General features: G+C 40.5%; 2 protein-coding genes across 2 annotated transcripts in view; one reads left to right on the top strand and one right to left on the bottom strand.

The window, feature by feature from the left end:
- Nucleotides 1–7,529: 7,529 nt before the first annotated feature.
- SLC35B4 (solute carrier family 35 member B4) lies at nt 7,530–42,756 on the top strand. Its single transcript, XM_036761443.1, has 10 exons — nt 7,530–7,840; nt 19,989–20,102; nt 23,386–23,488; nt 25,745–25,794; nt 27,867–27,948; nt 28,453–28,513; nt 31,720–31,829; nt 33,342–33,417; nt 38,296–38,371; nt 39,179–42,756. Exons 1-10 carry the CDS (start codon nt 7,764–7,766, stop codon nt 39,423–39,425), a joined length of 996 nt encoding a protein of 331 aa, XP_036617338.1. The 5' UTR covers nt 7,530–7,763; the 3' UTR covers nt 39,426–42,756.
- Nucleotides 42,757–64,300: 21,544 nt separating this feature from the next.
- Nucleotides 64,301–72,089, bottom strand: part of LRGUK (leucine rich repeats and guanylate kinase domain containing) — a 116,537-nt gene continuing 108,748 nt past the window's right edge. The window contains exon 20 of the mRNA XM_036761412.1: nt 64,301–64,434. Coding sequence (XP_036617307.1) covers nt 64,301–64,434 — 134 coding nt within the window. The remainder of the gene's footprint in view (nt 64,435–72,089) is intronic.

Genomic DNA, 72,089 nt, shown 5'->3' on the forward strand with positions numbered 1-72,089 from the left:
TCAAAAATGGCTAACTTGCCCTTCTCTGGGATTTAAGAAATAGAATGTTAGTTGGTTTGTGAAACCCGGCTGCCTCTAGCAATCTTTGGTTAGAAAAACACAAGCCATCTCAGCCAGCCTTTTACTGTCTTGGTCTCCCTTTTCTAGGCCAGGTCACCTCGAATCTTGATGAGGGGAGTAGTGAAGGCAAATGGACACGTCCCAGAAAAAAAAAGACCTACCTGAGGCTGGCTTTTGTTTATAGAGCAAGCAAAAGTAAGAGTCCCTACCCTTAATTTGGTATCTAAGATAAACAAAAGTAAGGATCCCTGCCCAGGTAGAGGTCTTGGGCTCTGGGGAGTAGATTACATTCCTCAGTTAGAAGTGCGAGGATGGGTTTCTCTGTAGGGTAACAAAAGAAATGGCCATTTGAACAGAGAAGGGAATATTACAAATTAATATTAACAATCAAATGATTCAGCATTAAAATTAATTTTCTTCACTAAGATAGAGAAGAGGATGGTTTGCATTGGTAGAGGGAATTTCTTTACCCAGAAATTCCCTACAGCAATGAAATCACAAATCTGTAAGAGGCATATCGATCTATAGAGAGATATAGACATATGCACACACATATACGTTATATGTAATCTTCACATGTTATGGAGACACAATAATTAAAGCGACCTTATCCCTGGTTTCTTTTTCATAAACCAATCTATGGGCAGAGGAAGAAGGTGTGGGAAAAGCATACTGCTCTAGTATGGTTCTGACAGTTAGTTAAAACTCAGAACTAAGCACACCAAGGTCTGGGTTCTATAGGCCAATTAGCTTAATTCCATCTTATGATTATAGACTATATTGCAATTGGTCAGCTGTCTCACAAATACATGTCACTGGTCACAAGTGGAAACCTGGTGAAGGTATGGTTGAATCCGTGTACACCAATTACCAAAAGGAAAGACAGTCAAAAAACATGCATTGAGGGATCCATGGGTCAGTAGTATCTTTGTATATACTCACTTAATGTCCTAGTTGGGAGAAAAAATGGTGAGCATAGAAAGGGAACTGAACCTTCAAAGAATCAATCTTTTTTACTTTAAGTATTATATTACATAAGGGAATCAAGAACACAGTGAAAGAGCTATAGATACATGCCCCGTTTTCAGAAGAGAAACAAGCTGACACCATTTTTTAAATTAAAAAATGTAATAGGAGTGTCTTTATTTAGTATTTGGAGTCACCCCCTCAAGAGAGGGTTTATCTATAAAACCAACCTCCAAATGGTTAAGCACACTTAGAATGTTCAAAATTAAGTGTTTAATTCCCCCACACCCTCTGGTTTTCACTTCAATATTTAAAAAAAAATAATTAATGCATTATGAACTTTAAATAATAAAAAAGCTCAATTTAACTTATGCTTATAACTAGACATTAAAAAAAACCCTTCAACATTCAACTATCATAAAGGAGCCATAATAAAAGCATATAGGCTGAAGAATAGTAATGCTAGGGAAAAAAAAGTATTTCCCAGTCAACACTCCAGGGTAAAATTGAGTAGTAGAGAAGAAATTTGTCTTTTAATAATATCCTCGAAGAAATTACATTTAAAAATTTTCTAGGATGTTATTTGTATCTTACTATGAAATAAGCAACACTTTTTTTTTGCTTTATAATAATGCCTAGATTTTATTTATATATTTCCTTTCTTGTTCACAGTTCAAAGTCTTTGTAACTCAACATCTGTGTAATAGAATTAGAAGAAGAAAATCATTCACATTTTATAGCTATGGAAAAGCAGTTAAAACAAATTAGGTAACTAATCTTTAGAGCTGTCAAGTGTAAGGGACATATAGTGCTATCCCATAGGGCTTATTATTCCTTAATATCTTAATCAATATCTTGGACAATGGATTTGAGAGAAGGCATGGTAGTTTTGGGGGTGATAACCCCTAAAGGCTAGGTAGCAAGAAACTATATGCAAAAATAACATACTAAAAGAATGTTCATTCAAACCAACTTGGACAAATTAAAGAAATGATTCATTGAAAAGAGAATTCATTTCAACTGGGACAAGTATAGCATTAATGCCTTCTCCCCAATCATCTTCTTAGTGTTGCCTTGCATCCTTTCGGAGACTATGCCTTGGAGGTTTTAACTCTTTCATCTCTGGAACAGCTGCCAGAAGACCCCCCTGTCTTCATTGGTAACTGCCCCAACCTGGCCCACCATTTCAGGCAAGTCCCAGCTATGCTTCATTTCACTCCCTACTCTTCCACCATTTTCTCATAACATGCCTTGCTGCTGAGCACAAACTCTGGCACCAACGACACCACTGCTTCAGCTAAAGAACCATGATCAAATTAATTTTGTCATTGCTGCTGAAATAAATGTGTTAAACAAACCCTCTAAGGCCTCATGTATCACTCCAGTAAATTTCTGGACCAAGGTTCTCTTCCCTGGTAACTATCCCCTTACATGGGCTTTCTCCTCCTATTAGAATGTAAGCTCCTTAAACATGAGAACTATTGTTTATTTGTGTGTTTGTATCCCTAGCACTTAGCACAGTGCTTGGAGCTGGGCAGTAAATGCTTTCTCAATCTTTAGCGGCCCCAAATGCAATCTTCGTATGCAGTATCAAAAATTATGCAGTATCAAAAAATTGGAATCAGAATCTAAGAAGTAGAAGAAACCAAGGTCATTTTGTCTAACCCATGAGTGACCAAGAATCCTTTTTACACCGTCCCCAGAAGTGGTCACCCCAGCTGTTCTTCAAGATTTCTACTGAGGGCGAACCTACCACCTCTCAAAACACTCCATTCCACTTGTGGACAGTTGAAATGGTTAGGAAATTTCCCCTTGTGAAGCTGCTAGAGGGAGTAGTGGATAGAGCATTATACTTGGAGTCCAGAAGACCTGAGTTCAAATGTGACCTCAGACATTGTGTGACCCTGGGCAAGTCCTTCAACTTCTGTCTGCCTCAGTTTCCTCATCTGTAAAATGGAATGAAGACTAGCACCTACCTCCCAGAGTTTTGTGAAGATCGAATGAGATAATTTTCATGTAGCACTTTGCAAACTTGAAAGTTTGGGGGTGATGAATGTATGAATACTAGCTATCATCATAATTCTGTCATTGTCATTATGATTGTTATTCCTAAATCTGCCTTTCTGCTTATCCCTGCTCATTGCTATCAGTCCTGCCCTTTAGGGACAAGAAGAACAAGTTGAATCACCATCCTATATGGCAGCCCTCTCAGTATTTGAAGATAGCCATCATGTATTCATTCCCCTGTCTTTTCTCCTCCAGGCTGAATATCCTTGGTCCTTTAAACCAATCACTCATACGGTTTTTCTTCCAGTCCGTCCTCCCACCATTTTGGTTACTCTTATCTGCACACATTCCATCTTCTCTTGTCCTTTCGAGAATGTGATTCCCTGAACTGAACACAGTTCTCCAGATTGTGTTCTGACCATACAGGGCATGGTAGAATTTCTACCTTTTTCCCTCTAGACATTATTTTTCTCAGTGTAGCAAAAGACAGCACTAACTTTCTTGCTTGACATATTAATTACACTGTTGGCTTATAATGAGCTTCCAGTCCACTAACACCCTCACATCCTTCTCAAACTAATTGTCATCTAGCCATGAATCCCTCATCTTGTAATGGTAAAGTTCTATGCTTGGGTTAAAAAATATTACCTTCATATTTATTCCTATTAAATTTCATTCTATTAAACTCAGCCCATCATTTTATCTTTTAATTTAAACTTTATTTTTTAATTAGCAAGCATTTTAAAAATTAATCTGTTGGATGGCTGAATTGCTAGAGCCATCTGATTTATGGCAGGTCAAACTGGTCACTCAGGATTCTGCTCTTCACCATGTGACTATCGACCAATAGAAGCATAGACTCATGATGCCTCACTCTCCCGATCTTTAGAAGCTAACAAAAACATAGGCATCTTCAACACTTTCACCTAAAAGTGGAAAAGAAAGAAACCACTGGGATAGAAGCAATAGGAGGGCCATAAGCTCTCAGTTTCATGACAGCTCTGGGTGGCTCAGAAGCAACTGAAGCAGCTAGGCCCTTTGGCTTGGACTCAGAAAGACCTAAATTCAAGTCCAGCCTCAGACACTTACTGTGTGATCCTAGGCAAGTCACTTAAACTCTGTCTACCTCAGTTTACTCAACTGTAACATGGGGATAATAATACAACCTACCTCACAGGTTGTTTTGAGGATCAAATAAGATCTTTGTAAAGTTCTGGCACAGAGTAGGCACTTAATAAATGCTTATTTCCTTCCTTCCTTCCTTTCTTCCTCCCTTCCTCTGGGTAAGAGAGGGCACAAGACCCTCTTCCCACTCAGTGGCAACACTGAAGTCCCTGCCTTCTTACTCAGACATGCCAGTCAAGAAAGAGGACTTTTTGAGTCTTTTTAGTGCCTTTTTAAATGTACACTTAGTCCCAGCTCAAAAACCAATCAACACTCCTTCTGTTTACCATCCATTAGCTGACTGGAATCAGTTACATGCTCCAAAGAAGAGAGCGGGGCCCTTCCTTCATGCATCATCATGCATGTTCTGGAGCTACTGTGTAGGTTCACCAGCTCCATTACACTCTCCTCCTTGTTTAAAAATATTTCTAACCTCAGCAAATTGGACACAGTACATTTTGAACATTACCCAGGTCCTCAATAAAAAATAATTCTCTGGGGTTCCTGGCAGGCATAATTATTGCCTTTTTACTTGCTTCCCCGGTACCATAGAGAAAAGTCTCTGAACCTAAAGCGGCACAAATCTCTGTACGGTTCCTACATGGATAGGCCAAATTCACAATTTCTTCCAAATACCAGTCATGCAGATTCAATTAAAAAGGAACACTTTACAAAGTTTATTTAAATTTACTGTTGGTTTAGTATTCAACAAGTGCCTCTCTTGGTATTCTTTTTTTCTGGGGGGGGGGGAGGATTGTAAATAGTATTTTATTTTTTCCAATTACATGTAAAGATAGTTTTCAACTTTTATTTTTTATAAGATTTTGAGTTCCAATTTTTTTCTCCCCTCCGCCCCCTCTAAGATGGCAAGCAATCTAAGTTATACATATGCAATCATGTTAAAGATATTTCCACATTAGTCATGTTGTGGAAGAAGAAACCTCACAAAAGTGGAAAGACCATGAAAAAATAAAAATGAAAAAAGTGAAAATAGTATGCTTCAATTTGCATTGAGACTTTATAGTTCTTTCTCTGGATGTAGATAGCACTTTCCATCATGAGTCTTTTGGAATTGTCTTAGATCATTGCATTGCTCAGAAGTCTCTTGGTATTCTTGAAATAGCCTTTCCCAACACAAAGGCAATAAAGAAACAAACAAAAAACACAGGGACAATCAGCTTCCTATCTCAGAAGAAAATCTGGCCACTACAGATCTTTCTCTGACAACATCAAGCTCTCCCAGAAGGGATTTAAAATCTGAAGTCACCTGGAAATTACCCATTGCATCTCAGGTGAGCAACCAAACTGGTTGAGAATCGTAGTAACTTAAAAGAAACATGACATGTCCAAATTTAGAGCCATCTCCACTACAAATGTCCAAGCTGGTATTGGTCTGATCAGCCACAATGGGACACATTGTACCTTGACTTCAACATCATGATGTCATTTTGGTCCTCTTCAAGGATTTTAAATGTCAAATAGAAGATTTTGTATTTGATTCTGGAGATGATAGTAGCCTTTGGAATTTCGGGGATGGGTGAGAATATGAACATGGTAAGACCTGCACTTTAGGGTCTCTTTGATAGCTGAGTGGAGGATGACTGGAGTGGACAGAGAGTTGAGGCAGAGAGCCCAAACACTGAAATAGTCCAGAAGAACCATCCTAAAATGAATTCAGTTAGCCATCTTTAATGCATATCAGACTATGAGAGGATTGATAAATGAGTTGCTGGTGAGATAAAGGTATCCACTAATATCTCATCAGGAAGCTACCAGTTCCAAACTAATACAAATCAAATGTAATCTATTTGATCCGCTAAGGCAATATGATGACAGAAGGTTTTAATGAATGATGAGGGAAATGAGGGAAAAAAGATTGAGCAAGAATTAATTATTGCATCTTCAGCATTGTGCAGGAGCGAGAAGTGCCCCGACTGACTCAAGTATTAAGGTCCATTTGGCTGGAAGTTTACCTGCCTCACAGAAATTCCTCCCCGTCATTTGTCACTGCCCAATTCTAGGTCGTTCACCGGGCTACGAGATCCTGGAAGATCACGTTACTGCCACAGCGGTCACACCCTTAGCCTGCCTACCGAGTAGGCTACGTGCGTGCTGGCTCTGGACTCCCAGGTGAGTGGGGTTGAATTGGGGCTGGCCCCGGCAGGATGCCTAAACCTCTGAATCCAATTATATTGACAGTATACACAATGAATAGGGATGCCTAAACTTCTGAATCCAATTATACAATGTACACAATGAATATCAGAGAAGATTTTTTATTTTCTCATCTTAAAACACTTAACATAGTAACAGCAAGTATGTACATAGGGCCTTAAGTTTTAGAAGCTGAACTCATTTGATCCTCAAAAAAAAACCAAAACCCACATGAATTAGGTCATTCCCATTACACAGAGCCAGTAGAGGCATTTAGCACACAGGGCTTCTGACTGCAGCACTTTTCCCCACTACTCCAAAGGGCTTTACCGAATAAAGAGGAAAAGATCATAGATTTAGAACTGGAAGGGACCTTAAACGATATCTTATCCAACCTTCTCATTTTACAGTTGAGGATAATAGATGTCTCAAAGCATTTAGCACACAATTCAGCTAAATTTTTCTATAGAAATTACTAAAACCACGCAGCAAATATTGTTTCATCTCACCGCTAAATTTTCATTTGCAGTATAGACTTAAAAGTTGTCCTGTCTGTTCTCAAAAACTTATATAGGTTTCTACATGGCTTGAAGGAAACATAACATACAATTCTTCTCTAATAAGATCCATAACAGCAACCCTCTCTTCATTGTGTATTGGAAAGTGAGCCCCATTTGGAGTCGTAAAAACTGAGTTTTAATCCTAGCCTTGACACTTATTAGTTGTGTGATCTTTGGAGAGAAACATTCTTTTCCAAATTTTAGTTTGCTTAAGTAAGATGAGGAATGGTATTTTCATTTACCCATCACCTCACAGGACTGTTTTTAAGCAAGAATGAATGGGAACTATTATTAAATTCCTGGGAAAAAACCTGCTAGTTTGACTCTAAGCTTAGAGCAGGGTTGTAGGGACACAAGCACACAGTAGGCGCTTAATAAATAGTTGTGGGGATGAGCTTCTCGGTTTCAAAATAGCTCCTTTAAGTGCACAGGGTATAGCGGGTGACTTCTCTTGGCAATCAACAGAGAGTCCAATCAGGGAGCCCTGGGCAGTCTTCCGCCTGCAAAGCCCCAGGAGTGACAGCAATGGGACTTCAAATCCCAGCAAGCGCAGCTCTCGCAGAGGATCACGGGCCCAGGCAGCCTCTCCAGGGCTAGTTCCACGTGAGGGCGCTCGGCATTCTGGGAGCTGTAGTTCCACCCCTACCGGCGAGCTCCCTCTTCTGAATGGGCACGGGGTAGCCGGGAAACTACAGCTGCTCGGGAGGAGTGGGAAGCCGGCGCTGCCTCGGGAGCCCCCGGAGCTCCTCGGAGGCGATGTTCTTGGCTGAAGTGGACAGAGCAGCCCGGCGCCCAGGGACAGCGGCTTAGGCAACCCGCTCCGGCCACCCCCAGTTCCACCCCGGAGCCACCATGCACCAGGCCTGCGCTGTTGGCCTGGTGTTCGCCGGCTGTTGCAGTAACGTGATCTTCCTGGAGCTCCTGGCCAGGTAAGCAACCTCCCCCGAGGCTGATAGGCGCGGCCCGGGCACCCCAAGGAGGAGGAGGAGGCGGAGGCGCGTGCCCCACGCTGGCCGTTAGTCTGGGTTGGCGCCGGGCTCGTAGGGGGCGGAGGACGGGGAGAGGGGGAGGAGGGGGAGGAGGGGGCCCCGGGAGGAAGGCGGGGGAGAGGGGAGGCGGGGAGTGGGGAAGAGAGGGAGGAAGGAGGAAGGAAAGAAGGAGGAGGGGGGAAAGCCAGGGAGGGAGAGGGACTATTGGTTTTAGCCTCTGAGAGTAAGGAGGCAGATGGTGTAGGAGGCTTTCCACTGTGTCCTGTTCTTTAGCCTCCCGCACAGCATCCCCTGGAGCCTATCGTCACCATCACCACCACCCCCCTAAGCATTTCTCCAGGGCTCTAAGGTTCGCAAAGCCTTTTAGCATTGGTTGGGTCTCACTATTCCTTGGTGAGGTAGGTCTTGTTATAATTACACAAATGAGGAAACAGGCTGAGAGAAATTAAGTGACCTGCCCAGGGCCGCTGAAGCCAAAGGTCGCTTTGAACCCAGCTTTTCCTCACTCCAAGAGCAGCACATTATGCATTACACTGCCTAGCTTGACTAAGTTCATTTCACAGATGAGGAGAAACCCTCAAGACTATAGACTCATCTTTTTAGAGCTGGAAGGGACCTCAGAGGTCATCTAGGCTTCATTTTACCCGATGTGAAAACTGAGACTTTAAGTAGGTGGTAGATAATGAGTCAAGTCAATAAGCATTTATTAAGAACTTTCTATGTCCCAGTATCTGGCATTGTGCTAATCACTTGGTATTCAAAGAAAGGCAAAACAGGAATCATACCTGAAAGAGTGTATGTTTTAATGGAAGGGGCAGTATGCAAGTAACTATGTCTATACACTATACACAGAGTAAATAAAAAGTAATCTCATACCTATAGAAGGTAGAATTTGAGGTGAATCTTAAAGGAAGCCAGAAGGTGGAGGTTAGGGAGAATATTCCAGTTATGAGGGACAGCTGATGCAAAGACATGGAGGTGGGAGATTGGAATGCTCTGTTGGAGGAATAGCAACCAGGCCAGTGTAGTTGGGTCATATAGTGTGTGGAGGTCAGTCACTATAAGAATGGAAATATGGGAAGGTGGGGGTGTTGGACCAGAGATCTGAATAGTTTGTTTGATAGGGAGAGGAAAATATGAGGGAGTGGCTAAGAGTCTGCTTGGTAACCAGAAAGATCTGGGTTCAAGTCCTACTTTGACTCTGGGACACTGGGCAAATCGCTTGACTTCAGTGCTCCCTAGGCAACTCTCTAATTTAGAGGGAATTTCCTTACCCAGGAAGCTTCGATGTCAAAGAAGTCACAGGTCTAATTCTTTATCTTTGATTCCAATTCCAGTCTTTGGTCTCTTGTGTTTGGACTTTAAGGATGATCTAGTCCAGGAATATTTAGGCTTTGTGTGTATGGTAGACCCTTTTGGCAGTGAAGCCTGTGGACAGATTTTCAGAATGATGGTCAGCTTGTTTCCCAGTAGTCCATGGCCCTGGGCAGCCACCTCTTGAGCATAAATTGTTCAAAGATTTTAGTGCCTTTCCTGGTTCATCCTAGAAATTCCTTTGACTGTCTTACTGCTTTAATAGGGTCATACTGAAATAAGTAGTCTACCCCAAGTAGAATCAGTGGAGTTTTTGCTTTGTTCTGATGCCCTACAAGCTAGTTATGAGCAAAGTGTTGGGAGTATATTATTAGTTATTCATAATCCAAGGACGGGGGAAAAGGGCCTTGGAAAGAAAAATATTGGGCTCCTTAATCTCTGTATGCCTGAAAGGGAGATCAAAATATAAATTAGCAAAAAGGCGAGTATAGTCTCATCAGCCATGGGAGGGACAATATGTAGGTGTGTGGAGAATCAATCCTGAGTATGCTATTAGTTAGGATTAAATCCTAGCAAGGACTGTGTAATGTTAGACTATATGATCAGCTCTAGAATCTTAAGAGCATATTATGGGTGCATTTGATAGGTTCTTGAAAGGTTGTATATGAATTTAATTTTATAAATCAAGTGAATTTATGTGTACTAAGGCGGCTCCTTTTTATTTTTGTCCAGATCTCCAGTTTCATTGGATGTAGGACAGAGGTGTCAAACTCAAATAGAAAGGAGGTCACTGGATGTTACATTAGGATTGTGGCAGGCAGAATATTGACTTAGAAAACCGAAGATTGACATTATCTGTGTTTTATTTTATTCCTGTTTTTTTTTTTTGGCAATGGATGCCTAGCATGGCAAGCCTGCTTTAAAGAAGGTGCTGTTCTCTGTGAGCAAAGCAGAATTGTAACGTCTCTAAATTTGCCCAGGTTCTTTCGAGCTATCTCCACTCCAAATGCTTTATGTGGTCAGTTCCTGACTTTTGATAGAGCCTTTCTGAGCTCGTATTTATTGATCAGGTCAGCTACAAACACACTGTATCTTGACTCCAACATAGTGATGTCATTTTGATCCTCTTTGAGAATGAAGGACAAAACCAGTCAACTATATATTTTATTAAATATTTACATTTTAATCTGGTTCTGGCTGTGTTTTAGGCTGTTTGTTGAACACTTAGTGTCCATACCCATTGCATCTGAGCTGCAATTTAAGGTTCTGGAAAGTTTCCTCATTGCTCTGAGAGATTGATTTGCCCAGAGAGGCTTTCTATCCACTACACTGTGTTTTCTCTTATGTTGGTATCTTTTATAAAGTAAATTAGCATACTCAAAATTTTATCTCTTTGTAATTCTGGATTTTTTTAAAAATAATATTGAGTTTCTATAAGTGGGAACCATTTGTTGTGGTAAGAGTCTTAGACTGGATGCCAGGAAACTTAGGATCTCATTCTAGCTAGGATAGGTATTTGACCTCTTTGGGACTTTTCTCATTTGTGAAATAAGGATATTAATCTCTCAAGTCCCTTGAAACTCCAGTGCTGTTGAAGAACATCTAAAGGCTTACACTTCTATGGCTTCTCTCTATTCTTGAGAAAAACTGAAATAGCAGAGATTTGCTTAGAGCTATAAAATCTTGGAGAAAATGATTGCCTGTCCTTTAATACTCTACAATTTAATTGATGCTTTTCATGAGTTACAGAAGCTTAAAAAATTTGTCACCTGCTAACTTGTTAATAGGCCTCCCTAGACTTAGCTGGGCTAATCCTCACAATAAGTATGCAATTATAAGGTCTCTACATGAAGAATTTCTAGCTTGTCGAGATATGCCAGAGCTTTCATGTATAACCCAGGATCTTCTCCATGCTCCAACAGGAGTGACACATTAGAGTATGGCTCTAATTCAATATAACTAGCAATAAATAGAGTGTATGTGATACATTTCAGTATCTCATCCAACCTAGCAGAGTGACATCATCTTCTATCCTGCCAGGACTCTTAAGAAGAACGGGAGCTCCAGTCAGTTGGTACTTGCCTTGACTAGCAAACTCCCACCACCTCTGTTTGATTAAGAGCTGTAGTCTATGCAAGCCAAACTCCTACTTCCACATTACTCCATGCCTGTATCCCCATCCATCTCAGTACACTTCTCCTCCTGAATCCTCATATAGCTGTGTTTTTCTTTCATTGGTCCCTTCTCACACTCTTTCCATCTTCTCAAACTTACAGATACCTGCCTTCCCACAGAAGACTCAGCATCTATGATCACCTTCTTCAGTACTATCCACACCTTATCTCATGTCCCCCAGCATGAGGGTTGTCATGCTCTTCACCTCAATGGGTTGTTTAGTTTATTCTTTCATTATTTTGGTCATTTTTTAAAATAAGAGACTTTTTTTTTCCTTTTAAAGGCTTTTTTTAGAGGCTTTTCTTTTTTCTGTTGTTATCCCTCTAAGGTTTGAGAGGCAGCATGATGTGGTGGGTAGAGCCTGCTTCAGAGTCCCCAAAACCTGTGTGCTTCTGACCCAATGTGAGTCACAGAAGGGGAGAGGGCATTAAGACTCTTTAAATAGTAAAGCAAAAACAACTTGCATTCTTAGAAGGAGTTTCCTCACTAATAGTACTGTATACCATGAAATCACAAGTTGGGTCCAAATCCCTTCAGGTCCCTAAAAAAACAACAACAAAAAACTAATACATACAGGCTTTGACAAACTTAGTTCTGGTATCTTCAGAACAAACTGGTGGTGGATAGACCATTCTGAGCATTTGTAAACATTTATTCTTCCCAACCAGATTATAAGCTCTTCAAGGTTAGGCACTTAGCCACGTACTCTTTTTGTACCCCATGATGTCTAGCACGGTGTTGTATGTAGAGTAGGTGCTCAGTTTAGTTGTGTTGATACCAGCCTCAAATTACTATATCTTTGTCCAAGAACCAGATTCTCACTATTGTATAGTAAACATAAAGGATTCCTATGAACATTTAAAAAAGAAATGTTCATAGAATCATTGACAGTGACTAAAATTCTTCATCCTCAATTTTTCCTCTTTTTTTTCTTTATTTGTTTCTTTGGTTTATTTCCCTTATATAAAACATGAGTAAAACCTTTCACTTTATATTAAAGAGACACCTTTGGGTCATATAACTCGCCACTTGTTGGAATACCCACCATGTGCCTAAGCACTTGATACGCTAATGTTGGGAGACTAGGGGCAAGCAATAAAAGAAGTTATAAACATGTATCTTGCATGTAGGAGGTATAAAACATAACTCCTACAAGGTGCTCACAATCTAATTAGGAGACAAGTCAATCAGAAAACAAGACTTCATTGATTATATGATAGTCGCACAGTGCAGATAAGTGCAGAAGGCCCTGTAGGAGAGAGGTGTGTGGATCACAGAGGAGGTGACATTTGAAGCTGGGCTTTGAAGAACATGTTGGGTATAGATAGCCAGAGAGTTGCCATTCTACTGGTGAAGGCTTGACAGCTGTTGTAGGAAGTGATGATAGAAAAGTAATTAGACTTGGACTAGATCAGAGGTTTTTGACCTTGGTTCCATGGGCCTCTAAAGAGGCAATAGATAGATTTCAGGTATTCTGTGAATTTGGACAGGAAGAAAAATCACATCTTTATATCAGTATGATTGGTTTCCTTGGTAATCCCATGTATTTTATGCATTTAAAAACATTATTCTAAAAAAAGATCCATAGCCTTCATCAGATTGTTATAGGAATCTGACACACACAAAAATGGTTAAGAACCCTGGGTAAAGGGTTTTCTACAGTTGCCTCTAGCCCTAAAATTTTTGATACCTCTGAGCAGCAACTAGATTATGTTTCTGTTTCACTGCTAACCAGGAATTGGAAATGGTGGTACTTAGGGATTTAAATTCACCCTCCTGGGTAGCTTTGAACCAAAGACATTGAAGGTGAATCAGATAAGGATTTTTTCTCAATCTTCATCTTTCTGAATCTTTCTGAAATCTTCATCTCAGAACTACTCTATTATAACAATTTGAGTTCTAACCAAATCCTCATTTTCTCAAGTATTTGAGCTTCCAGTTTTTCCTTTCTGGCAAAATTAATCAACGTAGATTTGTTTGGGAATTTTTAAAATGAATTTTAAAAATTAATATTTTTGTCAGTACTTACGGAGGTACAAAATCTAGAAAAATATTGGAATGTAAGGGAAAGGGAGTGGGGATGCCACTCAGAAGGCTTAAATATCAGTAAATCACCTTATGCCCTTTGGAATTCAAAGTTCTTATGCAAAGAAAGTGACTAAAATGTCTCTCCCCTTTTACTCAGAGATTCTATTATTGACATATACCCCAAGGAGGTCAGTGACACAAAGAAAGGGCCCATATTCACCAGAGTATTTATAGCAGCCCTTTTTTGTTAGTACAAAAAAGTAAAAACTGAAAACAAAATAGATGCCTGTTGATTGGGGAATGGTTAAATACATTGTGGCACATGAATGTAATGGAATATTACTGTGCTGTAACACATAATGACTACAGAAAAGTACCGAAAGACTTATGTGAACTGATGAAAAATGAAGTAAATAGAACCAGGAAAACAATATATACGGTGACTACAACAATGACAAAAGAAGCAATGCCGTGAAATTTTAATGTCCAAATTTGGCCCCAAAGAAGAGATGTGAGAAGATACTTCAGCACCTTTTTTGCAGAGGTGGGGGACCATTGGTATAGAATGCTACATAATATCAGACTTTTTTGATACATTCTTTTGTGTAACTTTTTTCTCTTTTTATTATAAAGGATTGCTCTCTGGGAGAGGATCATAGTGAGATGTAGGTTATATAAAAGCAAAAGATCTAAAAATTATTTTTAAAAAATATTTTAAAAGAAATTAACAATGCCAAGTACAAGTATGTCTTATTTTTAGGATAAAGTGTGTTAGGATTGTGGTATCTTTAAGTTAAAAGGGACCTCAGAAGTCATCTAGTTCAACCCCCAACTGGAACTGCAATGCTTTCTATGTAAACCCCATAAAGAGAATTTTTGTAAGCAGAATCATGTATTAAATGTACTCAGGAAACTTTATATAAAATAATCTTAGGGAAATTATTTTATAAAATAAAATATTCATTTATCAAGCCAAGAATCATCCTTAATTTATCTTTTGCATAAACATTATTTTTCAATCCTGGTCTTCATTTATAATATTTGCTTAAAGCAAAGTATATCTCTTTCCAAGCTGCAAGCATCCTAACTCATCTTTCAGATTCTTGAATGATTGTGGTAATAATTTGGCTAGCAGCTGTTGTGGGGTGTAAGACCCAACAAGACCAGCAACAAAAACTGCCAGCACAGGTTCTTTGATCTGCTTTTCTAAGGAAAGCAACTTTAAGGGGTTAGCTATCTCACTTTAATCCAACATACAAATATCATTCACTTAGTTCAGGGGGAAAAGCCAGCACCCTGAACTTCAGAGCAAATACAAACAAATTACAGAGACAATATAAACAGACCCAATCACAATTCAGTTACCAGAGAAGAACCAATGGGTCTGGATTAGCAAAGCCGGGGGCAGTAACAACGGCTTGCCCAGAGTCTCAACACTCCTTCCATGAGTGAGCCCCAGAAGTCAAATGCCAACCTTGGATCTTACATACTTGTCTCAGGGCCCTGGGGCACTTGATTACCTCAGTGCTGAGAACCACTCAAAGAACAGTGAAAAATCCCATTTTGCTGGCCATTGCATTTGAAAGGCAAGACTCAGCAAAGGTACTTAACTACCTCAGCATTCCAAAGGAGAAGACCACCAAAAGTCCTGCCTTTACTTTGTCTTAGTCTGGAGAAACACTCCAAGACAAAAAGATCCCATTTTACCTGCCCCATTCAAACAAAGGCCTGAATCATTAAATCATTAAAGAGAAGAACAGCAAAAAGTCCCACCTTCATTACTGATACAATGATCACCACATTTCTTTTTTGAAATGTTCATATTGACTGACTAAAATTCTTCATTAGTTTTTTCCACCTTTCATTGGTTGTGTGTGTTTTGTATTCCCCTTAATAAAATAACATAATTAAAATCTTTTGAAAAGTCTCTTCCCCTTCATGGCCCAGCCATCTTTTAACTTGAGCATATGAATTATACAAATCTCACATTTTCATTACATTTTACAATATATAATTTTACTTATAAAACTGCCATTTCCTCTCACTGCATATATTATATCCTAGTGCACCTGTAGAATCATGTCTAGGTTAGATAGCAAAATCTGAGCAATGATTGAGTGGTTTCCGGGGTGACGAGGCTCTTCAGTGCGCCTTTCAGAATGGCGGCAGCGGGCTGCTTGCTGGGGGCAGTGGTCTGTTTTTCCATTCTTTTGGGGAGATGATGATAGAACAGGCTCTTCCTGTTCATTGCTTGAGCTTCTTATCACGATTGCTGCACCCACCAGTTGCCTGCTTTTATGGCTGTGTTCTTTTCATGAGTTGATAACCTATATGAGATCTGTCTCACTCTGCTTTCGTCATTTATATAATGATACAGAGGGTTGGGCAAGATGATATTAAAAAAATACTATGTTGATGGATATAATAAAAAACAGTGAATGTGAGACAGAGCAATGTAAAAGGTGTGATCAGGCCAACCTGACAAAGTTAAAGGATAAGGCCTTTATTCTGATTTTGAAGATGTCTCACTTTGGAAGATTTGGATATCTCCGTGGATACCAACTTTGGGATTTTCATTATACTTTTTTGATGAGTGTGACATCAACAAGGGATGTATTCGTGTACAGGGAGCACCACTAAGAATGATTGAATCATGTTATTTGGGAATAAGTAAGTATTGTCCATTGTAGATTTGAGCCAAATCCTTAGGATAGCCTAAAAAAAAATAGAAAACAGTTACACAAATCAGAATGGAACATAGAGAAAGACCAGAACTGAGAATTCTACAGAAGGAGTGAATTTGATTCACTTGGGTTTGATTATCCATGCAGTGCTCCACAAGGAGCCTCTTAGCCTTAGAGGGGAAAGCTATGGATATAGGCAGTAGTGGGGTGGGAATGAAATTTGTGGAGAGGAGTGAAATGTACCACCTAAGAGATGGCAGCAGCTAGGGGCAGTGGTAGCACGGCCAAAATTCATGGACCCAACCTTCTTGAGAGAGGAGAGTTCTAGAGAATCCTCAAGTTCCAAGGTCAAATTTAGGAGTTCTGGGACCAAGTAGGTGTACTTAGGGAAAATCTACTATGTGGAAGAACAATCTGGACCTTCCCCTCCACTACTATTATGAGTTACTTGGATTGTGCTGGTCTTATATAAAGGAGTTGACTCCTTAGCTACCCCAAGACTTCCGCAGGAGCCTAAGTGTGGAGTACTGTAAGTACGAAGTATAGGCCAATGGGGGGAGGTGGGGCCAGCTAGAGGATGAAGGATTGCCACACAGGTAACCCCAAGTACATTTCCCTTTTAGGGAACCCTCAACCACAGGGTAATGCTAAGATTGCAAGAAGGTAGGATTCTCTGGAAGAAAGGATAGTTGTCTTGAATATTTGTGGGATAGAGTGCAGGGCCTTTGTGTTGTATGTTCTGTGAGGTCAAACAAAAACTAACCCATATACACACACACAGAGTTATTCCGAGTGCTTGCACAGAATGTTTTGCCTTTTATGTAGAAACCAAGGCACAAGCTGTAGTCCAGTGTTCCTGGGAGTAAAATGAGCAAAGTCTGAGGCTCTCCAGGGAATCCTGGGTGGGAGCATAAAAAAGAGTGCTTTGTAAGAATCCCCATGTTTCACCTTGTTCCACGTAACCCAGAGCTGGGGTTCTGGGCCATGGGGATTGAAAAGGAAAAAGAAGCTAATCCTCAGTTAAACACCTTTACGCAAACTGTGTTTTTACAGTAATTCTAACACAGTTCTTATGTAGAAGAACTTGAAGTGGATTGCTACCTGATAAATAGCATCCTGATAACTGCAGCAGTAATTGAAGCTTCTTTAGAATCACATCTCAGCTTGTCCAGTTCTCTAATGGATATGTCCATGAAGAGATTTATCATAGAAAAGTAGATGTGCCAGTATAGGAAACTACAAAATTCTGATTCATAGGCTATTCATTTAGGTTAAATTAATAGTTTGCTCTCCATTCTGATCAATTACTAAACATTAAGTGTCTACTACAAAAAGCGGCATAAGACAGCCCCTGCCCTCAAGGAGACTACAGTCTAATGGAGAGACATGCAAACAGATATGTGTGTGTGTGTGTATGAAGTAAGCTAATATGTAGGATAAATAGGAAATAATTAACAGAGGGAAGGTACTAGGATTAAGAGGGGTTGGGGAAAGCTTCTAGTAGAAGATAGGATTTTGGGGGGAGGAGGGACTTAAAGGAAGCCAGGGAGGTCAGTAGTCAGAGCAGAGGAGGGAAAGCATTATAGGTATGGGGAACCGCCAGAGAAAATGCCCAGAACTGTCTTGTTGGCGTAACAGCCAGGAGGCCAGTGTCACTGAATCAAAGAGTATGTGTTGGGCAGTAAGGTGTAAGAAGACTGGAAAAGTAGGCAGGGACTAGGTTATGAAGGGCATTGAATGTCAAACAGAGCATTTTGTATTTGATCCTGGATACAATAGGAAGCCAGTGGAGATTGCTGAGTAGGGTGGGGTGATATGGTTGGACCTGAACTTTAGGAAAATCACTTCAGTGACTGGATTGGAGTGAGGAAAAACTTGAGGCAGCAGCCGCACCAGCAGGCTATTGTAGTAATTAAGGTGTGAGGTGATGAGGGCCTGTACTAGAGTGGTGGCAGTCAGAGGAAAAAGGAAGATATTTGAGAGATGTTACAAAAGTGAAATAGACCTTGACAACAGCTTGGATATTGGGGGGTGTGGAGGTGTAGTGGTGCGTGAGAGACAGAAATCCGTAATCCAGTATAGCTCTTAGGTTGTGAGCCTGAGGAACTCAGAGGATAGTGTTGCCCTCTATAGCAATAGGGAAGGTAGGGAGGGCAGGCTTTTGGGAAAAGATAATGAGTTCTGTTTTGGACATACTGAGTTTAAGATATCTACTGGACATCCGTTTCATATGTCTGAAAGGCATTTGGTGATGTGAGCTCAGCACAGAGATTGGGACAAGAAAGGTAGATTTGAGAACCATCAGCATAGAGATGGTAATTAAATCCATGGAAGCTGATGAGGTTACCAAGTGAAGTAATATAGAGAACCCCAAGGTAAACTGGGGTTAGAGGGTGTGATCTGGAGGAGGATTCAGCAAAGGAATGGTCAGATAGGTAGGAGGAAAACTAGGAGAGAGTGGTGTCCCAAAAAAAAAGAGAGTATTGAGGAGAGAGGGATCAGCAGTGTCAGGAGCTGCGGAAAGATCACGGGAATGATGATTGAGAAAAGAATTTGGCAACTAAGAGATCACTGGTGTAACATTGGAGAGAGCAGTTTCAGTGGAATGATAAGGTTAGAAGCCAGATTGTAAATGGCTGAGAAGAGTGAGAACAGAGAAAGTAGAGATACCTAATGTAGATGGCATTTTTTAGTTTAGCTACAAGAGGCAGAAGAGAAGTAGGACAACAGCAGGAATGGAAGAGGGATCAAGGAGGATTTTTTCAGAATGGAGAGACATGGACTTGTTTGTAGGCAGCAGGGGAGGAGCCAATAGAGAGGGAAAGAGTGGGGATGACAGAGGGGTCTATCTGATGAAGGAGATGGCAGGGAATAGGATGACTTGGAGTAGAGGGGTTAGCCTTAGTATGGAGTAAGTCCACCTCATCATGTGAGACAGGGGTGAAGGAACAAAGAGTGGAAGAAGGCATATGAGTGAGATAGGAGAGGAGGGAGTTAAGGGTGAATGGCTTTTTTTTTCCTGTAAAATATAAGATAAGATTCGCAACTAAAAGAACGAGGGTAGAAGGAGCCATGGGAGATTTGAGTTGGGATGTTCATCATGGATATATAGAATGTTGAAGGGGTGAGGAAGAACAGAAATGTTTAAAATACCTTGCAGCTAAGTTTAAAATGAATAAAACAATTTTAAAGAATAAAACAAAATACCTTGTAGCCTGAAGAAGTCACAGACACTGCTCCCTTGTCATCTTTGTAAACTCCTGGTGGCCAACCAAACTTTAGTGGAGTAAAGGGTATCTGGGGCCTAAGCAACATAGGCAATAGGAATTCTTGAGGCCCCCCTTTAAGGAATAGTGTAGGGGATTTTTCAATGTGGGGAATCCTTCCTAGCACTTCCTGTAGAAGATCACCCACTTTGCCCCTGTATCTCTGGGAAAATTTCTATTTTCTATAATAATCTCAGAAATTCTGGGTTAGGCTAGGCATAAAAAGAGTGTAGAGATCTCATCAGATTTTATTCCTTATCTTTTGTCTTCCCATTTAAGTGGGGGTACTGAATGAAAACCACCTGGTTATGTGACGATCCCAGTGCCTACATGTAGCTAGTTTTATTAGGCTGAACTTATATTATCAATTCAAGGAATATATTGCACCAGATTGATGCCCAACTCACCAATTGGATGGATTTTGTTAGGAAAGAGTCTGTATAGAGGCACTTTTCTCTGAGTTATGGATGACTGTCATGTGAAAACACAGATAAAGGAGATGGTACATTATAGAAATTTATTCTCTGTATTCTGGAGTCGTCAAGCTATCATGTGTCATGTAAATGACCTTGTTCTCATTTCACTTATTTTTCCCCCCTCTCACTCCTACCCACTGTTCAGGAGGCATCCAGGATGTGGGAACATCGTGACATTTGCACAGTTTTTATTTATAGCTGTGGAAGGCTTTATCTTTGAAGCTAACTTGGGAAGGAAGAGGCCTGCTATTCCAATAAGGTATGGAAGTTAAAATTTCCTTACTTAGCTTTTATAAATCATGTGAGGGTATCTCTGGTACCTAAATGTAGAAAAGTCTGAGACCTCCTTAAGATCTGTGGCAAAGACATCTGTGAAATTATCCATTTTCTGAGTTTTGAAACTATACAAAATACTTAATAATGTCTAATGTTTTCACAGCACTTTAAGGTTTGAAAAACCGTCAGATACATTATGTTGTTTGAGCATCACAGCAACCTTGTAGGTAGTACAAATATTATTATCTGTATTTTGTATATGAAGAAACTGAAACTAGGAGGAAACAAATGTATTTCCCCTAGTAAGTGTCCAAAGAGGCTTTGAACCTGTTCTGTTCAAGTCTCTCTTCAGGACCAGCCCTCTTCCTGCTGTACCAATCAGCCATTCATTCAGCTGGCATTTCTCCAATACCTGCCAGCATTTAGCAATGCCTGGCCCTGAGCTAAGCACAGTGACTACATTACTGTCCCTCCAAGAAACTTACATTCTAATGGGGGAGAAAACATGTTAAATAGATACATACAAGATAACACAGAGATGGAAAATGACCTTAGTGGGGAAGACTCGGGAAGTTGGGGAGGAGGGGAGACAGTAGAGCCTTTCTGCATCAGGTGTCATTTTATCTATCTTAATGGAAAGCCAGACTTCCGAGGGCCTTAAGTGAGGAGGCACAGTTTTTTAGACATGAAGGATTTAGCCAATGCAAAGTTACTGATGTGTTCAAAGAACAGGAAGTAGACCATTATAACCAGGTCATAGAGGAGAATAATTTATAAGAAGATCAGAAAGGGTCCAGGTTGTAAAGAGCAATTAAATGCTAAACCAAGGACTTTATATTTTATCCTAGACGTTACAGAGAGTACCTAGTATTTGATTAGTGACATAGTCCTACCTACACTGTGGGAAAATCACTTTGGGATTACAGTGGCAGGAAAGTTGGGGCACAGGGGCCAATTAGAAGGCTGCTGCAGTCGTCCATGTGAAATGTAATGAGTCCTGAATGAGGGCAGTGGTTGTGTGAGTGGATAGCAGGTGACACAGGTGAGAACTGTTGGGGAAGTAAAAACTACAAGATTTGGCAATTGATGGGATATGAGGTTGTAAGAGGAAGGAGGTGAGAATAACACCAAGATTTTGAACCTGGGTGACTAGAAGGGTGGTGATATCCTCAGCAATAATAAGCAAATTAAAAAGAGAGGAAGGTTTGGAGGGAAAGATAGTTCACTTTTAGACATGTTGAGTTTGATATTTCTTTGGGTCATTTAGCTCAAAATGTCTAGTAGGGAGTTGGTAATATCAGACTGGAGCTCAGAAGAGAGTCTAGTAATTGAATCCATGGAGACTAAGGAGATCACCAAGTGAGACAGTATATAGATTAAAGAGAAGAGGACCTAGAACAGTATCTTGGGATATACTGTTAATTAGTGGGCTTTCTGCCCCACCACCCCCAACATATAGCACCAACTTAAAGAAGTTGTGATGAAGATAGCAAGAGATGTATGTACATATAAAGTATGTTGTGAATAATTAGTATAGGATTAGCCAAACATTCTAGTCTACCTCTGCTCAGGTGAAGTTTGGTAGACTGGGTTATTTGGTTTTTTACTTCTCTATCAAAAAAGAAGAAAAAGATTTATTTGGTTTTTGTTTTGAAAAAATGGATAGCAAAATTAAGTTGAAACTTATTTTAATTCCAGAGCAGTGACTAGAGCCACTAGTCCAAATTTTTAATATTTTAAAGTACAAAACTTCACTAAAGTAGCCCAAAGGAAAAGAGTCATTTAAGTATTCAACAGTTTACCTGAAAGCTCACTGTTCTCACTGACAGACTAAAATAGAAGAGAATGCATTTAATTCTGAGTCTTCTACATAGGAAGACGTCACTGGATTGTGTGTGTGTGGGGCGGGGGGAGGTGAGGAAGAAATGCTTTTAATACTGTTGCATCCAAATTTGAAAGTTTAGAGTTTGATTGATATTTCGTAGAAATTTTCATGAAGAATCCTTTTTGAACTTATTCTACTAATACTACAGTCATCTTTCTTTCTTTTAATTGGGGGGAGGGAGGCTAGGTTCTGTAATTCCTTTTTTTCTTTCCCTTTCCACTGCAAATTTGTGACCCTGAGGTAGAATGGCATTGCCATCTCAGAAATGGCCGCATTTTATCGAGTCCTGCCAGCTCGCTAAGGAGAGTACTAACAGAGTAAAATGGAAGGATCTGGGATTTGGTATCAGAAAACTGGTTTGAATCCAAGTACCTTCCCTGAAAGCTGGGGAACCACTGAACAGTCACTTACCCTCCATGAGCCTTAGTTTTCTCATTTGTAAAATGGAACAATCCTATTTATACTACCTGTCTCATAGGGTCATGCAGAAAGCATCTTTACAGCACTCTTAAAAATGTTATATTTTCTGACTCATTTGCTGTTTTTTAGCATTCAGTGCTTGTATTTACCATAATCCTGTGTATCTGGTATTCTAGGATGTGTTTCTATTCCCAGTGCTTTTTCCACCTGTTTCTGAAATTTCTAACTAAGAAGTATGTCATTAGAATGCACCTTCTTTGTTTGCAGATTTATATGAGAGCATTCTGAGAAGTCTAAAGTATACATGTAAAATATAATTATTCTCAATATAAAGTTGGAGCTTTAAATTCGTGGTTGCCAGGTCACCACTAGCAATGGGAGATTTTGGCTTGACTGGTATGAAGAAAGAAGTGTTTGAAAATGTTGATGAATGTCACCCTTTGCATTATTGTACTTGCTGCTATTAGCACTCTAACTCTGTAATCACATGATAAAGGAGTTAAAATTGGTAAAAGATAGTCAACAAAAGATGAAAAGGGAACAAATATTTATTAAGTGCCTACTATACACCAGGGTGATGACTATATGAGTAGGGAGAAAGGAACCATATACAAAAATGACAAGACTTGGCAACAGTTTGGCTACATGGCACTGAGTGAGAGTGTGGCGTCGAGGATGATGTCTAGATTGTGAGCCTGAGTGAGGAATGGTGGCGCCCTTGACAATAATCAGGAAATTTGGAAGGGGGAGAGATAGGGAGAGAGGGAGATGATGATGATGAGTTCTGTTGGCAGAACCAAAAAGATGGTAGTAGATGATGATAATAGCAATGACTTTTATACACATGTGCAAAATAAATACATTACTTCTAATTTTCCCAGAAATATAAATATTATCTTCTAAGATGGGTGTTTTAAAAATGGTAGATTCTATGTGATGTGCTTTCATACTTCTGTTGCAGGTATTATGCCATCATGGTGACCATGTTCTTCACCGTCAGCGTGGTGAATAATTATGCTCTAAATCTCAACATTGCCATGCCCCTGCATATGATATTTAGATCAGTAAGTGCTGCCTGCATCACTGAATGCGTTTACTCTTGTTAAATACTTCGCTTCATAGACACAATATAGCAAAAGTAGAGAGTTCATCTTGTGATAAGTGGATCTCTGTTTGTGAAAATGGGCCTGATGGATATAGAAGTTGGTCTTTACCATATGGGGCAAGTGGTTGGTTACTCTTGTAGCAAGACAGAAGGAAAGAAATATAGAAGTTTTTTCCTTTGCCTTTATTTCTTTTCTCTCAGTGTTTTTTTGAGTTAAACATTTAAGTGTTTAATCAAGTAAAATAAATTGTCTCTAGGAGAATAGAAAAATTGATTTACATCTTATGATTGTTTGATTTCATATGAAAACTTAATGTTATTCCAGTCCTAATTTACTTCTTTTTCTTTTATTAAGTTCAGAAGGTTTTTTTTTTCTGTGGTTTGAGGTAATTAAAAGCAAATTTTATTACAAGAGTAGCATTATTTCTATAGCAGTCCCATCTTTCTTTTCTCCCTCATGTATCTGGAATGTCTCTATGTGGAATGTATACCAACAAGAACAAAGGGTTCAGAGAAGAGCTATAAAAAATTTTGATGTGGTTAGTGAGGACTGCCAGAGGATACGCAATTAGTTAGACAGGAAAGCGTAGGCAGACTTTTGTATTGCCTAGAATTTTTTTGAGGTAGAATGTGCTATTTTCAAAGGTACCTTCCAGTTGTCTGTTCCTATTTTTGTAATGCATATAACATTTCAAATGCTAGGCATATAGTAGACACTCCAGTGAATACTTTTTGATTGCTTATAGTTTCCAAGAGAAGAGACACTTTTGTACCTTTTTTCTTTTTAAAGTATATTTTTTTATTAATTTTTTTGTAGCACTATTATTTTTCCCAGTATCATCCCCCCTTTCCCTCCCATAGAGCTATTTCATATAAACAAATAATGTTTTTCAAAGGAAAAAGGAGAAAAAAAATCTAACAAATACATTGCAGAGATCTGAAAATATATGTAATGCACCACATTCATGACCCCCACCTCTGCAAAGGAGTGAGGTGGGTATGTCTTCTCATAACTCTTCTTTGGAGCCATGCTCATTCTTTGTAATCTTGCAGTAGTCACTTTGCATTTTTTTGTGTGTATGTACATGTGTTGTTCTTTCCTTTTACTTTGTTGTAGTCATTGTGTATATTGTTTTCTTGGCTCTGTTTACTTTTCTCATATCAGTTCATATGGCTTTTTCCATGCTTCTTTGTATTCAGTTGTCTTTTCTTATAATACAGTAATATTCACGTATCACAATTTGTTTAGCTATTCCTTTGTTCGTTGGCATCTACTTTGTTTCTTTTTTATCGCAGAAAGTACTGCTATAAAAATTTTGGTGTATATGGGGACTTTCTTATCAGTGGCCTCCATGAGGCATAAACCTAGTAGTAGAATCTCTGGATTAAAGAGTATGGACAGTGTTAGTTATTTTATTTGCATAACTCCAAATTGTTTTCCAGAATGACTGTGCAGATTCTTATCTCCAATGTGGTCCTAATGAGGTTATCTTCCTGCAGCCCTCCTCCCCCAACATTGACTATTCCCATCTTTTATCATCTCTGCCAGTTTGCAAAATGTGAAGTAAAACCTTGGGGGTGCTTTCATTTGCATTTCTTTTAATTACTAGTGACTTGTAGCATTCTTTCATGACTGTTAATAGTTTGTAGTTCTTTTGAAAACTATTTGTTCATATTCTTTGACCATTTATCTACTGGAGAATGACTCGATCATATATATATTATATATATATGTGTATATGTATGTATATATCATCTGTTGTTTATAGGTCTCAGCTATCAAACTTTTATCAGAGAAATTTGATATAAAGACTTGTTTACCTTTCTTTCATTGGTACTTGAATGCTGTTAGATTCTGCATGTACTGCTAGCTTTTATTAAAAGTTTGATAGAACAGAAAGGTGAACTCTTTGTTCAGAGGAGGCCTTTGAATTTCATTTGTTTATATTCTCCCTATCCTGTTTTAAAAATGATTATTACTTGTACTTTTCACCAGCACCTTTAGTAGTAGCACCACGACCTTCAGCGGTTTTGATATTTCCAATGGTTGTTTATTTTATGACTGAAGCTATTTTTGCCACGTTCAAGTAGTTTATCCTCATTAACCATTCATCCTAGCATTTGTCTTTCTGGCCCATTTTCTTTACACTTGTAGCTGAGTTTTGTTGCTCTCTGTCTCCAGCGTGCTGACTTTGTTACTGTTCTCTTTTTGTAGGGTTCTCTAATTGCCAGTATGATTCTAGGCATTATCATTTTGAAGAAAAGGTAAGTAGCACATCCCTTCCACATCTACAGGTGCTATCACTGAACAGAATTAACAAGATACCCATCTTGAATTACTTTTCCAGTAATTGTATTGAATGTTTCTCTGAGCCATCTACACCTTCTTCCTGAGCTCCCCTTGTGATCAAGATCCCACATTTGTCGGGTAGTTGGCCATCACACAGGTTCTTTCTCTGTATCGAAGTAACTGGTCTTTACAGTCATCGACCTTGAGCCTTGATCGATTGTACATCCTGTTCTGACCAACTGTTCTTACTGGTCTAGATAGTTAATATTCATAACGAACTAAGAGAAATTATGTAGGTTAAAATGAAATTCCGAGGAAAGGCAGATTGTACTTGTTCATCCTTTGTTCTTGGAGAGGACCAATGACAGCGTGAGGGCGATGTCTTGACTTGCCTGTGAATTGAATATAAGTGAGGCAGAGCTGTGCAGTGTCATTGGAGTCCAGCGGCAAGACAAAAGTCAAGGCGACGGGTGATGCTCCTGGATGCAGGGCGTGACCTTGGTCTTTCTAAGTTACGGTCCTTCCGAGGTCTTGATGGCAGATTGCAAAGTATTATAGAGATACTTATTTAATAATGTGTTTCAAGATAGCATCTTCTCCAGTATTATCCTTCTGATTGTGTTGACTTGTCTTCAAATGTCTACCTACTTTACTGGAAATCTTTCCTTAGTAATTTGTGGATTCAGATGGGAAGACCCTTCACTTTTTAGGTGATAAGTGTTTATGTCATAGAAAGGGTAACCTTTCCCACAGGTCTAGCCCTCCGGGTCATTTTTACTAAGACCTAGTTAGTCACCAGATAAGCAACATTCTGGTAGATTTCATTCTTCCTGACTTGTTGCAGTTTAGATATTGATATAATGTTCACGCTTATTTTGCGTATAAGAACCAGCCCACTTCATGGGCAACTTATGGAGTTAAGAGTTATCATACTGGGCTAGGTTCTTGGTCTGTCCACTAAGTGTTTTGTCCCTGGTTTTTGTCTGTCTTGACATTAGTATTTGGAGGGCCATTTGAACAGGGTTCTCTCTAACTGAATTTATCAAAAATGAGATTCTTTGTAAGAGAAGAGTCTTTCAGTCTGCATTTTGCTCTACGGATTCAGGTGCTTTTTTTGGAGTCTGTAAATATTAAACATTTTAGGATCTTATATTCTCTGAGCCTTTTAATGAATTGTGTGACTGTAAAGATATGATATGAGAAAATTATTTGTAAAATCCTGCCTCTTGCCTTATCACAATTTTATCAGAAGTATTGCTACATGGATAGATCATTCTTGTAACTTTTATAGATGAGAAAGTTGGCATGTGGGTCAGAAGTTATTGCTATCTCTCAATCTCTCACTCCGTTTAAAAAAAAAACTCTTGGCGTCTTCTACTTTCTGAAATATCTTATAAAATGATCTCTCACTGCTTTCAAGATTATGTCCTCTCTAGCATGGATTTTTTTCTCTTCCCCACTTCATTTTCTTATGCTCCTTCCCGCTACCTCAGTTAGCACCTTAGGAACTTAGTATTATTTCAGTCATTGTTAACTATCTCTACCATCTTCATTGCTAAGTCTAATAGTACAGTTTTTAGCCTGATAGGCCAGGATCTTAAAGGGAGCTTGCTCAGAGATGGCTTTGTTTGTTTATCTCTTCTCCACTTATCTTGGGATGAAGGAGCAGATGACTTTCTGAGTATTGAAATTGGCCACATGGCGTCTGATATTCTTTTTTCCCCTCACACCTAATGTGTTTCTTGCTGACATCAATACCATGCTTCCTAGAAACAGAAGGAGCAGTAGATCCAGATTAAGGTTTGCTTAGATGCTTTGGGAGAGTTTAGAGCATAGTAGACTTATTTAGAGTAAGCTGCTAGTCAGGATACCTCGCTGCAGTAGGCCTGAACACATCCTGCGTTCATTCCTGTTTATGTGGAATGCACTGGCAATTGATTCCCTCCTTTTGTTACCTCTGTGAATTGTGCCTTTTACAGTGTCAGACTAGAGATACTTATTGGAAATTAATATGTGAAACCTTAAAGCACTTTTGTTCTTTGTGCAGATACAGTGTATCCAAATATACCTCCATTGCTCTGGTGTCTATGGGGATTTTTATCTGTACTTTTATGTCTGCAAAACAAGTGGTAAGTATCTGTTCACCAGGTTTTTTCCCCTTGGTGTAATGTACAGATGTTCAGTCTTGTGGTCAAGAACCCTGAGTTCAAGTACTGCCTCTTCTAATACATATGACCTCTATGACCACGAGCAAGTCCCTTAATCTTTCTGTGTCCTGGGCAACTGAGACTTCTAAGTATAGGTGAGTTGCCAATATTCATTAGTGGATGAAAGTTTCCGTACTGGGAGTTCTGTCCCCTGCTGAAATCTAGGCCTGGACCAAAGCATCTTCCCAATACTTATTCTAAATATTATGGATTGGGGCAGAGCTACCAGGGATGTAGTAATAAAATTCTTCCAAGTGTTTGTTTAACAGAAGAACTCACCACCCATTGTAAGATAAGTGAACTGGCAGAGTTTAACTTAGAAATATTTCTTTTACATCTGAAAATAGTTGCCTGGTATATAGTTTTGTTTTGTTTTTAATCCCTGTATTGCCCCCCCCCTCCCTTTTTTTTTTTTTTCTGTCCCAGGCATCCCAGTCCAGCTTGAGTGAGAATGAAGGATTCCAGGCATTTGCATGGTGGCTTCTAGGTTAGTACTGCTAATTGTAGTAAATTGTAATAAAACGAATTTTGCCTCCGCAGTTCTGGTTGCTGCTGTTTTCTCTTTGAGGATACGTCTCTAGACAAATGGCTTTTGCTAAAGAAATTATTCCAGGAAAGAGTTCTGATCATTAACATCTAAGAAACAAGAAAGAAAATCTAATAGAAGGAAAAGTTTCACTATAGAAGCTGCAGCAGCAGCCCACATTTATATAGGGCTCACCACGTGGGATACACTGTGCTAAGTACTTTACAAAGTGCTTTACAAACACTCACAGAGTTCATAGAACTCTCATTCTTTTCTCTTAGGCCAAGCAAAATAAGGAATTTAAGCCTTCTTCCGTGCTCTCCAGATTCACCCTCCTCCCAAGTTTTCTTTTCTTCAAGCTAAGCAATCCTTAGTTATTTGAACTGGTCCTTTTATGTATGAGATAGCTATAGGTTCCTCACCATCTCAGTCACCCAAGTGAGCAAGTACCAACATGATTCACATAGCTTTGTTCAAGTTGCTCTTGGTTACTAGTATGGTGCCGGAGTTGGATCAGAGGAGGAGATGGGAAGAATTCTACTTTTCAGTGACGTTTTTCAGTATCAAGTCTGTGATGTGTGATCTTTTCATGAAATGGAGATACTTTAGTCTTAAATCACATTTATTCTTTCCATGGATTGACAGCCCCATTGGGTACTTTGGCATTCTCTTGGGGTCAGTGATAGGAACGCATTTAATTCTTTTCCACTTCTGTAGTGAAACTCAGGAGAAACTTTACTGTTGATTCTGTCTGATAAGAATTCAAAGAATATGCCAAGATGATGGGAGTAATTAGTATATATTCTGCTTCCTATTTATTCCTCTAAATTCCTAAATTCCTCCTCTAAATCTACATGAATCAAGGCTAGTATTTTCCCTGGTAAGTCTCCTGAGCTTGGGAAGCCCTGTCTTTGGAAGTGACACCTACTGGAAGGAATACAGACTTCATTCACTTCAGGAGTGGAAGAGGAGGAGAGGAGAGAAGAGGAGGAGGGCAGGAGAATGAGTGCTCTGTAGGCCGTTCTTACAGAAATTCTAGAATGGATTAGAAGAGAGAAGCTTTGTGAACATCCAGAAGGAGAATGTAGAGCAGTGGACAGTTGTACTCCATGCCAATGTACAGAGCAGTTAAACGGTTATTCAGCCAATTAGTCCATAACATTTCTTGAATCCCATTTCCCCCTTCTGTTTAGCTGAGTGCAGAGAGTAAAACTATTGTGCCTTGCCTTCTCTGGCTGTAAGAGTGGGACCGAGTTCTTAGAAAGATAAGTGAGGTAATGTTTACAGGCAGGCTCCTGTGTTGTTCAGATGAAAGATGCAGTGTTAGTGCTGAGCATTATGGTTATTATCTATCATTTCCCAGTTTCCACATTTAGCAATTAAGCACACTCAGCATTTCTCAAGTAAGAATAAATCTTCAGCTCAAAGAGTGATTTTGCATCAGATAAAGCTCTGCAACAGGTTTATTCAGTTTATCCTAATTATAATTTTAACATGCTTTTCTAGTGGCAATTTTACAAGATGAAGCTGTACAGTCTAATTGGTCACTATCCATTGAAAAAGATTGAGTGAATATGTGGGCCATACTCTTAAGGAGTCAAAGCCTGTAGGAGAAATCCGACATCTCCCCCACCCATCTTTTTTTGGTCTAAAGAGGAGACTGTATCAGCATTTTGTGCAATTTCAGATTGTGGCTGGGAGTAACCTAAATGTCCAACAACAGGGTCAAGGTTAAATGGTGGTACCATTAATATGATAGAGTATGAGGAATACAAAGGAATTGGGAAAGGTTTTTATGAAATAATGCAAAGCAGAAACAAAAAAGCAAAGCCAAAAGAATGGCATATACTTGGGGCAGGTAGGTGGCGCCGTGAGTAGAGCTTCAGCCCTGGAGTTCAAATCTGGCCTCAGACACTTGACACACTTACTAGCTGTGTGACTTTGGGCAAGTCACTTAACCCCTGTTGCCTTGCCTTCTCCCTTCCAAAAAAAAAAGAATGGCACACACACTATAGTCATGTGAGGAAAAAGTGAATGGGGATGAAAGGACAAGAATCCTAAACGGGACTTGGATTATTTGGAAAAGTAGCATGATGGCATCTGCACGGCATATAACAAATAGTCCTAAGCAAATTTGATTGTATTGGTCTCATTTCTAATAAAACATTTTTAAAAGAGGAGGCTATCTTAACATAAAAAAGCAATGTAATTAGGTATGTTTGGAGCTGAAGCAGTAGAGTTTTAGAAATGTTCAATTTCCTTTTCTCAGGAGCAGGTACTTCCTACCAGAAGTAGGCCAAGGACAGTTATGTAGTTATTGTTAGCACATAAAGCCAACCACCGCAGAGAAGAAAAATATTTTAATAACGTTCTAAATAATCTCACAGATGAAATAATCAAGAATACTCTGATTCTGGGCCAATGGAATTATGTAGTTATAGATTCTAATGGCATTATGAACTTCCATGGCAATTTGGGCACCAGTGGAGGATTCTTTAGGACATCACCTTTGTCCTCTAGTTCCTCATCTTATGAGGAAGGGACTAAAATTCAGCTACAGGTTTTGAGGTGATACCAGAGGAAACAGGATTATGTTGGGACTGGCCAGACTAAAGGTGAGGCGTAAAGCTGGGACTGGAAGAAAATAACTCTACCTGCATTGTGATGTGAAAATTCACCTTTAAAAAAAAAGATATTCTTACCTCTAAATCCATTTACTTACAGGACAGAATTTTAAATTAATCAGAAAATGCATCATCGAGGCGGTACTTTCCTCTTTCAAATGAACTTCTACATCTTAGACTAGTTGCTCTTTACAGTGCCCTTAGGAAGTAAATGTGTTTCCTTGTTTCAAGTCACAGCTGGAGGGCAGAATGGGACACAGACAACTGCAGTGACTTTGCGAGGTGACTGAGGAAATGTTACGGGTGGGAGTTGACTTAAGGCACGCCTGACTCCGCATCCTCTGCTTTAGACTGTTCTCGTATTTGGAATGTGATGTATTTCAACTAAGAAATTATAGATTCTTTATTGTATAGATAGTTTTTAAGGGTCTGTCATTTATTCTTTTATTAGGATAAGGTTGAATTTCTCCTTCTCATGATTCTAAAAACTAAAAGAAGAAAAACCAAAAGCTCTGAGTTGTTAGCACTCTGTTTGTTTTCCAGGGATTGCTGCCCTGACCTTTGCCCTTCTGATGTCAGCAAGGATGGGCATCTTCCAAGAGACACTGTATAAGCAATTTGGGAAACATTCCAAGGAGGCTTTGTTTTATAATGTAAGCAACTGCCGGATTTATTGGGAGAGACTTAAGTGACTGAGTAGTGCCCATCACGAGGGGACACATTTTCACCTCAAATGAAATTAGAACTTCCTTTCCACATAGTTGATGGATCAGATCCGTTTGTCAAGTTAATATAGCATAGGAGGACCTCACAGAATGGAATCTGTTACGAACAACGTAAAATCTGGGTCACCAGGTAAGGAAGTTCTGCTTCGACTGCCTGGGCATCATGCCGGTGTTTGTTAAAATACCCGCTGACCACAGTCAGTCAGCCGGTCAATGAACATTTATTAAGCACTTACCAGGCACTGCGCTAAGTGGGACCAAGGCGTGCTGCTAAGAGCCCCAACCGTGTAATCTGTGGCGCAGCCTTTTCCTCCAAAGCCGGCTTTTCAATGCAGGTGAAATCATGCGAATGTTAAGAGCAGACTTGAAGGAGTAAAGAAGTCAGCTAGCACAACAGAGAAAGGTGGGCAAGTAGGGGAATGGGCGGTTTGATGGATCTAGGGCTGGGGAGGCCTAGTTTGGCTGGAGCCCCCTGCTGCGCTCCCTCTCCCTCTCCCACCGCCAAGTTTTGGGGCCCTTCCTCTCCTTCCCAAGGGACAGGGCCTCACCTAGCAGACAGCTCTGATGTTAGCTCCCTGGCTTGAAGTCGTAGACGACCGGCTGGAGAGAGGCATTCAAGGAGTACCGAGCGGTGGGAGCTGGAGGAACAGGGCAGCTCCTGTCTTTGTTTAGATTTTCATTTCTGCCTCTATGATTCCTTTTCCTTCGCCCATCTCCCTCCCACTCACTCTTTTCCCCACCCCATGTCTGTCCTTGTCTCATCCCTTGCCTCATTTCCCCGCCTTCCTGCAACCTGCTTCTATTCAGTCTCTATAATTCTAGAGTTCATCTTCCATCTTGTACATACATTTATGCAAAATAAAACCAATACAATTATTGCGGGGAAGGTGTGTAATTGTACGCATGTGTACACACACGTGTGCATATATGTACGTGTGTTTGTATATTTGTATGTAAATGAGATCTCATTAGAGGCAGCAGAACTCTCCTCAAAGCCAAGAAGACCTGAGTTCAAGTCCTGCTTCTGACACATACTGGCTATGTGACTGGGACCTCACTTAACCTTTCGGTGTTCTAGGCGACTTTCTAGGGCTGTAAGGTGCCACCCTCTATTGCTAGAGGGACTTTCCTCACCCCAGAGTTCCCTGGGGCAGTAATATCACAGGTCCAGTCCCTAAGCGTGCCAACTCCTTTCCTCCGTTTTAATGGTGTCTTTCTTGTCTGTGATGTCTGTCTTGTTTTATGACCAAAGACCTCGTCATTTCGATGATGTAAAGTGTCTAGGAGTGTCATGTAGACATTAGGAACACAATAAACTTATTAATTACTTGCATAAACAACAGCTTACCAAATATTGTAGGAATTCATAGAAACATTTTGGTGATTGTTGTCTTACTGTATTGCATTTTAATTCTCTTCTATTTCTGTTTCTTCCCGTAGCATGCCCTGCCACTCCCAGGTTTCATCTTCCTGGCTTCTGATATCTATGATCATGTACTTCTTTTTAATAAATCTGGTGAGTTTGAAATTGAAATATTTTAATACAATAAAGAGGTAACTGGCATTTTCTGAGGCAGGGTCTGGGTTCTACCAACTCATTTTTTAATGGCGTAAGCAAATGTGTGTCCCTGCTAGTGTCTTGTTAATATTGGTGGGTATTTTAGAGATGATGAAGCAAAATATTAAATTATAACAACCAGAAGTATAAATCCTACATCCCTTATATGTGATTTTTATCCTTCATAAAACAAATTAGTAGCAGTATCTTGATCCAAGTGTCATTGTATTTTTAACAATGCAGCTCAGGGTAAGGCTTGTGTGGCCAGGGCTTTAGACTCAGGATCACTTACAAAACATCATCTCAGGAGCTTAGGTTGCCTGCTGCAGTCCCAAGGCATGATCACTTGTAGGGCAAAGAATTTAGGCGTAAAGGATAGTATAGAATTCAACTGGTTCCCCAAGAGGTTGAGGGAAGAGAGAAGAGAGCACAGAATGGTCTGGTTTGGTGACATTGGAGGTCGTGGTGAAGAGGAAGAACGGGTTAAGGATGGTAAAGCGGAAGAAAAGGTGGAGTGGTAGAAGTTTACAATTAGATAAAGGAATTGGCATTCATGAGAAAGGAAGTGATCTACTTGAGGCCGATGGCAGGTATGACTTTTTCAGTGTGGAAGTAGGTGGAACGGTGGAGTCTCATGGAAATCAAACTAGAAACTTAGGAGCTGGAAAGTTAGGTTATTTGATCTGATATGAGGGCAGGAGTTGGGGAAGGAGAGAAACTGGGAACCAGGCACTGAACTCCTTGAGAAAGGAAAGGAATGTCCTGGGGCTTGATCTATCGTGATGAATAGTGTGACCCTCAGAGCAGGGGAAATTGCTGAGTGTGGTAGAGATAGAAATGGCAGTGGGGAATAAGATATATTACAACTCTGTCACCAGGATATACCAGGCAGGGAGTCTGAGTGACAATGCAGTCAGTTCTGGAAAGGGTGGCTAGAGATAGTATTGCTGTAAGGGAGCCAGGTCTCACTGAGGACCAGAAGATGAAAGGAAAAGGTTTAAGATGGAGGCATGTTTTTAGTTATGAATCAAGAAGGGGTGGTGAGATCTGTGGTGAAACATTGGAGGGAGGTGGTTTGAGGGGAATGGGAATGAGGAACAGGCAGCTGGGAATGGGGAATAGGGTTTGAATTTCAGCATCGAGGAGAGGATGAGGGAAGGCAGTGTGCTAACCATTGAGGAATGACTCTAGGCAGAATATCAGGGGCTGAGGGAAGCAGGTGATGAGTCCAACATCATTACATGTAGAATATCATGTCCTTATGAGGCCACCAAAGGCCTGTCTTATAGAAGGCAGGAGCAAGGGAGTCATGTTAAGAGGCAGGAGGTAGCAGTAGGAGATGGGCCTGGTCCAGAGATGGTCTGGAGGGGGCCTGGAGAGCAGACCAGAGGTGGCTCATTGGGTGTACACTGGTACATGCTGTGTGTAGTGAGCCTCAAACCCTGCTCCCACCTCCCACAGACACCCCCACCCCATGAGGGCCATCTGGGGGAGATGTTCTATGACCACCTGCTGTCATGTCAAGCACATGCCCCCACACATTCGCTGTAGCCACTACCTTTCATCCCACTTACACACCCAAGGTATTCTCTGAATATACCTTCATCATCACAACTGCCTCACAGTACTTAAGCTCTTACGACTACACATATAGTTTCTCATGTTTTTCTTGATGTCTTGAAATACGCCAACAAAATTTCAGTCATTCCTTTTTTAAGCATCTTCTTCTCCAGTGATGAGAGGTGGCAAGGTGGTTCCCCCACATAGCTAGTGGCACCACAGTACACAGAGTGCTGGGTCTGGAGTTAGGAAGACCTGAGTTCAAATTTGGGCACAGACATGTTCCGGCTGTGTGACCTTGGGCAAGTCACTTCACCTGTTTGCCTCAGTTTCCTCAACTGTATAATGAGGGTTATGATAGGACCTACCTCATAGCCTTGCTGTGAGGACCAAATGAGTGAGGTGGTAATGGTAAAGCCATTAGCCTGGTGCCCAGCACAAAGCACGTGCTTGTTGCCTTTCCCTTTTCCACACAGGTGACGATGCTTGTTTCTGCCTTTCCCTGTTGATCTCCCAGCTGACAGTGTGCCAACCTTGCCAGTTCCAAGCCCAGAGTCCTCCCATGCTCTGGTGAGAGAACGCCTCGCCCCTCCAAGGCTCACCCCATGTGGAAGGGCCTGGGCATCTGCTGATGCACCTCCTACCAGGCCAGGCGTTCTCCACCACAGGCTTGTCTCAGCACTGCCTTGTCCAGCAGCCTGTGGCTGGCTTTGTGCTGGCCCTCCCCTTCAGCTTCCACTAGGGACTGAGCAGCACAGAGAGCACCCTTTATGGAGGCCATCTGCTGACTACTTCTGTGACCGAGCAAGTTGCTTAATATCTCCGGGCCTCAGTTTCCGTAACTCTGAAGTGAGGGGACCAGAGCAGGTGATCTCTATGGTTCCTTTCACCATAAATCATAGGCCCCAGAAATAAAGCTTCTCAGACCCTCCTCAAGTCAGGAAGGCTCTTGGTCAGCCTTTTTCTACCCTTAAGCCACATCTCATTCACTTGTAGCCTCTCATCTGAGGTTACTGGATCCTAGGCCTTGCCTTTGTGGTAGAATCAGTCCAACATATATATTGGATAGGATCCTGACCTTAGTCAGGAAAGACCTGTGTGCTTCAGTCTCACATCTGAGGCAACAGTGTGACCATGGGTCATTACCCTCACTGTACCTCAGCTCTCTTACCTGTAAAATGCAGAGAATGCTGTTTGTATTGTAGGGCAAACCTCCAAGTGTAGTGTGGAGACTTGAATGAGATAATAATGTATTAAAACACTTTACAGATTGTAGAGTGTTATGTAAATATTCAGAATTTATTACTGAAGGCATTTCAGACCTGCCTTTCCAAGCCTGTGGTCTTTGGGAAGGATGCACCTCTATTTTGCACTGAGGCTGAGAGAACACGGCTTGCATCTACCCTGGGTGACCTGGGCCCTACAGTAGAAACACTGACCAAGGCAGGTCCAGTTACAGCTGAATCTTGGGGAATTGAGGGTCCTGATGTCTGACTGACAAGTAGTTATTTCCTCATTTTCTTCTATCTACCCACAAGCTCTCTTTTTATCCTGAACCTTGGGCCACCAGTAAGGTAAACCAGCCAACCCAAGGCCCAAATGAAAGTCATAGTTCTCAGCTCCCCTGTATGATCAATTCTGGAAAGCCTGCCTTTGTCATCTGGCCCCAAATTACACAGAATCAAAACTCTTTTTTATTGGCCCTTATCCTATTCCCAGTCCTTTGGTTATTCTAGGCCTTCTTGTAGTTAGACAAAGGAACATGTCTATCAGACTCTCCAGGTTGTCTGAAGCAGGGCAGCCTAATAAACAGCCTCACTCACATCCTTCTTAAAGATCTCCCCCCAACCTAGCATGGCTTTTGTCTGGCAGAACTCCTTTATATGATCAAGCAAAGGTCTCGTGAGCTTCCCCATACTTAGGATTGAAGCTGCAGCATCCCGTGAATCGTATGGGTGACTAAACATTGAACAAAACTTCTTGACGCTCAGGAACTTTTTTAGCAATAAGCCTTTCCCTCTCCCATCAGACGTACTTGGCAGTTAAATGAAATCCTTTCCATATTCCCAGTCATTACAGCTTTCCTATATTTAATCCAGTGAAGACATATGGAGCTGTTTCCAAAAGACTAAAAGTCTCTTTCTGATTCCCTTGAAAAAATGAATGTGGATATAATCACTCGCTTGTCCAGAACAGCTAGAATTAGTAGCACAGTGAGTGTCAACTGTTGTAGGCAGGAGCTGCAGTCACTGCCCAGGCTCTTCATCCTCCCCACCAAACCATCCAGAGCAGCGGGGAAGGGAATGTGTTGGGGTGTCCATGCATTCCTGTCATTGCCCCCAGTCTCCTTGGGTACACACCTTCTGAATCTAAAACGTGACGGCAAGCTCAGCTTTCCGTGATTCCTAGGTGCTGTGCTCAGCAGTAGCTAATCCCCCAGATCTCTTCACTCTCCTCTGCTACTGGTATCTATTACATGTGTTGGTGGAGGAGGGAGGGATAGGACTAAGGAGACCACCATACCTGCTGCCATGCATGCCCTCCTCTTGGTCCTAGGTGACCACAAAGGAAGGGAGCTCCCAGCCTTCCCACTTGTGTTCTGCCATCTTCCTGCTCAACTTCTCTTGCTGTTTGCCTTCATGTGCCCATCTGAAATGCTTCCTCTCCGCACCCACTGTCTCCTCCCTGTTCCCTCAGTCATCATGTGCAGGCCAGTTTCCAGGCACCCTGGTGTCACATAAACCAGCCCTTTGCCTACTCTCCCATGCAGAACTGCAATTAGACACTTTCATTTCCAGCTTCACAACACCTGTATTCATCTTCCATTACTAACCCTGCAGCCAAACCTCCTGACACAGGTTCTGGTTTATAAGATAAATAGCAGGAGGTAGCTTAGCACAAATAAGAATTTAAGACTTCAAGAGGTCTTTGTGGTAATGTCATAACCCTGATTGACTTCACATCATTTATATCCTCAGTGTGTCCTTGTTTTCATTTGTAAAGTAGAGCCCAGTACCTGGGATCTTTTAAGGTACGAATAAGAATTTATTGAAATAATATTATTTCTGGTTTGATTGGAGGAATGAATTTGACAGTTTCTTGGGGTGACATGGATTGAAGCCATTTGGGAGGCAGGAGAGCAACCTCCTTCTGTCATAACCTATGATGTGACACCGTAGGGAGAATGACCATGTTCACCTCCCATTCAGCCTGTATTCTTTTGGTCAAAACCGATAAAAGTTCACGAATGTCTTTGTTCTCTTGTAATTCTTACAGAATTGTATCAGGTTCCAGTCATCGGGGTGACGATGCCCATCATGTGGTTCTACCTCCTCATGAACGTCTTCACTCAGTATCCTTTAGTCTCTGTTGTGCTGCTACCCCTACCTTAGTCTGGCAGGCAAGAAGTGCCCACATCCTTTTATTTTCAGAACACTGGGGCATAACTTTGATTTCTTGTCTTGATACCTTTTCTTCAGGGAACTAGGAGAAAAATGGTCCTTCCTGAAATCTCCTTGCTAAAAGACAATATTGCAGTGTTGGTCAAAAGACGATAAAACAGAGATGCTAATTGTGGGGACGCAGTGAGCAAAGAGGTGGTGTGACAGCTGAGATAAGAAAAGAAACATGTTTAAGGGAAATGGCTGTCTGTAGAGAAGATGCAGTGAATGATTGAAGGATTTATATACTAAGGTGATTTGGTAATTTGCAATTCTGGGTGAAATATCCCAGCATCGTAAGGGGTGCCCTGAAAAAGAATTTCAAAATTATTTGAATAAATGTTAAGCAATTGTTAAAGTTTGTATTGTGGCAGGGTAGTGAGGCTGGTTTTCCTGTTTGCTTTGTGGAAATCAGGCTCACTCCTTCATAGCAATGGGGCATTGAGTTGTGTCATGAAATCAAATGACGTCATAAACCCTAAAGAGGAATCCCAGGATAAATGTGAAGAACCTCTTGTGATTGGGTTAAATTGTTACAGTCATGTGCAGAAAGTTTTTAGGCACGATTGAATTGGGACCTATTGTTGGAATGGCAGGAATTCTGCAGGCTAGTCTGCCGAAAAGGTCTATCGACTTCACACCACCTTAAAGCAAAGAATTGTGCTTACTGTAGCTTAACTCTCAGACCATGAAAAACGCCCTTAACTTCTGCTCTTCAGGTATGTCTGCATCCGGGGTGTGTTCATCCTCACCACAGAGTGCACCTCCCTCACTGTCACACTTGTCGTGACACTACGCAAATTTGTCAGCCTCATATTCTCCATCCTCTACTTCCAGAACCCTTTCACCCTATGGCATTGGTTGGGCACCATGTTTGTCTTTGTTGGGACCTTGATGTACACCGAGGTGTGGAACAGCCTGGGGGTGTCCAAGAGGCAGCCCCAGAAAGAGGACAAGAAGGACTGAGGTTCACCTGGGATAGACTCTCCAGGACTTGGGAGGGTGGTGATGTGGTTGGTGAGAGTCTGGCTACCAGCCTACTTTTTTTAAAGCTTATGTCCCCCAGCATAGACCCAAATACCTAGCAGAGAATCCTCCAATAGAGGAGAATTTTAGTCTTCCTGATGTCTGTGCTGACTGATATTTGCAGCTGCTGGACAAAGCATCCATCCCCTGACTCAGAAGTAGAAAAGGAACAGTTCTGATCTCTTGAGCAGAGTATCCATTTGTATTTTTATTAAAGTGTTGAAGATATATATTTAATCAATTCCAAGGATGTGGAGGACCTAATTTTATACCAGTGGTCTCAGACAGGATTACCCTTTTCACAGCAGCCAATAGTCCTTGTCTTACTCTATCACCAGCAACAGCGAACCGCTCAGACCCTCCTGACACAATCACCGGAACAGTCAAGTGGTTAATTAACTGAGGTAATAGTGACATGTGGCTGGGAGCCTCAGTGAAACTGGAGCAGGTCAGGGGGCAGCACCTCTTCTTCTCCACTAATAGTTTCATTCGTCCTTACTGTCTCATCCATCCATCCTGATATAAAATGATGATGACATGTTCATTGAATATCCTGATTGCAGCAGCCCTGAAACAATCCAATTATAAGCACAGTTGTATTAGGACCTACTCTGGTCCACTATTAGCTTTTGTGGAAGGGTCCTGTACTGAATTAAGTTTGATAAAGGTGAGGTCCTTTATGTGAATGCTGAGGTGGCATCTTCACAACAACAGTGAACAAGTTTGCTTGGTGCTCACTAGCCCTGATCAGAAGCTACAAGATGAGGTCAATCCCTTGGGACCAGGACGTTTGTATTCAGTCTGTTCTTAGGAAATAGATCAATGAGGCATCAGAAGGCCTTTTGACTAGGGAGTGTCAGCTCTGCTCAGGAACTTTGGTAAAGTACACAAAAACCAAAGCCCTTCAGGCCACCAATTAGATTTTAACTTTACATAAAGTTACATCAGGTCAAATCATGATTATATTAAAACCAAAATCTTATCACAAAGTATCATTTGAATGTGGTAAATACTATTCTGTTTGTTTTATGGTGTGTCTGTGTCTCGTCTCTGGTTAGACAATTAAAAATAGTATTTGCCTCTATTTTGATCATTTCATAAATTGAGTTTCCTCTGAAAATCAAGAGAATATCATTTTTGGTTTAATAAATCATTTGGTTTATTATTTAGAGGTGGAAAAGATTTCCAGAAGCCATTATTCCATCAATCTTTCTCACCACAGGACTCATTTTCCTGCTATAAGTGTCCCCTCAACCAATACTATTTAATTCAAACATTTTGGAAGGGTCTTCTTTGTGCAAAGCACTGCTCTAGGCTCTGGGGATACAAAAAGGAAGAGCAGCTCTTGCTGTCAGGGGATGGACCATGCTGGGACATGCAGCTCAAGAAAACCCGAGGAGGAAGAGCCTGAGCTGAGCCTTGAAGCAAGCTCTGACCCTGGGAGGTGGAGGAGAGGAAGGAAGGGGCAAGGCACTGGGACCCTTTAATAATAGAGGACAAGGCTAGACGCTGCTTCTCTTGGCGTATAGAAAAATAGACCCTCAGGGGCAGGTAGGTGGCACAGTGAGTAGAGCACCAGCCCTGGAGTCAGGATGACCGAAGTTCAAATCCTGCCTCAGACTCATGACACACTCGCTGTGTGACCTTGGGCAAGTCACTTAACCCCAATTGCCCTGCCTTCCCCCTGCAAAAAAAAAAAAGACTCCAGTTTTTTGTCAAGTGCAAAATTATGTGTACAGAGTAGAATGTCTTTTTTTGTATAAAAGCCAGTGTGAATTTGTGGGCAGCCAGGTGGTGCAATGGATAGAGCTCGGGCCCTGGAGTCAGGTGGACCTGAGTTCAAATCTAGCCTCAGACACTTCTAGCTGTGTGACCCTGGGCAGGTCACTTAACCCTGTTTGCCTCAGTTTGCTCCTCTGTAAAATGAGCTGGAGAAGGAAATGGCAGACCAGTCCAGTATCTTTGCCAAGAAAACCCCAAATGAATTCACGGAGAGTTGGACACAACTGAAACGACTGAACACCAAGTGAGTTTCCTGAAGGCTTCCCAGATTATAGTTTGGCTATGCTGTCCTGTGTTCACAGAATGGAGCCTAGTAGCAATATTGCAAGCTTTTGTGCTCAGAAATTTTGAGGTCACCTCCCAGAAGGCATTTGGTCTGCCTCAGCTTTCCTCGTGTAAAGTAAAAATGTTTGCTCACCTAAATTCTGGTGTTGAAATTGAACTGTGATTCTTAATGTTAATATGCCAGTATTAATGCCAAGTGCCAGTAGTGTTTGATTCTGAGGAACACAAAATTGGATATAGATCCAGCCCAGGAGAACTACATATAATGAACATGCTACATACTATTAAACATTCACTTATAGAAAAACTAGAAACAAAAAAACATTTGTTCAAAACTTGATAGGGACTCAACTGATTCCATCACTATCCTGGGCTGCTTTTATGCTTATGAAGGTAAAAATACAGGCTTGTGTGAAGCTTCATTTAGACAGATAGAAGGTACATTTGTTTTTAAACAGAATTAAATCCTTGTGATGGGCATTAGATTCATTTTTGGTGCTGTGTTTCCTTCAATCTGCATACAACATCTATTTATGGTAATAAGGACACCCTATATGTCTGAAAGACTAGAGCTTAGGAAGACAATGAAACAGGCCTACTTAGCAGCAGAATTAAAGGAGTTGGTTCGTTAGGTTTCTGCTCTTTAGCAATTTGGATCAAGAAATCTATCAGGCAAGCAGTTCGAATATTGTTCTCCTATACTATTTTATTACTCACTTATCCTCTTTGGTTTTGTAACCCACTCTTTATTATTTTCAACCTTTATTAGAAAGGCCCAAGAACTAGTATGGCAAACATCAGTTCAATTTAATTTAATGAATTCAATTCAGCAAATATTTAGTGAGTGACTGCTTCACCTATTGGAACAAGAGATGTTCTTTTTCTTTGTGTAATATTGTGTCTTGGCCTCAGTTGTGCTTCAGATGTAGGGGGTGCTGCTTACAATATGGACTTTGGTGCCAAAAGGTGTTTAAAACTCTGAAACTAGAGCAAAGGTTAATAACGAGTGGCATTGATCTGAAAAGTACAGCATGTGTGTGTGTTAGTATTCATGTGTGAACACTGAATCTAGTAACAAATTAACAGATCTTCTGAACTAAATGTAAAAGTGGTAATAATGAATATTTGTACTTAGCTCAGTTCATGGCTGCATTTCATTTACAAGTCTTGTCATCCATTAAAGGCTTTATATTTTTCAATTCTTTAATTGGTTCATATTTCCTTCATTTTGCAGCTCATACTGGCTTTTTTATCCAACTAAAACAACTGTTATTTGTACCCATGCTTATGGCAAATCCATAGATTCTAAAGGGTCGAGCGTTATCCAGCTAAGGGGTGTGTGCGTGTGTGTGTGTGTGTTTGTGTTTTCCTTCATTTTAGCCAATAATTTGTAACAAGATGCTATAATGCTTCAATTAGGTTAGTACTGAAAATTAAGAGTTAAACTGATCTTTCCAAGACTTTGCATAACAAACCTCTTCTAGTCTTTTTTTTTTAAAGGACTCCAATAGCATCCTTTGGTCATGTTTTAAAAATGTCTCTACTGTCTTACCAATCTACACTACTTCTTGTCTCTGTCTGCCAACCTGCTTTCTCTCTGCCATTACTAGCCTCAACTTTTCTGCTACCAATTCATTCATGTGTCCTTTTCACCTAATAACCCACATAATCTACCAACAGTTTACCCAACTGTTCATTGAGTTTGTGTATATGTGTGTGTTTTAATTGGATATTCTATCTTTGTGTACCCATGTATTATGTTTAAGTGGATGTAACTGTACCAGTAAAAGTAAATATGGAGTATGGATATGTATTTGTGTGAGACATGAGAAGAGTGAATAAGATGAGTGTCAATATGTGTGTGTGGAGGGTGGGGGGTGGCAATATATTCTGTCATTGGGTCTAAAACTGGGGATGAGCGTGACTGAAAGCCCTCTTCCCTTCCAGAACTAGTGGCTCCTTTATTCCTACCTAAGCACTCCATATTTAATTACCTACCTTTGTCTCCCCAACAGTTTCAGCTGGGCATGGGGGTCAGAAACAGGACTCATTAGGTCAGCTTTAACATCTGAACCAATGAACTGGCCCTGGACCAATGCTATATATGTATCTATTAATACTGTATGTTCAGAGATGAACAATTTGGTATATTAAAGAACTCTAGTTAAAACTTGACCAGATGTGCATGTGCACATTTTTAGTGCCATATCAGAAAGATCTGAAGTAAATATTCTGAATTTAGGGGTTTTTTTTCATTTATTTGAAATAAATTCAAGCGTATTTTTAATCCTAAAGAAGATAATTGCTCCTTAATGGTAACTCATCATTAAATTGAGAACAGAAGTTTCAGCACACATATAAACTAAATTTCCTGTTGACAGATGTTAGCAATGACATGTACGTATAGATGTGTGTGTGTGTGTGTGTGTGTGTGTGTGTGTGTGTACAATACATTGAGTGTATTCCCACATTCAGTGACTCACATGGGTAACACAACCTAGAACTGAGGTTCTTCATATTCATTTTCTTCCCCAGCACAGCTAGCTTCATGACTAGTTGCTCAACATTTATTTGGCAGTTTCCTCATACAACATCATAGGCCAGTATGGTGGACAAGTTATTTATATTCTCTTTGCCAAGACTGGCATCCTTCCATGGTCTTCCAGAGCCGTTCTAATGGCTTTTACTGCCTAGGGCATCAATCACATCTATGTTCTTGATTTTCTTATCCCATTCCCACAGTTGCTGGGTTTCTGGGAAAGCAAATAGGAGACACTACTCCTGTCCTGCAGGAGAAGAGGAATAACAAAATATTGACTGATACATAACTGAGGAGAGCTGTCAGTAAATCTTCAGCTACAGGGCTTTTTGCTATTCTGGTAACCTGGTAGAGTAGAACAATACACATATCCTGCTTTCATTAATACCGGGATGGAAGGGCAAATGGATGCCCATCAGAGCAGCACCGAAGTTTCATTAACGTTAAGGAAATTGCCTTCCTAATACCATGTTCCCATGGTCTATTCCAGATGGTTTGTATGGAGAGGTTGATGGATCTCAATGATGACTGTTGAGTGTAACTGTCTAATCTTAGGGGCAAAAAATTATCCACAGTTGTTACACTGGTATTCGCTTTATGCCTTTTCCTCTTAATAGTTTGCAAATTTCCTTTGAAATTTCAAAAATGAAAATGACTCTTGCCTGCATTTTATATAACATCGAGCTGTTTTGCCATTTCCTGAAAGCTTTTCATTTAAATTCTACCCGAGATAGATATTCTTTTTTTTAATGAACATTTCATTTGTCCTGCATCAGTTCGCCTCATAGTCTCACCTTGCCCCCACCAAACCATTTCAGTGTCCTTATAAGGGCAGCCTTCTAGACCAGGGCTGTCCAACCTTAGGTTATGTTAGGGCCTCATTAAAATAAAGTAATTATTCGAGGGCCGCACCCAGAATAAAAAACACAGTACACTAATAGAAAGTGGGGGAACACGCATCATTAATATGATGGGTGAAGACGCGAAGCACAAAAGCAAACATAAAACAACAAAGTGACAACACAACAGTATAAAGGTAGGTGCATACTGACTAGTCTGCATCGTACAGATGGAACGCATCCCACAGATGGATTGAAAATTCTGTGCGATATGTTCTGTCCGTAATACTGCTTAAAAACACTAAAGAAAATTAATATCAGTGAGATTATTTATTAGTGATAGAATTAAAAAATCTAATACACATTCCATGCAAATTATTATTTTATTTTTTCACTCGTCAAAATTAAAACCCACAGGGAGGCCGCATAAAATCGCACTGCGGGAGTATTTTGGACAGCCCTGTTCTAGACTCTAGTAGAGATTGAAATTCTAGTCATAGTTCCGGCTGTAATCAAAGATAGTGTCCCTGCTCCTTCCAAGGGTCATTGGAGGAGGAATAAAAGTGACTGCTTGAGCATTCTGTGATAATATGGGCTTTACAGAGCACACTGAAGTCCTGGTCTTTTATTATTACTCCAGAAATGTGTTTTGAGTTTTTAAGCTTTCATTATCCAAATTGCTCATTTGGTAAAGTAAGGCACTCTGCTAACACACGATAGGATATGACGGTGATACCTGCCAGCCGCCCGCAAAGCATGAGGTCCCCTCAGCACCTAAGAAAAATATGGGCTAATTTTACCTTACTGATGCTGACTTTTAGGGACAACGAATGACTGTATAAACCAAAGAAAAGGAATAATCATTGTTATAAAGTACAAAGAAATAGTAAATAGTGTGTGGTCCCCTTAGTTCCCAAAGGGTATATGTAGATCCTCAACCAAAAAGAACAAGCTTGAAAGGAGATTTATGGACCACCTTTGGGAGGTGCCATGGATAGACTGCTGCGTCTGAAGTCAGACTTCCCTTACTGAGTTTAAATCTGGCCTCAGACACTAGCAGTGTGACCCTGAGCAGGTCACTCAACCTTGTTTGCCTCAGTTTCCTCATCTGTAAAGTGAGCTGGAGAAGGAAATGGTGAACCACTCCAATATCTTTGCTAAGAAAACACCAAATGGGGTCACAGAGTGTCGGACACGACTGAACAACAGTAGGAGGTGGAGGTGGAAAAAGTAGAGTTTGGGGCAGTCTGATAATGACAGCCAGTGTATATTCATTTTGTAAACTGTCTCATGGAGCATCGACTCAGTCTTATCAATGTTTTGAATAGTGAATTGAGGGTGAAAGGATATTTTGTAAATAAGACTATTTTGCCAAAATTGAATTATCTTGTCATTATGTAGCTCACGTTCTTAGGCTCTAGAACAACTCAGCAGACACACAACATTTTTATTCTGAATTGTGTAACCATTATTTGTGTTTTTTTTTAAGTGATAAACGTCTTTCAGGTGTTTACTACTATTGCTTTTCAAGAGTCTGTAGGCAACTTTTACAATTTTCTATTTTTCACACTGTGGGGGTGGGCATCAGAGTGGGGTTTTTTGTTTTTGTTTTTTACTACAAACATTTGTAAGCAACTTCTTTGTAATGCTTACCAGCTGATCAGTCACAAAACGTTTCTCAGACTACTTATTTCTGCCCCAGAAGGTTTAAAGGATCAGTGTAACCTTTTGAAGGTTTTATTGGCTCACTGCAATCATCAGTGAAACTTAAGAGACCTTGGTATCAGCTCTGCAAAGTCAGGCCCTGTTGACTATCTTAACCTGCACCCAGTTGCTTTCAGGTAAATCTGATGAGAAGGCAGTTCTCTCTAAGATTAACCACAGCCAGCGCGCTCTATCAGGTGCACTAGCCACAAATATAGCAAATTAAAAGAAAAAGCAGATGAGCGATTTGGCACTTAATGTAGCATAATTAAAATTTATCTCTTTAAAATCACAGAGTAACTTTGTCAGAAGGAAAGGGCCATGACACGCTCAAACAGTCCTGAGTTTGTAATTACTAACAGGTGCAGTTTTTGGCTCCTCTGGAAAGCCATCAGTCTCCGGAAGCATAATATCTTGGTAGTCATGGGATTTGTCAATCACCAAGTAGTATTACATCCAATGTTTGAAATTACAGAGCTAAAAGTAAAAATGACCCTCGAGGAGAAGAAATTATAGTTCGCTTCTGAGAGCTTTTAGCAGATTGTATCATCAAACTTCACTACATTCTGTGTGTTGCCAATAGCACAGCCCACTGCAGAATACAGCAGTGGTGACCACCGGGCCAGGCAGCAGCACTAGTCAAAACCAAGGGTCGATGTCATCATACATTAAAAGTAAGACATCCCTGTTTTCCATAAGTGGTCTTGTCAACTTTTTTGAAGACAGCTTCCTTAGGGGCTTGTTGAGAAGTGTTTGATGTGTTCAAATGTATCAGTATATTTTTTTAAGGCAAGTTTCAACTTCAAATTTCTCTGACCACCAAAAGCAATTGTAGATTTGGAGTAGAAAACAATGAACACAGCAAAGATACTTTTAAAAGAATTATCTACGAAGAGGGCCCCTCCAGAGGAGGTAGGTAGTATTAGAATTATTACCTCTTTTTTGCAGATGAAGAAATTGAGATGTTAAATGATTTATCCATTATGTCCGTAGCTGCTACTGGAAATGCAGAATGAACACATCAGACCGTGTTTTCCATGTTCACTGTTCTTTCCAGTGCAGCATATGAAGCTTTGCACTATACCATATTCACACTACAAACCTGTTACATAAGTAGGTTTATAATATGTAAATATTTGGAAATCTACCATTGCTCCATCATTACATTTGAATTATTTCAATTCCTCATTGTTTCTTAATCCACATTTTGCCAATTAAGCATGTTCACAGAATTTCAGAATCAGAAGAGATCCAAGAATTCAATGAATTCAGGCCCTATAGGAACACAAAACCTCTCTGCAGTATTTCTGACAAGTGGTCATTTGACTTCCACTTAGTGACCCAGAAATCATGAACTCATGACCCAAGGCAGATGTTGTATTTTTGGGTGGTTGTAATTGAACCTCTCTTCCTCATATCCAGTCAAAATCTGGGGGTTGGGGTGGTGTGCCCCACCTTAAACTCTTATTGGCTGACCCCTTAGCAAAGCCCAACCTCTAGCTACCACCCATTGTTCCTAGCCCTGTCCACTGGGAGCTAAGGAGAGTTAGTCTAATCCCTCTTTCACTGTACCAGCCCTTCCAGTACTTGAGGACAACTCCAGATCCTTCAGCTGACTCACATGTCATCCTTCTGGGGATGCGATGAAGCTTTTTAATGTCTTTCCTACATTACTATGTCCAGAGCCTAACACAATACACCCCAGATGAAGCCTGACCAGGGAAGAATGCAGAAGGATACTGCCCCCACACTATTTCCACTAGTGTACACTACACCTACCCCCTCTTCCTGGTAAAAGTCTCCTCCCATACATTTGTGGCATGGAAGAGACCCTGAATTTTCCAACGTCTGTATTGACAAAGCCCAAGCTTTGACAGGTTCTACCAAGTTGGAAACGCTTCAAGTATGACCTATCAGTGGACTGAAGACAAACCAAGCAAAATTTAGAGAGACAGGATCATGAATTTTATTTTGCCTTCCCCTCCCTCAACTTGAAGATGGTCTACAAATGATCTAATAATGTCTGGAAGGGTTTCAATCTGTGGATGGAGTGAGTACTGACATCCACAAAACCATGAATCCTTGGAGGATTCAAATATTCAGATCTTTTTTTCACATTTGTTTCTGTGTTTTCCTCCCATTCTCTCCCCCTATCTTCTACTTCTGGAACTGATTTTTTAAATGCAAAAATAAGATTTTATTTTTTATTTTAAGATTTTCAAGATTAAATTAAATTAAATTCCATTTGTATTTGTTTTAGCCCAGCTTTCTAGTCAGTTGAGATCTTTTCTAGATCCTGACTCTACTACCCATGTCAGCTGTCCAGCTTTGTGTTACCTTCTCAGCTCCAGGTGACTGTGGGGCCACAAATGAGCTTGGGATTCGTGTTATCCTTAAAGTTTGGACATGAGAGCTTGGTGTGCTAGACCAGCCCAAAATGTCACTACTTTATGTTTTTGTTGAACATTCATTACGTGCCTCTTATTCCTACCTGAAGCATCTCTTCTGGTCAGCTCTAACATTAGGTGGTTTTTTCTTATGAGTGAGCCTAAAGCAACCTCACTGCAATTTCCACTCTGTTCTTCGTTCTATCCTCATGCCAAACAACACAAATGTCAATCTCGTTTCCACAAAACACAGTTAGATTTTGAACTTGGAAAAAAAACTTAAGGGATTTGTCCAGTGTCACCTATCTAGAAAGTGTCTGAGGCGAGATTGAATCTTGGCAGATGCGCCAATAAATGTTTAACAACTGGCTCTTGGGGGAAATGTTCACAATGACACCCTTTTTAGTTTAATCTGCATTACTAACATTTTCTCTTCACTTTCTTAAGTCTAGACAATCAACAAAGCAAGAGGGGGGACAACTAGGTGGTGCAGTGAGTAGAGCACCGGCCCTGGAGTCAGGAGGACCTGGGTTCAAATGTGACCTCAGACACTTGACATACTTACTAGCTGTGTGACTTTGGACAAGTCACTTCACCCCAATTGCCCTGCCTTCCCCCCTTGCAAAAAAAAAAATCAACAAAGCAATAAATCAAGGCCTGATTTGTAACAGTTGCCAGCCATAAATGCTCACACTGGAAATTTAACAATCAGCTCACATACCTGAACCTCAGTCTTCCTGACTCCACTCATGGGCCTCTATACCTTGCTGCCTGGTGAATCATCCCTTCATATACTTCACAGCCATCATATACATTTCAGAGTCTTCTCTCTCCAGGTTAAGTATCTCTAGTTCCTCCCACTGATCCTCATAGGGAATGGTTTCGAGTTCCTTCATCATCCTGATCCAAGGGTTCTGGATAGGCTCCAGCTTTCAATGTCCTTTCAAAAGACATGGCACCCCCTTTCCCCCCACTACTGAACCCAGTTCTCCAGATGTAGTCAAAAAGAACAGAAGGAGAGTATAGCAGGACTGTGCCCTTCTCATTCTGTTTCTCTCAATTTAGCCAGAACCCACTCTTGACCTTGTAAAACCACTAAAATCCCCCAGATCTGGAAAGCAGTGTGGCTGATCAGAGGTTTGAGATTGGGCTTTGCTAAGGGGTCAGCCAATAAGAGTTTAAGGTGTGGTACACCACCCCAACCCCCAGGAGCATCTGCATCTTTAAAGTGAGCTTCATAAAGGTAGGAATCTAGGGATAGAATGACTTGGTAATTGGACTGTTATTTGGGGTGAGATTTATTATGTTGGTGCTATGCCAACCAGTTCATCACAAACCTGTGGTATCTGCATATTTATACTTCAATGATCTGTGAATTACATCATTGTGGGTATGGTCTCCACTAAGTGCACATTACAACCCCTCCATTCCTTAGCTTTTAGTCTTCTAGAGTTGCGGCAGTCCTTCTCCCCTCCCCTTCCCCCAACCCCCCTACCCCGAAAATAAAATCAACCTCCAGTGACCACTCCATTCTGCATCTGCTGCTTTGCTGGGTGTCAGTTCTAGGAAACAAGATACTCCTCCCAGTTTAAACTCACCACCTCTAGTCTCATCACCATGCTGCTAACTCAAGCCTTGATTAAGGCCACCTCCTCCCTCAGCCTTCTCTCTCTTCTGACAGCAGCGCTGGAGGGTGTATTCCAAATTCCTTCCAATGCTTTCTTTTATAGAAGACAGAAAGTGGACTTTAAAAATTTTTTTGTTGTTGTTCTTTTTGGGTTTTTTTTGGAAGGGGGAAGGCAGGGGAATTGGGGTTAAGTGACTTGCCCAAGGTCACACCACTAGCAAGTGTGTCACGTTTCTGAGGACAGATTTGAACTCAGGTCCTCCTGACTCCAGGGCCGGTGTTCTACTCACTGAGCTGCACCTAGACTTTCTTAACTTACTCCAGCCTATGTCTGCTGCTCTCCCTGGTTTCAACTCCACAGAACAAGACACTCCCTTGCTGGAAACCACCCCCCCACCCCAGCTTTCCTGACTGATTTTGTGTGTTGTCTCCTCCAGTAGATGCTAAGATCCTCAAGGGCAGGTACTGTATTTTTATTAAAAGTGACTAGTACATAGCAGGCACTTAATAAGTGTTTATTGGATTGGCCAACGTTTTGAAGTCAAACTCCTATGTGAAAACTTGACATGGCACATTGAAATGTAGCATCCTCACTCCCAGCATTCTCCTTAGGTTGTTGTTTAACCATGTCTGACTCTTCATGACCCCCCAAATGGGGTTTTCTTAGCCAATACAGTGGAGTGGTTTACCATTTCCTTCCTTCTCCAGCTCATTTTACAGATGAGGAACTCAGGCAAACAGAGTTAAGTGACTTGCCCAGGGTCACACAGCTAGTGTCTGGAAACTGGATTTGAACTCACGAAGATGAGTTTCTTGATTCCAAGCCCAGTGCTCTATCCACCTAGCTGTCCCAATTCTCCTTAAACACCAAGCTTAAGTAGAAATTGGTGCAAAGCTTACATTTATAGTTACCAGAAGCAACAATAATCAGTTTTCTAGCACAAAAGTAGGAAGCTTTTTTTTTCCTTTGAAACACACTCCCCCTTTTTAAGTTTGCGAGGGGGGAGGGGAATGACACATTTTAATTGCCTTAAACCTAAGAGGAGAAAAGTCATCAAAACAGGGGGAAAAACGTTTGAGGGGAAGAGAAGGATTCAAACACTGACAATTTGCTTCTGTTCTACAGCTGCCGGAGCCTCAGATTTGAATTTTGCTACCTTCTTCATTAGGCTAATTAATTCTCTTTAAAAGTCACCTCTTTTTTCCCCTTCAATCAGTGTCAATGTCCAATTACGACTTGTCAGCAACCAAAGTATAATAACACAAATGTTTATCAAGGAAGGCAGCTTTGGGTCTGCCAAGATTAGTAATTCACTCTCTCTTCCTTCCATTTGCAATCACTGCTTTCCAACTGTTTACAACAATTTGCCTTTAAATAACTCTATAAAAGGAGATGTCTAACTTTCCTGCCTACCCTGGGCCATATAGCGCCTCACTCCCTCATGGATACAATGGATATATTGTTAAGATAAACTCCCTTGAGGGCTTTCTCCTACTCCATTAACTCAGATGCGAAGTCCTGTTAATTATTTAAAGAGATAATATTCTTAGTAGATTAAAGAAAGCAGCACACAGCATTTGTGGGTGATTAACTGTAGAGCAGCTGACAATTGCCGTGTTCTCCAGCGTTAAGAGCATCATTTTCTTGATGGAGCTGGAAAAGTTGCTTCTCGGTTTCTCTGTAAATCTTTTTCCTTGTGGAGGGACCTAAATAATTTAATGTGATTTTGGATTTCTCCCTGATGCCTCTGGCAGGTCGCTGTTTACTTTGGGCATTTATCTGGTGACTTATGGTTACCAAGCACTTTCTATGCATGGTCACACTTGATTTTCACTTCAGTCCGATGGGATCACGTTGGATGTAGGAAGGTACTTAGGTTTCCTCGTGAAAGTAGAATTTAAGCTTCCTGAAGGTGGAGATTATTTTCCCATTTTGAGTGCCCACAGACTTCTGTCTCTTTGTTTGGACCTAGGCTGGCAAATGCATTTTCTCTAGTTTCTCTTTGGATTTCGTGATCGTTTTTATGTCTGGTGTTCCTTGTTTTATCCTTGCCAGAGAATCTGTGAGGAACCTGGGCTCCGGCGCTTCCTTTTCCTCTGCCATCTTGAAGACAATCCCGTTCTTGCCAACTAGCTCCTAAGCTCAGTTGTTTCCACACTAATGAAAGAATGAATGCATTATCATCGTGTAAACGTAAACAGGTTTTAAAAGTGACTAATCTCTTTAAAAGATCATGATTTCAAATATCGTGCTCTTGAAAATAAAATGTCCTAAAACTTTAAAGCCCCAATCACCCAGTCCTAATTATGTTTCTGGTTTAGCACTCATTTAGTCCAACCCCTTCATTTCAGAAAAGAGAAAATTAGACATGACAACTCAAGAAGCATGATATATTCTCGAGAATTAAATCCTGATCAGATGATACCACTACGATGAAATACTCTGACAGGGATCGTAAAAGTCAAACTCTCTAAAAAGTCCAATGAGGTTACACAGAGAAGTCACCAAACAACTCAGATTTTAACGACAACAACTAGCATTTAAATAGCACCTACTATGTGCCAGTCACTGTGCTAAGCACTTTACAATTATTATTTTATTCGATCCTCACAAAAACTGTGAGAGGGAGGTGCTATTTATTATCCCCATTTTACGGATGAGAAAATTGAGGCATACAGAGTGACTTGCCCAAGGTCATATAGCAAGGAGACATCGAAGATTGGATTTGAACTCCAGTCCTCAGCTCTATCTACTGGGCATAGTGGAGAGAGCACTAGACCTCAAGTTAGGAAATGTTGAGTTCAAATCCTGCCTCAGATACTTACTTAGCTTGGTCAAGTCCCTTAACCTCTCTGGGCTTCAGTTTATAACAGCACCCTCCTCAAAGGATTCTTGTGAGAATCAAAAATACAGTAACAACATGGAAAGTGCTTTGCAAACCTTAAAACCTTATACAAATGCTAGCTATTATTCTTACAGAAGGAAGCAAGGACCGTTGCCACAAGAGGATGGTTAATAAAGAATGTTAGAAAACTCTGTCCTTGACTCTGACCTGTTCAACATTTGTATCTTTGCCTTAGATGCCAAATGGATAGATCATGTACTTATGAAATGTGTACATGACATAGAGTTGGGAGGGTCAACTTACATTGGATGATAGGATCAGAATGCCCCCACCCCAAATTCTTAAGGAACAAGGATGATTGTCCAAATCCAGTCAGATGAAATTGAAGGGTGAAAAATGTAAAGTTCTGCATTTGGATTCAAAAAGGCATCTTCCCAAGTGGAGATGGGGGAAGGGGTGGCTAGACAAGCAGCAGCCCACATGAAAAGACCTGGTGGTAAAGCGGATGGTGAGTTCAATGGTTGGTTGTTACCAGTGGCATGATGATGGAAAGATCACAGATCTGTAGCATGCCCACCAGCCTTAGGACCTATGTAATTGCTGATCCATAGGACTGTTGAAACATCAGAAGAGATGCAAAATCCTATATAAATGTTATTGTAACAGTAGTTTGTGGGTGGGAGGAGGGCATCTAGATTTTGGATTTCATCACTGTGATGAACTCTACCATTGCAGATCAGTATTGTTGTTGAGTTGTTTGGGTCATGTCCATCTCTCCATGATCTCATTTGGGTTTTGTTTTTTTTTTTTTTTTTGGCAAAGATACTAGAGTGGTTTGCCACTTCTTTCCTTGAGGAAACTGAGGCAAACAGGGTTAAGTGACTTTCCAGGGTCACACAGTTGGTAAGTGGCTGAGGTCAAATTTGAACTCACGTTCTTCTGACTCCAGGGCCAGTGGTCTGTCCACTGCGCCAGCTAGTCACCTGTAATTTATCATCACAGACAGTTGCCTATGAAGCTTACAGGTTGAGCGATTTGCCCATAGTCACCCACAGAACATATCAGAAGTGATTTGCCTGTGCTCACACTGCTAGAAACCATTGGAGACAGGACTCAAACCCGGGTCTTCTTGACTACAAGGCTGATCTCTATCCATTGTGCTGGGAATTCCTGACCTGGAGGAGGAAGGGACTCCATGAAGAATTTAAAAGATTGGATGGCTGGACAGATGGATAGATAGATAGATAGGAGAGATAGGATGGAGGGAGAGATCGATCGATTGATAGGATGGAGAGATAGAGGGATAGAGAGATGGAGGGATGGAGGGATAGATGGATGGAGAGATAGATAGGTGGATGGATAGAGAGATAGATATAAGCTGCAAAAAAATTTTGACAGCATGTGTCTCTGATAAAAACCTCACTTCTCAAATACATAGAAAATCGAGTCAAATTTATAAGAAAATGAATCATTTCCCAACTGAAAAATAGTCAAAGAATATCAACAGTCAGTTTTCACATGAAGAAATTGAAGTTATATATAGTCATATAAAAATGTTCTAAATCACTGTTGATTAGAGAAATACAAATTAAAACTCTGAGGTACCACCTCACATCTATCAAATTGTTGAATATTACAGAAAAGGAAAATGATAAATGTTTGAGAGGATGTGGGAAAATTGGGACACTAATGCACTGTTGGTGGAATTGTGAACTGATCTAGCCATTCTGGAGAGCAATTTGGATCTATACCCAAAGGGCTATAAAATTGTGCATACCCTTTGACCCAGCAATACCACTACTAGGTCTGTATCCCAAAGAGATTAACAAGGAGTGAGGGAGGGGGTGGGGAGAGAAGGATCTATTTGTAAAAAAAAAATATTTATAGTAGTTCTTTTTGTGGTGGCCAACAACTCGAAATTGAGGGGATGCCCATCAATTGGGGAATGGCTGAACAAGTTGTGGTATATGATTGTGATGGAATATTATTGTGCTGCAAGAAATAATGAGCAAGTTGATTTTAGAAAAACATGGAAAGACTTGTATGAACTGATGCAAAATGAAGTGAGCAGAACTAGGAGAACATTGTACACAGTGATAGCAACATTGTATAATGATCAACTGTGAATGACTTAGCTATTCTCAGCAATATAATGATCCAAGACAATTCCAAAGAACTTATGATGAAAAAAGGCTATCCCCCTCTGGAAAAAGAACTGATGGAATCTAAATGCAAATCAAAGCATACTATTTTTCATATTTATTTTTCCCTCATATTGGTGGGGGGTGTGTCTGTTTTCTTTCACAACACGAATAACATGCGAATATGTTTTGCATAATTGCACATGTATGATCTACATAAAAATTGCTCACTCTCTAAGGAAGGGAACAGAGATGGGAGGGAGAGAACTCGGAACTGAAAATTTTAAAAAACAAATGTTGAAGTTGTTTTTACGTGTGATTGGGGGGGAAATAAAATATTACTTAAAAATACACCTTTATTTTCACCAGCCTTTGGTTTCCTTTGTAATTCATTGTATTTTATTTCATGAATTTAAAAATATTCTGAGGAGTTCATAGACTTGCCAGACTGCTGAAGGAGTCCATGATCCCAAAAGGGCGAAGAACCCCAGTATTATGCCACGTTACCTCTATTATTATACACCACCACCATCAGCATTTGCTGTCATAAAGTTGTAGAATGTGAGCTGAAAGGGATTTTAGATGTTATCCAGACCAGCCCCCTCATTTCAAAGATGAGGAAACTGAAGCCTAGAGAGAAGGACTTGGTTTACCCAAGATCAAATAAATGGTTTCTGTCAGAACTGAGATTAGAACCCAGATCTCCTGCCTCCCAGTGCAGTGATTTTTTACTAAATCACAGGGCTCAGGACCTTCCCCTGGAAACCATGTCTAAAGACCCCTCTGCATGAAATCCCATTATTCTGGACCATAATGAAATACTACTTTTATGTTCAATGTTCCGTTTTTACCTAACCCTCACTCTCTCTCCTTGTTGTTTGTTTGTTGTTATTCAGTCATTTCAGTTGTGTCTGACTCTTCCTGACCCCATTTGGAGTTTTCTTGGCAAAGGTCCTGGAGTGGTTTGCCATTTCCTTCTCCAGCTCATTTTATAGTTGAGGAAACTGAGGCAAACAGGGTTAAGTGACTTGCCCAGGGTCACATAGCTAGTAAGTGTCTCAGGCTGGATTTCAACTCAGATCTTCTTGACTCCAGGCTGCTGAGCCATCTCGCTGCCCCCTGTATATATGTAATGCTACCAAATACTGTCCTGATGATGGAGAATTCATTCTGACCTGTAGGCTATTACGGTTTAATTTATAACTTGTATTAATAAGCTTTCTTTAAAATACTAGAAAGAACCCACCAGGATTTGAGCCAATTTGCCTGTAGGCTAAAAAACACAAGCCCAGCCAAGGCTCAGTCATTTCAAACATGGGAGCCCCAGGCAAAAACAAAAACTCAACCTGGAAGCAAGAGAGGGAAGACAGAGAGGGTGGGGACCAAAGGTGATATTATTCACTGAGCTGGCCCTGTGGGAGGGAAGATAGGGAAGGTCTGGGAAGAGCCAGTTCCTCCTTTTTCCAGAAGGAAAGAGAAAGGAAAAAGGAGAGCCTTCCAGCCAGTCAAAATTTGCTCTACCTGTACTGCTTATAGTAGTTCTGTTGTTTCCAGCTCTTTGTGACCTGGTTTGGGGTTTTCTGGCAAAGATAGTGGAAGTAGTTTGCATTTGCTTCTCCAGCTCCTTTTACAAATGAGGAAACTGAGGCAAACAGGGTTAGGTGATTTGCCCAGGGTCACAAAGCTGGTAAGTGTCTAAGGCTAGATTTGAACTCAGGTCCTCCTGACTCCAGGCCTGGCATTTTATCCACTTGGCTACCTAGCTACCCCAGTTATAATAGCAGCACATTTTTGATCACAACTAATCAATCAATAGGGCCTTTTTAAATGTTTGTCTAGAAAAAATTGTCATTTGTCTGGGAGTACATATTCACTGCCTCTTGGAGCAAAGGTGAGTTGTCCACTGTTAAGGACACTTTCAATTATTTAGAATAATGAATTTCTCAATAATTGTTCTAAACCAAACAGAAGAAAAAATATTGCCTAAGTACTAGTGAGTTTGAGCTCCCTCCCATGAAAGAAACAGCATTAAAAAGCCATCATGCAAACACAAGCTTCATATATTTGACTTTTTGGATCATAAAGGTTCCATCTGTTTTTGCCCCAGGCATCTCTATGCTTCAGAGCCAAGAGATGACCTGCGAAAGAGTTGCTGAGTTGGTACATATTAATGCCAATACTAAGAGACTAGAGAGAGAAATCAAACAACATCCTTGGAGAACTATGGTTATAGGCATGTCAGGTAGAGCAGGACAATGGCTTAGAAATGGATGTTGGGAGTGGGAGAAGAAAGGGAGAAAGGAAGAAAAGTCCCCAGTCCCCCTAATTGAGATAGGTAGGAAAACCAGGAGAGACAAGTATCATGAAATTCCAGAAAGGAGAAGAGAGAATGGTCAACCGAGTCAAATATGTTCTGGAGAAGTCAGAGAGATCATACTAGGTGACTTCTGAAGTTTCTTCTAGTTCCAAATTTCTCACTGATCCTGAGGTCATCTAGTCCATTCCTGAGCAGGAATCTCTTCTTACAACATCTCCAATGAATGACTATGCTACTTCCAATATAAGACTTCGAGTGAGCAGGAACCAACTATTTACCAAGGTAGTCTATTTCTCTTGTATAGCTCTGGTTCAGCCCATCTGTTGAAATGGTTTACCAAGGTGTGGCCACTGCGCATGCCACAGCTTTTTGGAGCCACAAGTGAGGGTTGGGTGGACCCACACCATCCATATGTGGAACCATCAGTTACAGCAAGTGGAGAAGTTTTGAATGCTGTGGACAAGTTCACTTACCATGGTAGTATACTTTCTAGAGATGTACACATTGATCATGAGGCCAATGCATGCATTGCCAGAGCTAGCTCAGTGTTTGGGAGGCTTCGAAAGAAAGTATGAGAAAGAAGAGGTATTAGACTGATTACCAAACTGAAGGTCTACAGAGCTGTGGTGCTGACCTCATTGTTGTATACCTGTGAAACCTGGACAGTCTACTAGGGCCATGCCAGGAAACTGAATCACTTCCATTTGAACTGTCTTAGGAAGGTTCTGAAGATCACCTGGCAGGATAAGGTACCAGATACTGACAACCTTTCTCGAACCAAACTGCCAAGCATTCAAACTCTGCTTCAGAAAGTGCAACTCTGATGGGCTGGCCATTTGTTCGAAAGCAAAGTGCATGCTTGCCAAAGAGACTATTTTACGGAGAATACACACAGGGAAAGTGTTCATATGGTGGTCAGAACAAGCCATACAAGGACACTCTCAAGAACTTTGGAATTGATTGTGTGACATGGAAGACATTGGCACAGGACTGCTCAGCAAGGCATTCCTACATCAGAGAAAGTGCTATGCTCTATGAGCAAAGCAGAATTGAAATAGCTCAAAGGAAATGCAGCATGTGCAAGTTTGGAGTATCCGTCCCAAATGTTCACACAGACTATTTGTGACCGACCTGCGGTAGAGCATTTGGAGCTCATATTGGCCTTATCAGCCACAGTCAGACACATTGGAACTTGACTCAAGAATAGTGATGTTGTTTAAGTCCTCTTCGAGAATGAAAGACAACAACCAACCAACAGCTCTAATTGTTAGGAAGCTTTTCCTTATTTTTTTTTTCCTTATTTCAAACTTAAATCTGTCTCTCTGCCACACCTACCTATTACCCCTAGTCCCTTTCTTTGTGGCCAAGTAAAACAAATCCCTTTTCCACAAGAGATCTCTAAAAATACTTGCTGACACCTAACACCTGCTCACAACATCTTCTGTTATGTCAGTAAAACATCCCCAGGTCTCTCAACTGACTTTCAAGTAACCCAATTTCCAGTTCTCACTACCCTGATCACTGGAGAGATTGTCAATAGGCTTCCAAAAGATAGTCCTCAAAACTGAACATGATTCTTCAGTTATGATTTCCAAGCAAAGAAGAGAGTGTGATGTGCTTTGAAACCCTTGGGGAACTGTTTGTTGCTAATGAATAAATTAATAAAGCATTTATTTATTCCTTACTATATGCAAAAATACTGTGCTAGGTGCTAGGGATACAAATAGAGTCAGTCCTGCTTTTAAGAGGCTCACTTTCTAAGGGGGAGCCAAGGTATATGGCAATTTTCAGCTGCAAGTCAAATGGAAAATTCTCATGGTCCTTAGGATAGGAGAGCAAAGCAGATGGTAATGCCTTTTCTTTCATGTAATTTCCATTGGCAACACCATATCCTTTTCCAGGGTTGAACCACTTGACAGGGCCAAGGACTTTGGTGCCCAGAACTCTCTTTTCTGGGTCTTCAGTCAATGTGGCTGTGGCACCTGCTGGAGCAGTTACCTGGCTTCATCTCCATGGGATTTGATTCTCAGGATGATGGCTGTGGATGCTGGGTTGGTAGAATTCCTGTTCCCAAGGTCCTTGGGCTCAGGGTCTTGGGCTATCTCTATCAGGTTCTGAGGGGAGGTGGTGGCCAAGGTAGTGGTGGTGGTTTTATTTGCATGGCACTTGCTGCTCCTGTCCCTCCCTCAGGGTGCCCCACTGCTTTCAGATAGGCTGGCCTGCCTGTCCTGTTAGCAGCAGTTGGTTGGCAGTTGACGGGCATAGTTGGCCCCTCAATATTGGTCCTGGTTGTGAGAGATGAAGCCACATTTTGATAGCTCCAGGCAGCCAGACCTAAATTTTGCATTCGAAAAAGTCACAGTTGTTTAAGGTCTACAGGCTTCCACATTAAGGAAATGTATCAGCAAGGCAATAAACACAACATCAACAATAATTGTAAATATGCCTATGTAGTTCTGTATTGGAAAATATGAGGCTCTCCATATAGAAGGCAGAAGAAGTAAAACATTTATTCAGACACCAGAGAACCAAATCCCATAACCAGTAAGTCCAACCCATCTAAGCAGCAACCAACTCCCAAAACCAGAAAGCATACTTTATCATAACAGCAAGGAACTTAAAACACATTATCAAAGCATGGAGCCTCGCCATCCCATTAGCCTTCCACCCCCCTGCTGAGGCCTTCCCACAAACACACTCACAGCACAGCTAGCACACCTTCTCTCTCTCCCTCAGCTCTAAATGCTCTGAGTATTTCCTGCTCCACTCTTTCCTGTTCCTCTCTTTCAGCAAGCTCCTCCTACCACATGTGACTTAGGCTTCCTGTGACATAAGCAGGTCACATGGGCCTATTAATGGATGGGGAAGATCTTTGAATTTACACTACCATTACAGGAAAACAGAGGGAGCAGGAGCCTTTTTCAAATGTACCTAGGCCACCTTTGAAAATATCAACCATGAGTATAAAGAATAAAAAGAAGACTTGGTAGAGTCTCTTTGGTGTTAGGCAATGCACTTAATTAGGGAGTCAGAAGAACCCTAGAGAGCGTTCTGTAAGTGGTAAGAGTGCACACACACGTGCATGCTGTCAATCCTTTCAGATTATTTGAACCCCAATAGTACCCAAAGCATTCAAACTGCTTTTGCTAAAGTCCCCCTTTCTGTGTCAGGAACTTCAAAGACCAGATAAGATTGACAAGGCTATCTTTTCTGTGGTGACTGAATGTCTGCAGCCAGAACAGTGGGGTAGAGACATTTACATCTTGTGATCATAATCTCTAAGTAACCCTCCGTTGTCAATTGCCTTGTTTACCTAAGAACTTCCTTTCTTTGATATGGGGATCATAAACTGCAGCTGAGATTGATTACTTAAACCTTGACTTTCTTGTTCAAGTCTATCAGATTCCACGATCATGTTCTGCTAGCTTCAAGGGAATAAACTATATGAATTTATATGTCACTTAGTCTGTCTCCTTTAGCCAAACTTTCAGGTTGACAGTGCACACACACACACACCCCCTCTCAGTAGCTACCAGGGTAACCAACCAACTTAGTATGGGCAAATAGGAAAAAGCTCAGCAGTTCCCCCATTTTCAGCTTCCCATGGGATAGCCCCATATGAATGTCCCACAGGCACGACAAAGTGAACATATCCACATCTCATTTCTCAAAGAACCTGCCCTTCCCCCAATTTTCTTTCTGATGACATCACCATCCTCCCAGGCCCATAATTAGAAGTCATCTTTGACTCTTCTCCCTTAAACCACATATCCAAAGAGCAACCAAGTGCTGTTCAATCTGCCTCTATCCAAATCATCTTTTCACTGCAAATACTCTAATTCAAGTTCTAATCTCTTTATGCCAAGTCTATTATAGTGCTATTATAACTGGTCTTCTTGCTTCCAGTCTCTCTACCTTGTAACCCACCCTTTATATTCCTGCTCTCCAGTGCCTTTCTCTGCTCATATCTCTACTTAAAAACTTTTAGTAGATCCTCAATGCTAAATAAAAAAATGAACTGCTGATCCTGGAACCCAAGGAGTTCCTCTATTTGGCCTTCAACCTACCTTTCTAGTCTTTTCTCCTTTGCCTTCCCCCTCCAGTCAAACTGGACTGCTCTCTTTCCCCCATTCTCATGATATCCTTTCTCATTGACTATTTACCATCTTCAGAACCTGGAATAGATTTTGCCCTCATTTCATTCTACTGAAATCCCTCTATTTCTTCAAGTCTCTATTCAGACACTACCTCCTTCATAAAATCTCAACTGATATCCCCAAATAAAGGTGATCCTTCCATTTCTCAGAGCTCCTAAATTGTTCCATTGCACTTACATCTAACATTCACATGTTGGAAGTTTCCTGAGCACAAGGTATATATTGCATCTATCTTTGTACGCCTACTACATAAGCACAGTGCCTTATACAAAATAAGTGCTTAATAAATGTTTGTTAATTATGGTGTGGTGAATTACCACAGATAGATTATTAATTTTCAAAGAAGCAGGATAACCAGAAAATCCATTTAATAATGAAACTATATTGAACACAACTTCATCATTTCTCTCTGGTTATTCAGAAACACAGAACTGTGGGTAATTAAAGGTCTAACCTCCACCCATTTATCATGCTTCCAGTAAGTGGTCATCCAGCTCAACTTGAAGACCTTCTGTGAAAGGGAAGTCACTACTTTGCAAGGTGGCTCATTCCATTCTAATTGCTAGGAAGCGTTTTCTTTATGTGGGACCAAATCTGCTTTGTGAAGGTCCTTCAAAAGCTTGCTGTGCCTTGGCGATATCACCATGAACATCAATTTTTATGGTATTGGTGAAATATGGGAAATGCTGTTTAATAGATATTCAATTGACAGAATGTCATATAAGCCAATTTTATTTTAACTGAAGCAACTATTCACAAGGTGAATTCTTGAAATTCTTTGGTATTTTGCACAACTTGCATCAATAGGAAAATGTAATCAAGTTTGAGATAATAAAATTACACTAGAATTAGTATAATTTGCACCTATGGGGATGGCCTTATGGCTTTGCTAACATAGGAGAATTTTTCTCTACTACTTCAGACTGGCAACTGAAGTTGTTTGCCAAAAATTCTGCAACTTTTAATGCACTACCTGGGACTCTGAGTAGTTAAATGACTTGTCCTCCAGGGTCACAAAGCTAGTCTGTGTCCTAAACTGAATTTGAACTTGGGTTTTCCCAGCTGGAGGCCAGCACCATTAACATGCTTTCTCTATCAATTACTAATTTGATTTAATGTTAATACGTTAAAATAATGGATTCTACTGAGAAGTTTGGTCAGGACTCACAAAGTTTAATCAAGGTGTAGGGAAAAGTAAAAAATATGAAAACTTATATACTACCAACAGCATAATCCGTTTTACAAAGCCCAGAAGGATCCATGCCATGGAGTTTCAAATCTAAGTGAAATGTACGACCAACTCCTAAGTGGATGGTCTCCAATCAAGAACACAAAAGGAACAACCAGCTGTGACTTAAAAACAACTTGTAGGAGATATTTGGAAAAACAAAAGTCAATTGAATCTCTTTAATTACTTAGATTTTTCTATAAAGATAAGATTTGCCCCTGCTCCTAATAGTCATGAAGGTTAGCATGGGTTGGAAAACCATTTCTACTAGACCACAATATTTAGCTAATGACAAGAAGAACCTAATCTGAAACAGACGGGAGGTAATATTATTTCCTTTATTTCCTAATACTGTTGAAGTGATTCAAGAGAACAATTGATACAACTTAAAATAAAAATCAGATTTAAGAAATTCACATTAATGTTTTTAAATGTAGGCTTTTTATGCAAAGGTGATACCCTTTGAAAGAGATAGTTGGTGCCTGTTAGCCACAAATAACGTGTAATTCCCCAGTCCTTTCTTAATCTAAACACCACAATAATTCATTATAGAATATCTACCAATATTACAAAGGGGGAAGAAATCTTAAGGCTGGCCGCCAGTTCAGTCCTAAAAATATTTTAAAATCATCATGAACATATCATCACATGGATCTTAGGAGATTTCTGCTCTCTGTGACATTTCATAGCAAGAAACAGCTGGGAAAATCATTTATAGCTATAGAGAAAACTGAAATGTCATTTTTTGAAGCTAAAAATAAATCACATTTTTCTTTTGAAAAGACAGAAGCTATTCAGAGAGTTATAAAGAGACTGATTGGGAGTACTAAAGGCACATGGAGCATTCTTTTGTAGGCATCTGGTTGGGGAAGATAAAGTTAGAATCAGTAGCCAGGTTAGATAGAGGGCTTGGGCATGAGCGAAGCAATTTTTTCCTCTTGAAGGCAGACATTTGGCACTGGCCTATTTTCGGCATTGTGGTATGGGAGGGAGGACAATTTTGGTGTTGGCACCTGGCTGGATGGTGGGTTGGTATCCGACGGGTCTTACTCTGAGCTTTTTCTCAGATGACTCAAATGAAGGTTTAGTTAACTGTTCTGTAAAAATGAAAACACAAACACATATTTAACCCCCATTGGTATATAGGATGAGGAAAATGAGAGTTATCCTAATCTGAAGGAATTCTAGATTATTTCAAAGCAAACTGTGAAGCATAAATAAAAACTGAGCTAAATAGCGATGAACACATGTGGAAGTCATCATGTACATGTAGGGATGGATTATTCCAGAGGGTATTTAGGCATTTGCTCAGAGGTAGGCTAAAGGGTTGCTCTCCTTCAGAAAGGAGATGTTAAGTTCCAATTTTTCACCACCTTTAGTTCTATCCCCTAAGGGCATCCAATGGAATGTGCCAATGCCCAGATCCCTTTTCTTTTCCCTCAACACCTCCCCCTCCTTCTAACCATTCTTCTAGAAACATGTACCTTCAAAGTCCTTTCTCAGAAAAGCACTAGCCCAGTGAGTAATATCGCCACCAGGGACATTTGTACAGGACTGGGAAGATCATAGAATCCCAGGATCTCAGAGGCAGAAGCAGCCCTTCTAATCCAGCCTCTACCTGGACAAGGATCCTTGACAAGGTGATGCTCCTCCAAGCCTCTTCCTGGGAAATCTCTAGGGAGGGTGAATGTATCAGCTCCCAGGGCAACCTCCTATTTCCACTTCTGAAAGCTATAATTAGGAGAAGTCGCCTTGCAATCTGAAATTGAATTTGCTGTTACTTCACCCTTTTATTCGTGAAGGTATGAGTTCTGATATACCTTTATAATTTGGAGAGTTATGAAAGGATTAAGGTCTATCTCAGGGGAGCAAGGAGGTACCTGAGTTTCAATGGGAAGAGAATACTCATAGATAACTAGGTTGATTTCAACAGCACTCCTGCTGGTAACTGAATTCTTGCTTTAGACCCTGGCTCAGGGGACAGACCAGAGTAACTTTCTTTCCATAAGGGTGTGGCAGAAAAGTATTAATTGGCAATCAAAGGCATCTGAGAACATCTTCCCGTGGTGAGAAAAGGTGGGAAGGCCACTGTCAATAAAATAAATCTTGTACAAGTTTATAGTTGAGCTAACAGATGTGGAAAATGGGCAGTTTGCAACCATATTTAGCCATTCAGACTGCCAGCAAAAATAACAAAGGACCGAAGAACCCACTTCTAGCAAAGATGGTGGGCAAAGTACGTCATCTGGTGACCCCTGAGAGAGTTCCTGTAAACTACCAGGAAGTAAACATGGATGTGTAAGGAGGAAAATAAACGTGTATGGAGCACCTACTACGTGCCAGGTACTATGCCAACTGCAAATATACATATATATATATATGTATATATATATATATACATATATATACATATATATATATATATATATGATTTCATCCTCACAACTGCCCTGGGAAGTATTATTTTTATCACTATCATGATCATTATCATTATCATTATTTCCATTTTATAGTTGAGGAAACTGAATTTAAGCCAATTGCCCAGGGTCACACAGCCAGGAAGTGTCTGTAGCTGGATTTGAACTCATTTCTTTCTGATTCTAGGCCCAGTGCTCTGTGCAATGTGGCACCGTCCCCCCCCCCCCCCGCCCAAGCTGACTCTGTAAAGAAGAGGGCATTCTTCATCCTAGAGAATAACATGTCTCTACTCTTCAGGTTATAATGGAAAAATTATGCCTTCTTTGAAAAAAAAATGGAAGAAGTATTTTAGAGAGAAAAGAAAGAAAAAAAGTTTCAGAAAGGAAAGGGGAATCACAAGCTGTATCAGAAGGTCAGAGGGCAGGGGACTATAATAAAAAGAAACAAAGGAAGGAGCACGTACTGAGCGCTCAAAGCTAAGTCATAGTGATAGGCACAAGGCTCTTCCTGAGAGGGCAGGACTGGAGCCTCCCAGGAGTATGTGGCTTCTTGGCCTTCAAGGGTTGTTGATGTTGATCCATGAGTGCCATCAGGCTCTTACCAGTAAAAGTTAGAGAAAGATGAAACAGGCAGTGATTGGTGACTGCTAAAGTTGACAAAAAAGCTCTTTGTAAACTTGATGGAAATAAAAAAGATGCCTGCTGTCTCCCTGGGGTACGTATCCCATATACCACTACCTACTTTTCTTGTGATTCACGTGCAGGCAAATGATCCCACCAAAGTATATCCAGAAAGCATTGCCATGGACCTCAAAGTCCTGAGTAAGGAACTGAAGATATTAGGGACATGGGTAGTGCTCTCATGACTGTCACCCAAATTTAAGGTAAGGGATTTAGAAGAGAAAATGAGAATGAAGATGTGAACAGGTGTCTGGGGTGGAAATCTCTCTAGAATAAAATTCTGAAGAATCCAAAAGAAATTTAATGGAGAGGGAAAAGGGGGAAATTATTTAAAGACTAATTGGAACTCACTGACCAATTCAAAATCTTAAAACAATGGAAACAAAGATAAATAACGAAACTTGAATGTAAGAGTGGTACAATCCTATCAGGAGAGTGTTGGGAGTGCTAACACCCAGAATGAGGGAGTTTGGTGATGAATGCTCAAGACACTAGGAAAAGGGCTCTTAAAAAAAAGTAAGATGTTAGAGGTCAGATGCAGATCAAGGAAGGGATAGAAACATTGACCAAGGTGAATGGGGACAATGGATGACTGCAAGAAAGCAGAACCACCCATTTTTTATTTTACTTTTATCTTCTAAGCAAAATGATCTTTGGACTGAGGAAGAGTGGACAAAAATGGCTGAGAGGGATTTGAAACCTGAGCTATTTGAAAAGATAGTGACAGTCTGTTACCAGGTCTGTATTGGTGATAGGTAAAAGTTACCAGGCTGAGGCGGACGGCATCTTAGAATACCATGAAAAGTGACAGAGAGAGATCTTTGAAAAATTATGGAGAATGAAAGAAAGGCTGTAGGAAGCAAGAAAGAATTAAAGAAATGCCGCCACTACTACCACACCACATTTTTCCCCCTACAAAGATGGAAACTAAAAATCCTTCAATTCCTGGGAAAATTCAAGAACGTATTAATAAAGAAATGTAAGTGGGGATCAAAATGAGGCAGACCAACCCTACCTTTTCTTCCTTTTCTGACTAAATAACTAGATTACTTACACAGAGTATCTGTAAGTCATAAATCAAAAGAATGTTGTATGCACAATATAACTATATTTCAGAAACATCTTTGACAAAACATCTCATGCTATCCTTACAAACAAAATGGTGAAAAGTGAGTTACGTGGAGACTTAAGTAAGCTATAACACAGTGGATTCAGCATGGGTTGAATGACTGGATCCAAAGAGACCAGTAATTGATGAATTAATGACAACTTGGACATTTAGAGTGAATTCCCCAATGGATCTGTCTTTGGCCCTGTCCTCCCCAACATTTTTATCAATGACATGGACATAAGCATAGATGTCATTGCTTGTCCGTTTTGCAGGTGACACAAAATTGGAAAGAATAGCTAAAATATTGGATGAGACATCAGGATCCCGAGAGATTTTGAAATGTTAAAACAATGGGCCAAATCTAATAAAATTAAATTTAATGAGGGCAAAGGTAAAGTTCTGTACTTTCCTTCAAATAATAAAGTCCACCAATAGGAGATGAATAGTCCATGAGAGCTTTTTACTGAACTACAAATTCAATACCAATCTTAGGGCAAGATGGCAGTTGAAGAAGCTAATTCAATTTCAGTCTGTATTAAGAAAGTCATAGTGTTCAGACCAAATGAATGCCAGTGTTACTGTACTGGTCAGACGACTGGAACATCATGTTTTTCCGTTGAGAATTACATTTTCAGAAGGACATTGACAAGGTACAGAGAGCATGTCCAAATGGGGCAACTAATACTGTTAGAAGGCCTTTGGATCATATCATACAAAGTTGGGTTGGAGCAACTGGGGATGGTTAGCTTAGGGAAATGAAGACTGTGAACAGTACTGTTCTTGTACTCAACAGTTCCATCTGCCGCCTCTGCACATTTTTACATCTTCATGCCTAGATTGTACTTCTTCCTTATCTCTGCCTCAGAATCTCTACCTTCCTTCGAGACTCATATCAGGCACCTTCTGGTTAGTCTTTCCTTGTCCCTCTATTAGCTAGTGTGCACTTCCTGTCTCCTCAGATTATTTGTATTATAGTTATTTTTGTACACGTTATACCTACCACCATTTGAATGGGAGTTCCTTGAGGATAGTGACTATTTTGTTTAGGGTTTTCCATCCCCAACACTTGTCATCATTCCTTGAACATAGTAGAAATTTAATGAATATTTGTTGAATTGAATCTTGCCTCTAACACTCATTATCTGTACGATCGTGAATAACAGAACCTCTCTGAGCATCAATTTCCACATCCATAAAATGGGGATGATAATACCTGCAGAACATAGCTCCCAGAGCTGTTGCCACATCCAATGACATAACACAGATAATGTGCTTCGTGAACCTTAAAGAGCTATACAAACACCAACTGTAATCGCTACTTTTGCAGCCGGGAAAGGGTTGCCAAGTACTTTCATCTCACAAAAGTAAGTCGGCCAAATCAAATCACAGGTCTAGATGTTTTCCCCCAAAATGATACGGTCAATTTAATCTTTTCTAAAATTCTTCAGTGCTCAATGGCCTTCTACTATCTTCTTGAAGAAAGCATTCCTCATATACAAGCTCAAGGCTTTCAAGTAGTCTACCACAATGGTATCAAACTCAAGTAGAAATGGGACCACTAAACTGTACATAAAGAACCCCGCAGGTCACATAGTTAATGTGGTTTTCTAAATGACTATGTTCGATCATATTTTTATTTATTTTGTTAAACATTTCCCAATTACATTCTAATCTGGTTTGGGCAACACTGGGAGCATTACCAGCAGCAACCTGACCCAAATGCTGAGTGTTTCGACACCTCTGGTCTAAAAGTCTTTGGCCTCTTCCATTTCTTAATCCTAAGCAGTATTATGTATTTTGTTGTCCTTCCAAGTCCATCTTTGTATTAAAGTTTATAATGATCAATGTGTATGTTGAATTGGTTAGGAAGATTTTGTAAATCTTGTAAATTCATAGAATTTAGCTACATCTGGTTCCTCCAAAAGAGATGGATGCTGGCACATAAGATGTAATCATCTTCATGGTAGTCTTTTCTTTTTTCTTTTTCTTTCTTTTTGATTTGCATTTCTTTTTTTTAAATTTATTTAATATATTTAGTTTTCAGCATTGATTTTCACAAAAGTTTGAATTACAAATTTTTTCCCCTTTTCTACCCTCCCCCCACTCCAAGATGGTATATATTCTGGTTGCCCCATTCCCCAGTCAGCCCTCCCATCTGTCACCCCACTCCACTCCCATCCCCCTTTCCCTTCTTCTGTTGTAGGGCAAGATAAATTTCTATGCCCCATTGCCTGTGTATCTTATTTCCTAGTTGCATGAAAAAATTTTTTGTTGTTGTTGTCTTTGAACGTCTGTTTTTAAAACTTTGAGTTCCAAATTCTCTCCCCTCTTCCCTCCCCACCAACCCTCCCTAAGAAGGCAAGCAATTCAACATAGGCCACATGCGTATCATTATGTCAAACCCTTCCACAATACTCATGTTGTGAAAGATTAACTGTGTTTTGCTCCTTCCTAACCTATCCCCCTTTACTGAATTTTCTCCCTTGACCCTGTCCCTTTTTGTAAATGTTTGTTTTTGATTACCTCCTCCCCCCGTCTGCCCTCCCTTCTATCATCCCCCCTTTTTTATCTTCTTCCACCTTCTTTCCAGTGGGGTAAGATACCCCATTGAGTGTGTATGGTATTCCCTCCTCAGGTCAAATCCGATGAGAGCAAGATTTACTCATTCCCCCTCACCTGCCCCCTCTTCCCTTCCTACAGAACCACTTTTTCTTGCCACTTTTATGCGACATAATTTATCCCATTCTATCTCTCCCTTTCTCCCTCTCTCAATATATTCCTCTCTTATCCCTTAAATTGATTTTATTTTTTTAGATATCATCCCTTCATATTCAACTCACCCTGTGTCCTTTGTGTGTGTGTGTGTGTATATGTATATATATATATATACCTACATATATACATACACACACATGTATACGTATGTATACACATACACACACACATATATATATGTATATATATATGCATATTCCTTTCAGCTACTATGCTATTGAGGTCTCATGAATCATACACATCATCTTTCTATGTAGGAATGTAAACAAAACAGTTCAACTTTAGAAAGTCCCTTGTGATTTCTCTTTCTTATTTACCTTTTCATGCTTCTCTTGATTGCTGTGTTTGAAAGTCAAATTTTCTATTCAGCTCTGGTCTTTTCACTGAGAAAGCTTGAAAGTCCTCTATTTTATTGAAAATCCATATTTTGCCTTGGAGCATGATACTCAGTTTTGCTGGGTAGGTGATTCTTGGTTTTAATCCTAGCTCCATTGACCTCCGGAATATCATATTCCAAGCCCTTTGGTCCCTTAATGTGGAAGCTGCCGGATCCTGTGTTATCCTGATTGTTTTTCCACAATATTCAAATTGTTTCTTTCTGGCTGCTTGCGGTGTTTTCTCCCTGACCTGGGAGCTCTGGAATTTGGCTACAATGTTCCTAGGAGTTTTCTTTTTGGGATCTAGTTGAAGAGGCGATCGGTGGATTCTTTCAATTTCTATTTTACCCTCTGGCTCTAGAATATCAGGACAGTTCTCCTTGATAATTTCTTGAAAGATGATATCTAGGCTCTTTTTTTGATCATGGCTTTCAGATAGTCCAATAATTTTAAAATTATCTCTCCTGGATCTATTTTCTAGGTCAGTGGTTTTTCCAGTGAAATATTTGACATTGTCTTCCATTTTTTCATTCCTTTGGTTCTGTTTTATAATATCTTGATTTCTCATCAAGTCACTAGCTTCCACTTGCTCCAATCTCATTTTTAAGGTAGTATTTTTTTCAGTGGTCTTTTGGACCTCCTTTTCCATTTGGCTAATTCTGCCTTTCAAGGCATTCTTCTCCTCATTGGCTCTTTGGAGCTCTTTTGCCATTTGAGTTAGTCTATTTTTTAAAGTGTTGTTTTCTTCAATATTTTTTTCAGTATTTTTTTGGGTCTCCTTTAGCAAGTCATTGACTTGTTTTTCATGGTTTTCTTGCATCATTCTCATTTCTCATCCTGATTTTTCCTCTACTTCTCTAACTTGCTTTTCCAACTCCTTTTTGAGCTTTTCTATGGCCTGGGACCAGTTCATGTTTTTCTTGGAGGCTTTTGGTGTAGGCTCTTGGACTTTGTTGACTTCTTCAGGCTGTATGTTTTGGTCTTCTTTGTCACCAAAGAAGGATTCCAAAGTCTGAGACTGAATCTGGGTGTGTTTTCGCTGCCTGGCCATGTTCCCAGCCAACTTACCTGACCCCTGAGTTTTTCGTCGGGGTATGATTGCTTGTAGAGCAAAGAGTACTCTGTTCCAAGCTTGAGGGGATGCGCTGTTGATTTCAGAGCTATTTCTATATAGCCAGCTCTGCCATACCAGCACTCCTCCTTCCTCAAGAACCACCAACCTGGACCTGATGCAAATCTTCAGCAGGCTCTGCACTCCTGCTCTGATCCGCCACTTAATTCCTCCCACCACATGGACCTGGGGCCAGAAGTAACTGCAGCTGCACCTCCCCCGCTGCCCCTGGGGCAGTGGCCTAACCGTGAACTCTGTCCTCCACAGCTTTTCCCACTAA

The sequence above is a fragment of the Trichosurus vulpecula genome, chromosome 5 (genome assembly GCF_011100635.1).
Source record: "Trichosurus vulpecula isolate mTriVul1 chromosome 5, mTriVul1.pri, whole genome shotgun sequence".
Lineage (NCBI taxonomy): Eukaryota > Metazoa > Chordata > Mammalia > Diprotodontia > Phalangeridae > Trichosurus > Trichosurus vulpecula.

Excerpts from the sequence above, each read along its gene's own strand:
- SLC35B4 (XM_036761443.1), top strand. The coding sequence starts at position 7,764 with ATGCACCAGGCCTGCGCTGTTGGCCTGGTGTTCGCCGGCTGTTGCAGT. Across the intron at positions 27,949-28,452 it reads TTATGTCTGCAAAACAAGTG|GCATCCCAGTCCAGCTTGAG; the intron begins GTAAGTATCTGT and ends TTTCTGTCCCAG. Across the intron at positions 33,418-38,295 it reads ACTTCTTTTTAATAAATCTG|AATTGTATCAGGTTCCAGTC; the intron begins GTGAGTTTGAAA and ends TAATTCTTACAG.